The sequence below is a fragment of the Ruditapes philippinarum genome, unplaced genomic scaffold (assembly GCF_026571515.1).
Source record: "Ruditapes philippinarum isolate M1 unplaced genomic scaffold, ASM2657151v2 ctg71_1_1_1_1, whole genome shotgun sequence".
NCBI classification, from domain to species: domain Eukaryota; kingdom Metazoa; phylum Mollusca; class Bivalvia; order Venerida; family Veneridae; genus Ruditapes; species Ruditapes philippinarum.
In genome coordinates, this window is record NW_026863691.1 from 242,913 (window position 1) to 303,860 (window position 60,948).

At 33.0% G+C, this 60,948-nt stretch overlaps 7 protein-coding genes across 11 annotated transcripts in view; 4 read left to right on the forward strand and 3 right to left on the reverse strand.

Moving 5' to 3' along the window:
* The window catches only part of LOC132723016 (molybdate-anion transporter-like), a 26,578-nt gene extending 25,223 nt beyond the window's left edge, over positions 1-1,355 (reverse strand). For 2 of the 4 annotated variants that reach the window (XM_060707668.1, XM_060707669.1), the window contains exon 1: positions 1,074-1,354. In XM_060707668.1, the coding sequence (XP_060563651.1) occupies positions 1,074-1,221 (148 nt within the window). In that variant the 5' untranslated portion in view covers positions 1,222-1,354. Of the gene's footprint in view, positions 1-1,073 lie in introns of all 4 variants that reach the window. The other 2 variants (XM_060707665.1, XM_060707667.1) reach the window with 2 other exon arrangements.
* Positions 1,356-4,809: 3,454 nt separating this feature from the next.
* On the forward strand, positions 4,810-21,850 carry LOC132723006 (protein SSUH2 homolog). The gene is made up of 10 exons (XM_060707652.1): positions 4,810-5,036; positions 11,220-11,249; positions 14,293-14,448; positions 14,917-14,983; positions 15,364-15,493; positions 17,759-17,944; positions 18,525-18,667; positions 19,457-19,549; positions 21,202-21,364; positions 21,604-21,850. Exons 1-10 carry the CDS (start codon positions 5,021-5,023, stop codon positions 21,748-21,750), a joined length of 1,131 nt encoding a protein of 376 aa, XP_060563635.1. The 5' UTR covers positions 4,810-5,020; the 3' UTR covers positions 21,751-21,850.
* A 4,006-nt stretch (positions 21,851-25,856) lies between these two features.
* LOC132723019 (RNA exonuclease 4-like) lies at positions 25,857-58,427 on the reverse strand. Of its 2 annotated transcripts, none has more exons than XM_060707672.1 (8): positions 58,339-58,427; positions 32,322-32,962; positions 30,816-30,946; positions 29,661-29,804; positions 28,774-28,964; positions 27,965-28,053; positions 27,327-27,476; positions 25,857-26,709 (listed from the first exon to the last, which is right to left on the reverse strand). In XM_060707672.1, exons 1-8 carry the CDS (start codon positions 58,364-58,366, stop codon positions 26,596-26,598), a joined length of 1,488 nt encoding a protein of 495 aa, XP_060563655.1. In that variant the 5' UTR covers positions 58,367-58,427; the 3' UTR covers positions 25,857-26,595. The 2 variants fall into 2 exon arrangements, with proteins under 2 accessions (XP_060563655.1, XP_060563656.1); XM_060707673.1 differs by lacking the exon at positions 58,339-58,427 and adding an exon at positions 34,591-34,753.
* On the forward strand, positions 38,447-50,525 carry LOC132723020 (L-threonine ammonia-lyase-like). Its single transcript, XM_060707674.1, has 7 exons — positions 38,447-38,535; positions 38,852-39,048; positions 39,432-39,628; positions 39,970-40,097; positions 40,886-41,034; positions 41,575-41,667; positions 50,231-50,525. The coding sequence occupies exons 2-7, from the start codon at positions 38,883-38,885 to the stop codon at positions 50,470-50,472; spliced, it is 975 nt and encodes a 324-aa protein (XP_060563657.1). The 5' UTR covers positions 38,447-38,535; positions 38,852-38,882; the 3' UTR covers positions 50,473-50,525.
* LOC132723017 (PI-PLC X domain-containing protein 3-like) lies at positions 44,186-47,142 on the forward strand. Its single transcript, XM_060707670.1, has 3 exons — positions 44,186-44,365; positions 45,526-45,998; positions 46,435-47,142. Exons 1-3 carry the CDS (start codon positions 44,275-44,277, stop codon positions 46,777-46,779), a joined length of 909 nt encoding a protein of 302 aa, XP_060563653.1. The 5' UTR covers positions 44,186-44,274; the 3' UTR covers positions 46,780-47,142.
* Positions 55,503-58,103, forward strand: LOC132723022 (PI-PLC X domain-containing protein 3-like). Its single transcript, XM_060707675.1, has 3 exons — positions 55,503-55,675; positions 56,217-56,689; positions 57,124-58,103. Exons 1-3 carry the CDS (start codon positions 55,585-55,587, stop codon positions 57,466-57,468), a joined length of 909 nt encoding a protein of 302 aa, XP_060563658.1. The 5' UTR covers positions 55,503-55,584; the 3' UTR covers positions 57,469-58,103.
* Positions 58,428-58,520: 93 nt separating the features above from the next.
* On the reverse strand, positions 58,521-60,333 carry LOC132723018 (glucose dehydrogenase [FAD, quinone]-like). Its single transcript, XM_060707671.1, has one exon. The coding sequence runs from the start codon at positions 60,179-60,181 to the stop codon at positions 58,544-58,546; it is 1,638 nt and encodes a 545-aa protein (XP_060563654.1). The 5' UTR covers positions 60,182-60,333; the 3' UTR covers positions 58,521-58,543.
* Between the last annotated feature and the right edge of the window lie 615 nt (positions 60,334-60,948).

Sequence of the window (60,948 nt, forward strand, 5' to 3'; positions counted from 1 at the left end):
TTTTTAACTTAGGAATAAGATAGAAGTGTGTACTTCCTGAGCATAATATTGAAGGATTTTAAAGAACCTTTCACTGACATTGTGGCTTTTCAGTTATGGATTCATTACATCAAGAAAATTTGTATGTCTTTACTAAGTTTCTGATTTACAAGGCAGCATAAAAGAATCAATTCCAATAAAGACACCAGTTGTGCACATTGAGTGATAGCGGTGGCCTCGTGGTTAAGGTGTCTGCCTCTCAAACCAGGGATCATGAGTTCGAACCCTGGGTCACGACCATGTTTCTTCATATAACACCAGAACTGGTTGGTTCCAGGAAGCAGACTCGAAAGCAATTAATGTAAGTTGCAAGAACTTGTTTCGCAATCGAGCTTTAATAAATATGTTTAAACCAAGTACATGTAACTGCTTCACAACCAAACTTCCAACTGTATGTTAAATTTCAACATGCATTTATTTAAATGTAAGGAAATAAGAAACAGTTGTACTACAATAAAATCAAAATAATTACACTAATGATAAAATTATGCAAATTTATATTCATAAAAGGATAATCTTAAGTTAAGCATATTACCATATTTTACAAATAAGAACAAGACATGATAAGGAATGAAGCATCTATATTATACAACTTACAAAGATATTTTTTTAACAAATACATGCCATGTTTTAACTTTATTTCTGTTCAACTATAAATATTTAAGTATATAACCGCCTCCCAGTCATAGTCAGAATTGATTGTTCGGGAGTAACATGTAGATGTATATCCTCAATTATAATTATTAATGTATTGATGTCATTCATAAGAAAATACTGTATAACATACTTGAAGTTAAATTTTTTTTTTTTTTGCATAATTCTAATTTAAAGGTAATTTGACACTAATGGAATTTTTGCCATATTGTTCTTTGTAAAAAAAAAAGAATTGCAAATAATCACACAAATGTCAAATTCATATATAAATAGGCCTTAACTATTTCCTAATTCAGGAGTTATAAACTTCAAGACATTAATAGAATTAACGCTAAAAAGTTATAAATAAACAGTTCAACGAGTTTGTTTATTAATATTACCCATGGCTAAAAGATAAACAACCAAATAGGTTCTTTGAAATTGTTGAAATCCGGCATCTGTGACGGCCTTAGTCTTAGATCTTGTGTAAAAAAATAATAGTGCACAAAATATACACAATATATAAAATCCTCCGAGAAATATATTCATGATGTTAACAGCTTAGATTCACACGCTGAAAGAATATCCTATCGTTTAAACATGTCTAATGTTATCGGTAAAGTTGACAAGTTCTCGCATCACTTCATCCGGTGATATCATAACGTTTCATCCTTATGGATGCCGTAATTAACGGTCAAACACCACTAATTTTTAGCAAAAACGGAAAATGTTATGTTTGTTTTAATTTTCAAATGTTTGTAGGCTTTAAATATATAGGCAAATAAACCATTACTAAGTTAGTAAGGAATATCAAAGCTTTGATATATTTTCTCACAATAAAAGCAAAAAATCCCTAAAGGTTAACCCGTTTATATACCCCAGTTTAATGATAACATAGCTCATGCATACCACGCTTCGTTTACTTTAAAACAAATTATGACAACTTTTCGATGGTATATAGTTTGATTTTATTGACCTGTCAATTATGAATACATTACAGGACTCATTTAAATATTCGATCCCACTTCGGTTTGGTCCGTGTAGTTTACGAGAATTAATGTGGAGTATGTAAGTCATGGATTGAAAGTCACACCAGCTTAATGTAAATGTTTTCGTTAATTCATGATAGCACAGTCGGTAAAGAGAATGCCTGATAATTGAGAGGTCTGTGGTTCGATCCTTAGTGTTGCCACTAATACTCTTTCTTTATTTTTGCAGTATATTTTAAGGGAACATATTTGTAGTGTGTTTTACGGCATTGAAAATACATTTATTGATTTTAATCCGTTTTAATTTTTTAACATGAATTCTTAAACATGTTATTTAAATGAGTATAGACATAACAAAATTAAGTAAAACATAATAAAACAAAACAAACAATATAAAGTAATCATATATATAGCTTCAATAATGTTGAAAGTATTAATAAGAAAAAAAACATGGACCAACGCGGTCTCGAACTTAAAAACACGTGTGGCAGTTAGATTAAAAACTCGTGCTTTACCCTATTGCGCTATAACGCTGAGTGCACTTAGTTTATAGATACAAATTAAATTAAATTCCATCGTACAGCGTACATCTCACGGAACTTACCGAAAATCTACCGAAGATTAATATACTGTGTGCATCGACCGTGTAATCAGTATGTATTTGACAGGTTAATAAAACCAAACAATAAACACCCACCTATATGATAAACCCGGTGTTAAATTTTTAAAAGTTTAAAGAAATTATTCAAGATTTTATCAGACAAAGGTTCAGGATAGATCTATGCAATAGCACTACGAGGGGTGTTTCAAAAGTATTTCACTGCATTTATAACTTGTTTTTTTTTAGGGAAATTGCAACAACCTGAACCAAAGTAGGCTTACTAGCTATACATATGAACGAATACGTGTTCAGTATTAAAACATAACATATTAAGTTTGGTGTCCATAAACCTGCTGTTTAATAAACGAATGATAAATGCATGATATATACTGGCCAGCGAGCAGCGTCGTACAAAAAAAAAATCACAAAGTCAATCCTTTGCAAATAACGCCCAACGTGAATACATTTAATTGTCAGGACCCTCGGAACCTACCTTACACAGTTATACATGTCTCTTTCAAGTCTCCTGCAAGGCCCTACCGTAGCTGAAGCCTCCAGAGAAATTCAGAGAGAACCCGTATTGTTACACGGCGGTGTCTACTCAATGGCGTCGAAAACAATTTTGACGTTCGCATCCGTTCGTGTTGTTTACCCCCTTATCCTTGCACGATGAAGCGACTCATCTTCGTCTCAAAACACTCATACAAGCATCATACAAGTCTCACGTTTACATAATTTTCATCATACTATTTTTAAGCCAATAACCCAATAATATCTGATAATACCAATATACCCCGAAACATTCATGTTATTCATTAACCATATCCTATACATTCATTTTCTTACCTAGTCACATTCCTTACAGTTATTTTTGCGGTCATGTCATGTAGATCTATGTTCCTACTTTGTATATACTTTACATTCTTATTCTTTTACATGGTCATATCCCATACAAACATGTATTTGGTCACGTCCTATACTTCTATGTTCTTGTAATATTCTATGTTCTTACATTGCCATGTCTTTTACAAACATATTCTTAGTCACGTCCTAAACATCTATGTTCTTACTTGTTATACATGACCAGGTTACTTACAAACATGTACTTGATACCGGCTTCTTACTTGTAACATTCTTTATACTCATATTCCTACATGATTATGTCCCTTACAAATATGTACTTGATCAGATCATATACATTTATGTCCCTACTTGAAATATCCTATACTTCCTTGTTTAAATTTGGTCACCTTCCCTATAAACATGTACGTATACCTAGTCATGTCCTGTATATACAAATTCTCACATCATACAATAAATTACATCCTATATATCCATGTTTTTACTTAAACATATCCAGAGCATGACTAAGGCATACTATATTCAATCATGAATGTCCCATATATAGATGAAAATATTGTATTTGTACTATAATATGTGAATTTTAATTCTCCATTTCAATGGTGTAATTATAACGATTTTACTTGTAATTATGATATTAACATATACAAAGTCTCTTATAACTCTGTAGAGAGTGACAATGTGTCTTCTTTTTAATAATGCATTTTATATATGATATGTTGTATATACTGTATCACATTGATGAGACTATAATAAAGAATAAAATAAATATTATATGCTAATAAAAATACTGTTTCAATCGCTTCCACTGGCCATTTTCTGAGTTACGTTCCAACGCTTATTCATCAACTGTGCGTGGAAAAACGGAAATGTTTAACGACCATTAAAACTTTAACTGCTGCTCACAATATACATGTAGTATGACTTCGTATCAAAAAAATTTCATCTACATTTGCGCGCTTTAATAAAATATACATGTATATGCAATAAATAACAACCGGGATTTTTTAAACTCAAATAATAAGCTTATGTTTCCATGGGGCTTTGACAAAACGGTTCGCAAAAAATTCGGCACGGAAGGTCTAGGACATGAACTATCAATTCCTGTTTGCAGCTTGTACGTAATTTGAATTATTTTGGTAATCTACGCCTTTACTAGTTACGTAATCTGACAATATCGGAATAAATTACTACAATTATGCATATATACAAGGAGGAGTTCTAAGAAGAAACCGCTTAAAAAGTGTAATTGTCTTTAAATGGAAATGAAACACACATACATGTATATTTTAAGTACACAGTACTTAAGTTAATTGATGTAAATCTATGAAAAATAAACTGTCATCCGTCAAGATCATGAAACATTATAGGTAAAATATTGTTGACTCTTTCAAAGCGCAACAGTGAATTAAAAATGCCTAAAGTAAATGACACTCAATCTGACCGACGAACTTAAGGGTAAAATTACACTTTTCAACATTCTACTAAATCAACATGAACTAAAATATTCGTTTAAAAATCTATAGATATATATATATTTAAATGGTAGTCACTATACAGGTTTCAAGTACATTGTGAAAGAAAATGTTTCATCAGTTTGTTTAATGGATTTATGTTTATAAACATAAATGAACGTGTTCGATATCGATCTAAATTGAACGCTCTGTTACCACAAGGGAGATAAACCTGGACATACGTGTTGAGATAGTTAGATCTAATTACCTTTCAAGTTAAGCGAAGACGCATATTATATACGCTACACTGAAGATGTGGATGACTGGGTGTTAAATGTGTGTTATTTTTCATGATATTGAGATTTTCAAACATTGTTTCGTTTATTTGTGTGTTGAAAGGCAGACGATAATTTTATAACTCGCGTGCTGAGCTGGAATATACGATGACCGGAAGTGATTGTAAGTGATTTGTATGTGTATATTGATAGAACATGCATGTATTATATTATCTATAAAGAATATGTTCATGATAAACACTGTCGTTCTTTCTAATTATATCATGTTTAACAGTAAAAGGAAAAAGTTCTTTCTAATTATATGTTTAACAGCTGAAGTATTCTTAACAGATTATGCAAGTATTATAAATGTAACAGTAAATATTATAACAGTAATTAAGTTAAAATAACAGTGGCGCATCTATCATTAAATGTTTTTAAAATCAGAAAACATTAATGAAGGGGAAAAAAGTAACTCCCAAGCTTGAAACAAACAAACAAACAAACAAAAACAGTTATACATGTTATAAACGTGTTTGGTGGCTCATCCTTCGTGTGTGTGTTTGGGGGCGGGGGGAAGGTGGTCATAACGTCCAACCGAAAGCCGGAAAAACAGCTTTTGTCGCCGGCAACTGTAAATTAACAACATACAATCAAGCGGAAGATCTCGGCTAGCATCAATCCGAAGCTTGACGGAAATGACCGAGATGATGCCAAACAGGTCTACGGAAGTTGAGTAACGATAACAGCAGTCGGTTTATGTTTAGCATTTATGGAGAAAAAATATGTTCATCTGAACAGACGAGTCCTGTCGTTTTATGGGTCAATAGATCCAGTAATGACCAATAGAAGACTGCCAATTTAACTGTAAACATGATAGTCTTTACTATAAATCCCTCAAGTTTAACACTACTGTATAGGCTTCTGTGATCAATGGTCAAGAAAACTAAAACAAGTTTATAGCAGTTTTTTCATCCTCTCTACCATATGTTTTGTCTCTCCAAGAAGGTTTCTCCACTTCACTCGAGTGTTGTAATAATTTCAGGTCCTTAAAAATTTAGATCTTTTGAATGCAGCAGATAAATCTGAAATCGGTGCTTAGGGGAAGCTTTACAATTGAGCCTTGTCACGACAAAACCAACATAATGCGTCTGCGACCAGCATGGATCCAGACCAGCCTGCGCATCCGCGCAGTCTGATCAGGATCCATGCTGTTCGCTTACAAACTATATGACAAGTAGAGAAACTGATAGCGAACAGCATGGATCCTGATCAGACTGCGCGGATGCGCAGGCTTGTCTGGATCCATTCTGGTCGCAAACCCATTATGTTGGTTTTGTTATGGCGCGGCTCAGTCATAATCTTTCAGAACAGACTCAATCAAAACGAGCCTGCAATTTTCATGTTAATATATTGTTATTTTCATTGCTTCCAAGGGATCGCCGCTTTTCAAGATGTTTTCTTCTGTATGTTGTTGGATAATTTAGGTTCCATGTCATACCCGCATTAATTGGATGGACATACATATACAGAGGAAAATTAGGACTCTTGTCTTGATTTCACTCCAAATAAGAAACGTTGTAAGGTTTATAGATCAAGGAATGTGAACTGCGGCGAAGACTAGCTGGGCTTAATAACTTATTTTACAATATACAGACTATAGAAACAGACTAGAAACTGACTTAAATATGGCTGTACTGGTGGTTTATAATTGGAAAGAACTTAAAATTTGTGACACGTCACAGGATAATAAAGGCACGATATTATACGGTATATGACACCGTATTTTCCCAATCTTAATGTGAAAATCGCCTAAAGTAGACCACTTCAAGCTAAGAGTTGACATGTACATTATGATAGTATTTGGGTTATTGTTTTATTTTAGCGTTTCCTGTTCGATCATTCCTTGTCCGTTCGTTTCAATCGTAATTTTTCGGCCGTTTCCGTCAATCTTCGGATAAGAAGTATGAACATTTAGGAGTTGACGTTAACTTGATGATATTTAGGATTGAGCTATATTGTATGTCAATGGGCTTTTCTAAATTAATTCTGATTGTCAGGCGTTTACCGAAATAGAATTTATTTCCCGTTTGATATCAGTTTTTGCTTTACATCTTAACAGATCATGTGATAGAACTATTTGCAGTCCGTATTATCTCCGAGATGATTATAAAATGATCGTTATGGTGTTCCGAATGTGTACGTTCTTTCGTTTGTAAATTCGCTGACTTGATCGTATATGAGTCCATTTCGAGTACTGTGAAACCTTTGCACACCAGTCATGCCTTCATAGATAAGTTGGGAAGCCAATGTGGTGGAAATTTAACTAAGCCATGGTGTAATCAGTGAAGAATTTGTACCCCGTAGGACGGGAGGTAAATGTTGTAAGAAAGAAACACATGCTATTATCAAAGTTACCGCCCTTGGGCACACTGTTGCTCCCTGTCCCATAAATGGACCGGATAATTCGCTGGTGTAATGGTTATATTTACGTCGTCAATCGATATCATTTGTAAAATTATTTTTATGCATTGTTAAAATTGATATGCCCTAAGTAAATATTTACAAAACGTGTTTACGAGTATTTATAACATTGTTACGCAGAAAAATCGAAATAGCTGTCTGTAATTTGAAATCGTTACAAAAAGACATACTTTGAAATCTTTTTAGTACCACTTTTATTAACAGGTTAATATAATAATTACTGAAAGCAGGGGACGAGAGCGCGATATCTTAAATTACTCATTGAAGTTTAAATGCCATTTGAGGTATTGTAATAATTTAGGGATGTCATCTGGAGCCGAAACGGCCATCCGGATATCCGAATCAAACATCCGGATACATCCGGATGTTCGGATCGTTGTTATATTCTTAGATGTCTGATATGACGTAACCATTTTTTCGCGACCTTTTTCAAAGTGTAGTATTTCGTTTTTCTTCCTTTTTAATTGAATGATACATATCAAAAATCTTCCGTTATTGATTTTATTTCTTCTATATAGAATACGACTAGCTGTTATCAATAAATTTAGTGCGTGTGGTACTTACGATTTCAAATGAAATGAAAACGAAATTCGCCGCCGATTGTCTGAATTCCTCAATTAGCGCTATAATACGCAATAAAATTCGCTCACATTTGTGCGTAAAAATTAAACATAATGTTTCAATTGTTCAACAACACGCATACAATTTACACACGATGACCTTTGACACGCGTGTAGCCGGCTTTTCAAAAGAATCTGCCAATCTTTGATGTTTACCATCATGTAGCCCTGGCTGTTTGATTCGAATCATCAAAGAAAGTGCCGAAACTTACATGAATTACACACATTTTAAGTGTTCGTAAGTGAATTAAGAAATGTGAAAAAAATGGTTTTTAAAAAAATGCACATGTTTGATTACTACTAAAGGAGAAAGTTATTTTGTCGGATAATTTTCGTATCAATTTCAATAAAGCTGTGATAATTAACATATTATTCGTAAGTGCATTTCTTTATTTGATTATTTTATTTCTGCGGATTTTTCATTGTCTCAAAATAAGGAGTCGACGGGTCGGTAAGCCGAAATATATATAAAAATAATAACCTAATTAAATATTTAAATTTGGACATAAAAAAATGTAACATCGTTGCCGATGACAGTCGCACGGGACTTAGAATATCCATCTTGAATCTTACAAAACTTAAATTTGACTAACAACATGTGTCATAATTGACTCGTTATTATTATAGTAATTATTGATTTTTTGTGGTCTGCAGAGATTAAGATGTGTATTGTCAAACTAAGGTACAATATACAATATGGTGTCAACACCATGTCTACGATTATCTCAACGCATGTATTTATCACATTTTCTCAATATTCTTAAATATTTTATACGAACATCCGGATCAGAAAATCGGCTCCGGACACCGAATCGTTATCCGAACGTTCGGATATCCGGACTCCGAATGACATCCCAATATTGTATAGATTTCTTCATTAATTTGTTTTCCGATCATTTGATACTTTTGTATAGATAGATCGTCCTTTATTTAACCATACAATAAAAATAGTGTTCGATTACGACAATTGTTCGGACTTTATTACATTGATGTGTTCCTTAACCACGTTTAGATAGTACGTGGTATCTAAGTAAATATTTGGACGGATACGGGACGGATATTAACTTTGAAGAAAAAAAGGCTGTTTTAAAACAATTTAAAGTCTTGATACGGAACTTGTGTGTTTTTCTTTTTTTAAAAATACTCGATTTCTATTTTACTAAAAAGGACTATGTCTGCCCCTGGTGAGTGTTTATTTTTTATATCAATTAAGCTAGGAAGAATGCTATATTTAAGACAATAAGAATGCAAGTCTTATAACACTTCTTGCACGAGTTTAATTTTTACAGAATGATTGACCATTGCTTAATCAATATGACTTGATATTGGCGGGTCGAATTTAAATTTGTATTGATTGTAATTTAACTACTGTCCATTAAAATGGCCATACGTTGTGAACAAAGGTCACTGTAAGGGTAATTCCTGCACAATATTGAATAATTAATGTAATGGCGAGTGAGTCCTTAGCAACAGCATATCAGTAAATTCTGCGCTCGATATTTGCCATATTGTATGTTTTATAGTATTGACTTAAAAAATAAGCCATATTATCAGTACTGTAAAACACAAATTCCTGTTATCGTAATGTGTTATCAGAAACTGTTAAAAAATCAGTCATTGTGTTTGGTAGTTCAGTAAATAACGAGTGAATGCGTGTATGAATCAAAGCACAGAAGGCGCTGAATTTGTTTGGGTCTCAGAATGTCAGAAAGGTGAAGGTTGTGAGATTATAAACCAATTTGTTTTTGTATAGTGCCACCAAAGCTTTCCAGTGTTTTAACTGAAGTAAATTGGCTATAAGACTAATTACAACACTGATAGTCAATTCAATGTTTATTTGACTTAAAAAATGAGAAAAAAAGAGTTGCTCTCTACTGGGATTCGAACTCGAGACCTCTCAATTCATAAGCGAGCGTGCAAACCCCTCGGTCACGGTGAAGTTATAATTTACGTCCTGAAGAAAACCATATTATTCTAAATTAGGGTTTGTAACTTGTTATTTCGACGCTAAACACAGATGTAAATAATCATGGAGCTTACTGTAAGCATGTATATCTATAAAGAATGAAACAATATTAAAAATCTTCGACCATTCGGGAACTACTTTGCTTGAAAATTATTGCGCCTGTCATTTGACAATCTTTACGCATTGATCTCCCCTGAATTTTTCGGCGTTAGTGTACATATAAAGGGAAGTAACCGCTTCAAAAAAGTGGACTACTTTAGGCATTTGCAATTAACAGCATTAGGCTCTGAAATTTCGTTACCATTATTTGTTTGGTCTGACGACCCAAACAAATAAAAATCGCAATACAAATACTAATTGCTCTTTCGCTTTGTTAAACTAAATGAAAGTTTTATATCAAAGACCGCTTTTTACCTGGGGGTTGGGGTGGAGGTTTAAAGGAAGACGCAATGTTTGGTTGAGGACAAGATTTGTCACGTTCAGCGACTGTGGCTTACAAAAAGAGGTGGTCTGTATTGATTATATGCACGTGACAAATGTAATACAGGTATGCCTCGGTCCACATTCCAAACAGGCACCGGCACTTTATTGAAGATTTTGAGTTATATATTACAATGTATTTAGTGTTGTAAATCATCAAGTTTTATTAAGTATATAGACATAGCCGATGAAGTTTAAATATAAAGATTCATACTTTGTTTACATAGAGAGTTTATAATAGACTTAAACTTGTTAAATGTTCATGGACTGAAATATCTTTTTCATCAATATATATGAACAATTGCTTGGAAGATGAAGGCATAAAGAAAATCAATCAATCAATCGATTCAAATCAATCACAAATCAAATCACAATTCAAATCAAAACAAATCAATCAATCAATCAATCAATCCATAGTGCAGTTCCTGTTAAATATTTACATGCGCTCATCTGTTGCATGTCTTTGAAAATGATATACCTTATATTTATAATGTCATCAACAACTGGAATATGTAAGGTAGGTTTTTTGGGGTGGAATCACGATGGATAATAGCTAAGGTGTCGGACATCTGACACTGATAAATTCTGCAAGAGTAGGAAGATAAATGCTGGGATAAATTAGTTCTGTTAATATATTAACTATACATGTACTGACCAGGGCCTGTGTCTGAAATGACCGTTGAAAATATTCAGGTACATGTACATTACATATTTATGAAACCTCATTTTCACTATAATTATATTAGAAAAAGAACACATTTTTACATATTTTTGTTTAGTTAAACAATTATTATATATATATTTTTTTGTTTTCCAGGTGAATTCGATCCGGACGAGGAACCTGGACGTAAGTATATCATTTTTTTTATTTCGTTTCGTTTTAATAGATTCTGACAGCCATAGTGATAATAATCGCGTAAATAATATACATGTGTTATGTCTGTCCTAGCGTCCGAGCAAATGTTCGGGGCTTTATTATACTTTAAGGATAAGCAGCTCACAATATCACAAAACAATCTGAAATCAAGAACTAATAAAATTTATAATTCTTATGACTTGAACTTAATCTTGACGAAATGTAGTCATTTTCCATTTTTACTTAAATAAAAACCGCTTGCATGCCTGTGCCTTCTAGTAAACAGACAGGGACAAATTACCAAGAAACGGGTTCATACCTTCCTGCCATTTTTAATGTCAACACTATTGCACGGAAAGTCTTACCCACACAAAGATCGCGATAGTGATATTTGTTATTTAAAAATGCATTAAGTGGCAAAATGTTCAAGAACAACACGAACGTATGTCATATGTCTCTAATATCTTGTATGGGTCAGTCATATGGCAACTTCCCAGCTTTAAGTGTGGAGGAAGATCTCATGTGCATTATTTCAGACACGAGGTGGTTCAGAAGCACGGCCACCTACCTCCCGTAAGCTGTCTAAATAGCTTCCTCACATGGCGGTGTTCGAAACCATAGCAGTATACAAATTGTCAGCGACCAAATCCACAAGGCCCTGTACTTTCTAATAAACGTTTTTACAAGGATTATATGTGTGAGAGTATCATATTTATAATTAATGCGAGATATTCAATTCTTCGACTAGTTTGGAAAGATGTAAGAGATTTCACGTTTTATTTAACGATATAATGCCAGTTACCACGGTGCAGTGGTTCAAAGCAATTAATTGAATTAATAAAAACATTCAAAATAATGACAATGATCTCGAACCATTTACATAATCGGCCCATTGGCATAAGGTCACATATCCATGGGTATCTTCAGCATGGTAATTTCATCGTTCTGATTATGACATCACAAAAGCATATTCAGCTTATGATATGTTTAATAACCAATACATTAAATAAAGCTCTAAATCTAATTTATGTCACTGTCAACTATTAAATGACAGTCCATTACTAAATCACTGCGTTCTATGGAATGTAATGGTCGTATACCTTTATCTGGTAATCTGTATTATCGACTAATTTATTATTTTGTTTGATGTCTCCATAACCACCGCTAAAGTGCGTTATTTATATTTTCTAAAATATTGATAGGTTGATTGTATTTTAATCGGTCATGGAAAGATAAAAGTACCTGAACAGCTTAAACAATACACATAAAAGTAATCATTAATGATTCACCGAATTCACACAAATTGAAGTATGTCACATGCACCGACGTCAACGGGAACTTCAACTTTCTTTGCTACATACGGTTGTGAATTGTTTGCAACTAGTTTTTTTCAGTTTCAATATTTTTATGCCAACGTAGCAGCTAGTAGCAAAATAAAAGTTGTTGTATCCTGTAAATTTTAAACATACGAAATTGAAATTTTATCTGTCTAAAGTCACAGTGTTTCTGAAATTAGGTATAGACAAAGTTCTAGTAGGGCGCAAACCTTTGGTCAAATACCCTGTTTGTTTAAGTGCTTCACCCTAAACCGGTGTCCCATGTATTGGTGTTTTTGCACATTTTTGAATAAATTATTTCTTTTTGAACGAAAAAAAATACACATTACGGGGCTAACTGTCAAGTGGGACCTAACTGTCAAGTGGGGCCTGTCTTCAATTTAAGATGTTCCCGTGCACTTGGTACTTTTCTTATTTGTTTTAACCGTGACACTAATGGACATGAAATGTGAAATTTTATATTAGAACGCTGTTATTTCATATGAAATCTGAAAAAAAGGACAACTACGTAAATATATACATACATGTACTTAAAAGGGGCATAATTCCGTACAATATGCAGATGTTCTGCTGGAGAGACATTATTATTTTTGGAGAAATTATTCTTAACAATATTAACGTCAACATTTGAATTACCGAAAATCGAACGATCGAGTGTTCGACATTTATAGGTAAGATACTTCCCATATAATGAATTAATCGCAGAGTAATTGAAATGCTTTTTAGGTTTTGCATCAAAGGAAGGTATTGTCCGCATTTAAAGGCATATATAATTTCTTTTTTTACCGCGACATTGAACTAGAAATAAGCTGTGTGCACAGTCTGCATGTTCATAGTTTCTGTAGATTTGTAATTCGAAACGTGTTACCGATATAGCTCATACGTGTTCCCAAACACTTGATCTAGTATATTTTTCAATAGGTATATAGATTTTATTAAGTGATATAAACCTACTCTATAGGTTAATGCTATTTTAAGAAATATTTTGTTGACAGTCACTTGTCCTGCGCGGGCGTATCAGACAAACAATGACAAGAAAACGCGCATACTTGATATACGAGTAGATGTATAAAATTAAGATTGTGATGATTCTGTTTTAATCATTAATTAGAAAAACACGTACATAGAAAATGCACGTTCGTCGTTTTTAAACGTTTTGAAAGGGTTCTAGCCGAAATGTGTTGGAAATGAATGTAAGCAGATGGTACATTTATGGTATCATAGGGGCGTCCATGATCATATCTCATTTCTTAAGCGGTGTATATAGGTGTTGGTAGTTTTACCCTCCGGGTCACGGTAGTAAGTCACTTTGAATTCACCAGAGCACAGTTCAACCATCACGGCATCGTTCTTGGGCAGGATGCCAAGCAATTTACCAGTACTAGTTCCCTTCACTTTCGCAAGAAATTGATAACTTCCATACATGCCAGAGCAGAGGTACAGTGCAAATAACGTAGAAAGGATTTCATGATCAATCACAACGAAAGTGACCTGTATCGTCTGGGAATCGAACCCGGGTCCCTCGGACGGTTTCATGTCTATGGTAACAAAACTTCCCGTTCGTATATGTACATCGTTGTACATATTTTCTCGAAGGGATTGATCCGACTTCTAGGACAGTTCCCTGAGATTTAATTGGTAAAAATATTTTTTTAGTATTCTCGTTCCACTTTGCATACATACCTGTATAATTTTAGAATGGAAGGCCGGTGCTGATGAGGAAAGAGAGAAAAGGGGAGATAAACCACCGAAAGGCAAGAAAGAGAAAAAGCCAAAGAAAACAAAGAAGGAAAGAGGAAACCCCGATTTTGATGATATAGAGGGCTATGGAGGAAACGCTTTCCATGCAGACAGTAAGTATAGACGTTCGTAATTATCTGACAATCTGAACGTTGAAGACCGTTTCAATGGAACTACATGTACTATTTTCAAAAGCACGGCTGCTGAAATTTTTTGAATTAAATATGATATAATTTTCTGATTAAAGAAATCAGTTGTGCATTATGATAAATTAGTTTTAACGATATTCGATAGGTTTCTATGGTCGTATGGTTAAAACCGTTTATACTGGCTATAACTAATAAAAACTCAAATATTCTAATATTATAAAATATAAGCATTTTACTATTGTTATCAGTTATATCATGCTGTAGTTTTGAGTGTTAGAGATATCATGCAAAAGTGTTGAAAAAAAAGAAATGGTCAGTATGTTATGTAGTTGGCATAACTACTGCATTTGATGAAGTCACGTGACGGTCTTTTAATGCGCCAAATTTGAAAATGCCATGTATTTATAAAGTCATGTTTCTATTTTCTTTTAGTGGAAGCGAAACCTCCTTCTGGCCCATCTGGTCCTACAGGAGACCAACCGGAAATGAAATTTGCTGAGTAAGTATCTATTTTTATTAACTATTAAAAAGTGAAATAGAAAAGAACATACTTCAGTGGTTGTCTGTGCAGTATAGGACATTTAGTTTTATTTTGTTTACCTTCATGTTGGATATTATTATTTTAGACCACATCCGTATTGCACTGAAGTATGGGCGCTTCACTACCAATGCGTATTAGTTAGACTAGGCAAGAGTGCTAGGAACGTTATGGAACAAGGACCTGTATTTAATCATAGGATATTACAGAGTGACAACGTGGGCCAAACTTGTATGATCTTCTGGTTCATAAATACATTTACTAGATAGATCAGACGATTTCATGTGATTTATAAAAGAAATTTTAATATGACATATAGTCTGTTGTTGTTTCTTCTTCAGTATTCCTAATTTGTCCGAAGATGACTGCAAAAAGGCTTTTGAAAAGTTTGCCAAGGATCAATTTTGCTATGGTACCAAACCAGCCAAAGAATGCAAGATTCTGTCAGCAAAGGGAGTCACTGCTCTACATGTAAGATAGTAATTTAGTGTAAAAGACATTGCATATGAAATATAATTTCAGAACAGCTGACATATTTGCTTCATTTTTAGCTGCATGACAACAAAACACAAGCAGAATTAATAATGAGCCGCGTCATGACAAAACCAACATAATGGGTTTGCACCCAGCATGGATCCAGACCAGCCTGCGCATCCGTGCAGTCTGACCAGGATCCATGCTGTTCGCTTACAAACTCTATTACAAGTAGAGAAACTGATAGCGAACAGTATGGGTCATGTTCAGACTGCGCAGATGCGCAGGCTGGTCTGGATCCATGCTCATCGCAAACGCACTATGTTGGTTGGGTCGTGATGCGGCTCATATATATATATACCCTTTTAACCCAGGCAATGATAGAAGGATAAAACCAGGTCTACACAAGTGGCTACAAATCAGACCAGCCTGCACTTCAGTTTGTCAATTAAAGTCTGTAATGTAATTGAATACTGTATCAAATAATGAAATAATAAATGATTATTTTAACACAGCATTGCTATCAGTCACTATTAACAAGAGCGATCAGTAATCACATGTGTCGCCTCATGATTGCCAATTTCATGTTGGGACAAATTTTGTGACAGACGGACAGACAGACGGACAGTGCACATCTAGACTTGGTACTGATCATTCCTGTAAAGTTTGGATAAAATTGCACCAGTAGTTTATGAGGAGTAGTCCGGACAAGCTTTTGCGTATCTGGCAACACACAGAAAAAACACCTTTTTATCAAAGGGCCATAACTCGGCCAAAAATCATTCAACCAGAAAACCCGTGCAATATGCGTAACGACTTGAGCTACAGATCAATCCTGTAAAGTTTCATTGAAATTGCATTAGTGGAATTAGAGAAGTAGTCCGGACAAACTTTAAAAATAAAAATTATTAAAGGGCCATAACTCTGACAAAAATCATTGAACCGGAAAATGCTGACAATATGCACAACTAGACTTGGTACTGATCATGCCTGTAAAGTTTGGATGAAATTGCACCAGTAGTTTATGAGGAGTAGTCCGGACAAGCTTTTGTGTATCTGGCAACACACAGAAAAAACACCTTTTTATCAAAGGGCCATAACCCGGCCAAAAATCACTCAACCGGAAAACCCGTGCAACATGCACAAGGACTTGAGCTACAGATCAATCCTGTAAAGTTTCATTGAAATTGCATTAGTGGTATAAGAGAAGTAGTCCGGACAAACTTTAAAATTAAAAATTATTAAAGGGCCATAACTCTGACAAAAATCATTGAACCGGAAAATGCTGACAATATGCACAACTACACTTAGTACTGATCATTCCTGTAAAGTTTGGATGAAATTGCACCAGTAGTTTATGAGGAGTAGTCCGGACAAGTTTTGTGATGGACGGACGGACAGACGGACGTACCAACTTTTGATATTTAAGAGGCAAATCAGCTCATAAACTACACCTGGACATAAGTCCATGGGCTGAATTTAGCTCATAAAAACAAAAAATAGCTCTTAATTTGAATTTTATGAGTTTTTGTTCTTTATATAACTACGGAATGAAGCTCATAAATATCAAATGTTTGCTCGGACAGACAGACGGACGACGGAGAAGTGATCCCTATATGTCGCCACTACTCCGTAGAGGCGACACAAAAATACTTTGCCTGCCCTTGTATACAACTCCAGATTCAAAAACTTTTGTTATTTTATTCTGAGAGTTATTGCTAAATTGCATGACTTGAACACCAAGTAAATATGATCATGAACTCCTCATATTTTTCAAGCTATGGTAACATAAGAAGTTTTTTTGTGGAATAATGTTGAATTTCATCCTGTGACATGCTTTTGAATTTGTAAGCATTTGCACTCAAACCTTGACCTTAAGACAATTTTGTTTGTAACATTGAACTTTCACTTGAATAGGACCTTAGTGACCTACTTTTGCATGATTGAAATTAAATTATGAAATTGTCTTGCAATACATGTAGTTCTAAGGTAAGCAACCTAGGGCTGTTTTATTTCCCAATACTCTGGATCTAATGCTAACAGGTTTGACTGTAAGGCTAATAGAAATGATACAGTACTGTATAATGTAGTTCAGATATAAAAGCATCCAAAATCATCATTCCTGTTCCAGCACCATATGACCAAAATTGTGTAAAAAGATGTACCAAGGTCCATATTAACACTGTATTTTTGGGGCTGTCTCCAGACTTTTGGAGGGCACTGTATATTGTAGTTTAATAATATACATATCTATTTTTTCAGTATATAATGGAGTCATTTTCAGAAAACAGATCAACCAAAAAGAAAAAGATTCCTTACAAAGGTGGAAAAGTTGATGGGCCTGACAATGGCCCAGCACCTAAGGCATGGGACATTTCTGTCAAGCCGAAATCTGAATTTAAAGATGATAAGGTTAAGAAAGAGGTCCCGCATACTGCTAAAGTAAAGGTAAGTAGTGAATGTTAATTATGTGATTCAGACATTTCAGCAATAAAATATATATTCTAGAACTTTGTTAAAGTCTTGATTTGATGAGATTTATTGTACATCACATCATCAACATACAGATATATGGTGCGACAAATCAGACAATGATGCATGCTTATTCTATGAAAAAAAATGTTATCTTCTTCTGATTATTGAACACTTTTATAATTGTATCAAAGCAAGTGTCATAATTTCTTTCCAATCAAATGTTACCTATCATTTTCAAGGGATGTAAACAAACATTCAAACGTTCGGATAAGATTCCAAACATTCGAATGCTTTATGAGTATTAAAATGTTTGTGTAAATTCATATAGTCATCAAAGTGTGAAAATTGTAGTTTTATCTAAATAATCTAAGTTCCTCTGTTTTTTAAAACGGACATCAGACTTCTTAAAAAAACATTTTTTCCACTTTATCCTGAATGCCAAAACCTAAAAAAAAAAATCATCTCTTTAAAACCAAAATAAAATGACTTGCTATCTCTTTTACCACCTATCAACTCTTTAAAAAACTGATTGTCAATTTTTTGTCATTTCCAGAAATGTAAAGATTGTAAAGGGCGTGGCTGGGAGACATGTGATGACTGTGATGGGTGGGGTAAAGTTGAATGTGACTCTTGTGATGGTAGTGGGCAGGCAGAAGAGGGTGCTTGTGCATTTTGCTTTGGAGATGGGCAAAGAATGTACGTAGAATGTTACACCTTTCAATCCAATTCAGACCAGTTCCTATACTTGTATACAATATTTGAATAATTTCTATTACCTATTGTTCTTGTACAATAGGTAACAGTACTTTATTTGATGTCATGCATTCTCACATTACTTTGTTTTCTCTTTGATGATAAAAGAACAATAGGGAGAACAGTTTCCAAATAATAGTACATGTATGTCTATCTGTCAGTCCATACGTCTGTCTGCAAAAAATGTATCCAGCGATAACTCAAAAAGTACTGAAATTATTTTTATGAAACTTTAAAATATTGATAGATGTCAGCTTGGAGTAATACATGGTCTTTTTTTTCCTTCAAAATAACAAATGGACTTTAAATATGGCTTAAATACCAATATATATAATTAATATAGCCCATTATTCAAACAGTTTAAAGGTGGCTAATCATCCCGAGAGGCAGTTAGACAAGAGGCATTATTCTAAAGGCTTAATTTCTGGAGTTTTTAACCTAGATTTTTTGTCAAAATTTCATATTAAGTAGTTTAACTTCAAAAATATAAAAGATTTCAACATAAAATTTGGAACACTTTATGAACATTATAGTTGACATGGTGCACTTGTTAAACAATGGTCATTATCTTGAAAGCAATATATAGATTTATCCCCCTTTTTTACTCAAAATTACCTATTCAGTATTATGATTTCTAGTAAGTTTGCGATTTATTGAGGTCACACAGTGCTGTTTATGTCACTCACAACTTTGATGAGATAGATCTCTAGAAAAAGATATCCTTTTTCACAGGTGTTTGGATTGCGGTGGTGATGGACGTGTAACATGCGAGGACTGTGAAGGATACAGAAAACTGAAGTGTTTTATCCAACTGAAAGTGAAATTGTAAGTTTATCATCATAGTCAACATACATGTGTAATTTATTATTCAAAACATTATTTCAGTATAATAGATATACCAGAATATTCATTCACATCATTACATTATTTCAGTATTAATATACCACAATATTCATTCACATCATTACATTATTTCAGTATTAATAGTATTCAGGTCATTACATTATTTCAGTATCAATATACCACAATATGCATTCAAAACATTATATTTTTTCAGTATTAATGTTCCACAATATGTATTCAAAATATAATATTATTTCAGTATTAATATACTACAATATGTGTTCAAAATATTACATTATTTCAGTATAAATATACCACAATATGTATTGAAGTAATTAATCATTTCGGTATTAGTATTCCACAATGTATATTCATGTCATTACATTTTTTCAGTATAAATATACCACATCATTACATTATTTCAGTATAAATATACCACAATATTCATTCACATCATTACAATATTTCAGTATAAATATACCACAATATTCATTCACATCATTACAATATTTCAGTATAAATATACCACAATATTCATTCACATCATTACATTATTTCAGTATAAATATACCACAATATTCATTCACATCATTACATTATTTCAGTATAAATATACCACAATATATATTCAAGTTATTTCATTATTTCAGTATATATACCATGATTGATGATTACATTATGAGATAATGATTACCTGATTGAAGTAATTCATCGCATGTAGTATGTCAAAGTATATCATCATTACATTTCAGCAGAATGCCAATGCGTTAATTATATTCTCTTAACTATGCCGTATAAATTTTTAATAGATATTATATCCTATACTGCACCAACACAGTATATCGTCAGTGATTTCATTATCAGTATCCCGTGATCGATTGCCTGAAATATTACTGCAAGAGTTGCAAATGAGGTGTTTACTCTCACAGTAACTGCAACGTCGCGATTACCTATATTCTTGTCGGCTGTGACGTAAATCCTAAACAGTAACAAAGCACAACACAGTATATGTCATATTGAGATGTATTTCACTGCTTTACTGGTGGAAAACGACCTCAGTGTATTATTTGTATTATTTAAAGCACAAACAGGCACCTGAGTAGAACCACAGATGTTCTGTAAGATAGTTGGATAGCTTCCTCACAAGAAAGAATTTAAAGACGCTGCCACAAATCAAACCTACAGTGGCAAGAGGCAAGTGGTTTGAAGTCTTCAACCTTAATCACTTGGCCACGGATGCCCACAATCATTGTTCAAAATTATTATTGAGGTAGAAAGAAATTCCACATTTATCCTGCCATAGGGATATTTGCCATATTTCAAAGTAATTAAGTAAAAATTGCTATGCATTTAAAGTGATTTGGTCAGTAATGAAAAGTCAGTATTACCATAAACAGTTATGTTGATAGTATGATATGTCATAATGTGGCAAAAAACCTCAGAAGAATTATGATTTACTTACGTGACCAGGGCAGACTCAAATCAGCTGACACATCAAGTATTTTTGCTCATGGTCTGAACTCCTTGTTATTCAGATAGTGCATATTATGAAATTTCCCCAAAAATGATGAATGGTTTGATCCAGATCCAAAGATGGACAAGTCCATATAACATATCTAGTTATGTAAGGGTTAAACTAGTTTATCCTTTCTCATTATCAAGATCAATATAGCATACACGATTGTTTTACAGGTGTGGCCAATTACTTCCTTCCCTGTCAAAGAGATTAATGAACAATCTGCCAAGCTTGTCAACACCCACAGAACCAAATGGCCTAATGAGGTGATACACAAACAAGTAAGTTAACCAAGTCTTTATTTTCATTCTAGTACATTTGTTATTAGTTTCTTAATAATCATCTTACCTGATATATCTAAGGAGCAGCAGTTTATGTTTACAGCTCTTGGTGTCTAAAATTTTGTCTAATTATTTTAATAAAATCAAATTCAATTTTTTTTTACATTTGAGCAGAGTCTGAATCCATTTTCTTTGAAAGTGATCATTTTTAATGAATTTTTTGTGTGGTAATTTTTCAGCGTCAGACATTACGTGGTGTGCCTGTCACAGAATGTGAGTACGAGTGGGAAGAGTTTAAGTCACGTTTCTGGGTGTATGGCTCCGAGCAGAAAATCTACGCACCAGACTATCCACATCAATGCTGTTGCGGCTGCTCAATTATATAAAGAAGTACCTTGACATTATATCAAAGTACCTTGATATTACGTTGGTGTATGATCACATAGCTGGTTCAGTCATTTTGGTCATATATGATGTGGTAATGTGAGTAACATGAGAAGTAATTGGTATGTGTCAAAAAAAAATAAAATAAAAAAATGTGTGCTTTTTCTACTATTTTTGCCAAATAAATACACATGTGTTAACTTACTTTTTTAATTAAAATTTTCACTGTGGGTTTAATACATTAAAGGCATAATAAAGAACAGATGTCAGTATAGTGACTAATCCTTAAATAATTTTACATTTATAAGTAATTTACGCAAATGTTAACTGTATTAAAGGATTTCAGTTGAATTCTTTTCACTGACAGCGTAATTTGTGACTACCAGTAATTAATTAAACAAGGATTGTGTACCCTGATTTGGATGTACATGTAAGTGAGGTGCCATATTGATATTTTTTAAAATAACCTCACAGGAAAAACAAAACCCTTGTCAGGGAAAAATGAACTAGAAATGGGTATTATGAAAACAGTCGAAAGATTGCTTAAGTGTGGCCTTAGATTTATTATGAAATTACTCAAATGTGGTTGATATATACAAATTCATTAGGGTTCACAATTCTCAATTAGAAAACTACGCATATACAGTTTGCAATGTATTTTTTGTTGTTTTATTTTAACATGTTTACAAAATGATCAGCATTATTTTTATTTTAAATATAGAATTAGATTATAATACACATGAATTACAATACAGTGATTATCCATTTTTTGGCAATACTGCATTTATAACTTATTTGTGTTTCATTTATATTTCTCTCATTTTTTGTTTTTATTATTATCATATACCCTTTATATACATGTATCCATGTGTATTTTTGTATGTGCATTTTTTTAATGAAATTTAAACAATCCTTTACAGTTATTTCGGGACATATCAGCCCCCCACCCCCCACCCCTTCCAAAATGGAGGTAGAGCTATGAAATATCAAGTGGAATAATAAACAATTAAAAACCCATCTTTTGTGAAAGGAGTAGCTTTACGTATACATCCATGCTACACACGACCCTTAGACGGGTTGCTTTACATATACAGATATGTTGTACACTTTTCTCATGATTTGTCATTACTGACCAATCCACCTTCATGACATTATACTAGTTTGTTTAGATAAATTTACAAATTATTTGCTGAAATTCATTTTCTTTTACAAAGCCAGTCAACTATAGAACTAGAAAAAGTTTCTAAACAAATATGGATTTTCATATAGCTTTTTTAAGACCGGAATAAATACAAAATGTATATGAAACATGCAAAAGAAAAATGTCTGACGAAAGTAAATATGGATTTTAAAATGAAATCGGTATATTGTATGAGTACCCTTTTAATGTACAAGGTAGTTGATATGGAAATGCCATGACTTTTTTTGTAAAACTAAAGTATGAGTTAATTTTTTAAAGAATTAAATTTTCAAAGCAAATTTTAACTTATTCGAAACATATATCAAAACATTACTTATGGATCCATATTTTTTCCTAGAAAATAAAGATTTAAAGACTAGAGACAATCTTAATCAATTTTATATCCCAAACTGTCATAATTTGTTTTTGTTTATTTTTATTTACATACATATTTTTTTGCTGTTCTAAATCTATCAATACTCAGTTAATGCTGTTTTTTTTAAATATATATACATGATAATCATTGTGTAATGTTTTATTTTTTCAGTTGATTCTGAAATGTGTCTATTTTTTCTACATAACAAGGTATAATAATTTTTATATAATAACAGTATTATATGACACTGTGTTTGTATGACTTTATGATTGTATCTGTCTTGACAAAAGAATTAAATAAAAATATTCTACTTCCTGAACATAGTCTCTATTTTTCTTTCTAACTTACCAGATTTTATTTATTCTGGCCTTTGTTCCACATACTGAGAGATTGGATATAAATTATATAAGTATCATAAATATTAACAAGAACATATAATTGGAAAAAGAGATATGCCCTTGAAACCATGACCCTTCACTAATAATGAAAGCATGGTTACTATAAAAAGAGTGTTACATACGTAAAGAAAACATCAACCAACACTTTGTTTTCTTTTCTTCAGTTTTATATCGCACCAACACAGTATAGACCATATGGCGACTTTCAAGCTATAACCTTTACTGGCAGAGGAAAACCTCAGGTGTCCTGTGAATTATTTCAGGCACAAACAGGCACCTGAGTAAAATCACTGATATTCCGTAAGTTAGCTGTATAGATTTGTCACATGAAAGAATCTAAAATCCATGTTGGGATTCAAACCCACACCAAGAAGGAGCAAGTGGTTTGATGTAAAGGACCATAATCACTCAGCCACAGATGCCACTTTTTATACTAGTATTCTTAGTAACTATGCCCAAATATTTCAAAAAGCATGCATGAATGACATAGAAATTACCAAATACAACCATAAATGTACTTTTCACATCCAAGTACATGTATGGCCCTAGCTAGCTGTAGACATTTGTCAGCGACAAGTCATTTTGATGTGCCATAAATTTATGCCTAGCTTAGTATAAATATTGATCTATGAATGACTTAAATTGATGGACAGATATGATTATCAATGAACCATATGTTCTTAAAGATAAGTAGTTCTCACTCATCACACATATAATTTTAAAGTACCCCATATTTATGTTAAGTAATTTAAAAATCTGTCAATGAATGACAAAGATATGAACAGGACATGACCATATCAAGTCTTTGCATCCAAGTGTGACCTTGACCTTTGGACTGTTGAACTGGCTGTTGTGCACTTCAAGTTGTCTAATATTTATGTAGTTATTTAAAAATTCACCAAAGAATGACAGAATTGATTATTTACTTGACACAACAATTTACACACTTTTAAGTAATTTGTTTGAAGTCATATTGTGACCTTGACCTTTGAGCTAAAATCTTGACTCTTGAATGTGGCAAAATTGTTTCAAATCCATCCATACTGAGGAAGTAATAGACTGGACACAACATTTTTTCCTTATCATATCATGACATTTGATATTCATCTATGGCCTTGACATTCAAGATGGTCATGTGCTTTACATGACTTCTTAATGTTGCACACATTTGTGGCAAGTTACTTTATTTTCCGTTCATGAACAACACAGTTGTAGACTGTAACAACTAAACAAGTATTCAAAGTAAGTGTGATAAATATGGATCTTGGATGTGAATCAGCATCTTAGTGTGCCATACATAAATGCACAGTTATTTCAATATCCATATAAAACAAAATTCTACAAAATACAACTTTATATCTATATTCACTAACATATCCTGACTTTTTACATATAAACCTGATTATCACCTTTGAGCAAGAAACCTAGCAAGGGTTTCACTTACATTTTGTAAGTTTTGCATATCTTTTTTACGTAAATTTGGACATTTATGTTAGTTGCGTTTCACTAAACAGAACGTGCAATTTACGCCAGTATTAAGAGAGCGCAACTTCGTTTAAACCTAAGCAAATCCGTAGTTAAGAAAGTTTAGTGAAATGCAAATAAATATGCAAGTTCTGCTTACGCACAAAAATTACGATCAAACTCAAGTTACGATAACACAAGTACGTTAGTGAAACGCACCCCTGATTCCTAAATGTGACACTTCTTTAAAATTTCTCTGACAATGTCGGACATTGTGTTTAATGGTTATTTGTCTCTCAAGGCTGATTCAGAAATTGGGATAAGTGGTAAGTCACTTGAGAAGAAATTGGTTATTACCGGTTAGAAATCCAGGAAAGCTGGTTAGGTGGACTTACCGCTAGGATTTAAACAAGATCACTTCAAGCCATGTTGATGCAAATCTGTTAAAAATTCTAAGTTAAACAGGGGCATAACACATGCTCTCAGAATTTTGTCCCTTGTCTCACAGCTGTTCCTAAGCATGATAAGCAAGTATGCTAAATTTCATTTTGATACCTTTTAAAATGTTTGAATAATGGGTTACATTAAGGATATTGCACAACAACGAAGCGATCATAATGGCTTGGCTTTTTTCTTTGAAACAGACAAGCTAAAAATTACTTAAAATCAGCATAAAAAAACAACCAAACATTCAGTTTAAGAATAATAATCAAGTCATGTATATCTTTAACATACAAATCTATCTTGTAACAAACGATTCTTTTTCAAAGTATAATGGCATGAACAGTTTTAAAGTAGGCCATATGGCAAGTTTCCACATGCAAACATCTTACAAGAACCACAGTCGTTCATTGTCAATAACCGGTGAAAGTCAAAATCATTTTTCTATTACAACCATGTTTCATTCACGGAATATAATTGTTATAGGAAAGTTTCATTGGTTTGAAAACTGAGAGTTACAACTCTTGTTTTCAGTATTAACGACTATATAATAAACTGTATTTGTATTTATAACAGTAAATGTTCTATTATTGATTATAAATTAATCTTCAAGTATAATCCATTCATTGTTAAAAGAATGCAAATATGAAAAAATTCTCCAGATGTAAATTTTTACATGACCTGTAATACATTTAACAGTTACTAGTTCCAAGATGCTTGTATGTCAAAAAATAATGTTTGTTTTTTTCATAGATAATCATTTGTCACAGGGAAAACTGTATTCAACACATTTTTAAAATCATTGCATGTAATCTAACTTCTTCAATAAAACTTTGTCATTCTTTTAACCCTTTTTTTCTCTCCTTAAAATTTTCTCTCCTTAAGCCCCCTTTGCTTTCTCAAATTCTGTATATAAGAAAACATGTGTATCACAATAGATTTTTGTTTATCACTGTGTATAACCGTCACCACAAACATTCATCAATAATCAAGTATTTCCTTTCTTCTTTTTCTTGTGCTCTTTCTTTTTACTGAGTATATCATTCTCCCATTGTTTCCTGTGCATTGTATATAACCTCATTGTTGCTTGGGCATCCTGAATCTGTAAATTAAAAGAGATAAAATAAATACATTAAAATATCTAATTAGTGTTAAACATATATACATACTATTTTGTTCTGTGGTCAAACAGTTTTATATGTTGTATTTTTTTGGGTCACATTTAAAAGAAGTGCATAGTTTTCTGAGATGTCCAGTTAAAAATGAGAAACAGTGAGTAATTAACCTTTGTCTGCAGTATAGAGCCAGGCCTGCCTGAAGTCTCTTAACATGAATTTATATAGTTACCGGGCATATTCTCCCTATCATTAGGGGCTCAATTAAGGCCCCTTCCCAATCCAAAATAGCCTCTTTTTTCCCAATTTAAGAAAAAAAAAATTCTAACAATCCCTGTTTTGACTTTATAAACTTAAAAAAAAAGAGGTGACAGGTTATATGAGCATTCAAAAAACAAACTTAAAAGTTGATTATATGATAGATGTTAAAAACGTTTTAACTTTAAAACATTTCAAAAGTGTCAAATAATATTTCCCAATTTACGTCAGGGGCCTTTTCCCAAATTAGCTGGAAACAGCCCAGAGTTCACCTTGAGATCAATGCACATTAGTCCATTTACAAAATAATTGACATGAATCAAAATAGATGATTAAACACACTTACTGAATTATGTTCTCCTTCTTGAACTTTGACAGCAAGAATTTTCTCTGACAATTTCTTCAGTGATGGAGTACGACCACCAGATAGCTGACGGAATCGTTTATATTGAGATGTGTCTCTTATACGCTTTCTAGGATGTTTCAAGTACAACACCTATATTTAGAAATAAAAATAAGAAATTAAATTAAGAAAAAAATCCAAATATAATGCTAAATTAATATATCAGGTCTTCTTAAGTACTGGAACAATCTTACTTCAGTAAACTGCCAGGTGATGAAATTAAAAACAACAGCTTAGTACAAATGTGGTGAGATTCAGTTTTGAAACTGACTAATAACACAACCTGCCATTTATATACTCTTTTAAAAACATCCATATTCTGCATAACAAGGTGCCCCCTTAGTGTATTATGTCTTAAAAAACAGACCATCTGACTGGGTCTTATACCTTGGTTAAACAACAGACCCTCTGATTGGTTGCCTCTTATACCTTGGTTAAACAACAGACCCTCTGATTGGCTGTCAAAGTTGAGCCAGCACATTGCGAGGTGAGAATTCATATTCATTGCCAGTGAAGCCAATTTACTAACTAAGTAAAATTATGAATAACATACAATGTACATTTTGATGTAAGAAACTAACCTTCAAATCATTTTGTATTGCATGTCCTACTAAAGTTTTTCCTTTCAAAATGTCAGCCACTTCCTTTTGCACCTGCTCGAAATTCTCGGCTGAAAAACAATCCAAAATTGATCAAAAATATATACCATATCCAGCAACACTGAACTGTTATATCTTCAAACAAGAGATGTCCAAGGGGCAGAAAATTCAGTGCCTGGACAATTCCATTCAACATGATAGGTAAAAGTTCCAAAATATGTACTGACTCAAGAGCAGACTGTGTAAATCATCATCAATTGACACAGATGTGCTGGGCAGTCTGGGTCAGCACTGGTTGTAAGAGGAGATTATGTAGCCACCAGCAGGCCAGTAAGGGTTGAATCAATTCATAGTTCTACTGTACTGATCACATTAAAACCATGCATTTTAAAATATACATGCCTCCAGATGAGCCAAATATTTCAAGAAAATCAAACTTGAGAACAATTTGCTAAGACTTAAAGAAAAGTAAAATGATTAAAGATTCAAGTAGTAATTTACATGTTATGTACGATTAATAACTGATATAGTTGATCCATCATTACATTTCTACTGTATGACTATTGCAAAAGGACTATGTTTGCATATATTGACCTCTTTTTGGTAATTTACGTGGATTGTATGTGTAAATTATTTTCTTTGTTCTCTTCACATCACTGTACTTTAAATACATTTTTATGAAAATTAGCATGAGTCCAGAAGATTGCTGCTTTAATATGAGCCGAAAATATATTGAATTGAATTAAACATTGAGCTTTAGTTTGATTTTCAAGTAATTAGGTTAAACTTACCATTTTTAAGATCTTCTGGTCTCACACCACTAACAAATGTCCTATAATCCGTAACTTCTTCTTTTGGTTTTACAAATTTATCATAAACTGGTTCACCATACTGGTTAACTATGGACACGCGTGCAAGCATGTTCTCAGACCCATCTCCGACTCCTACCATCTCACAATCCATACATACTATCTTAGTCACTCTGCAATTACGCATTATCATCTAAAAGCCTCGATTTTTTTTTTAAAGTACATATAATACATTTCTTTATATACAATAAATTTTTTATACATTTTGCAATTTCTGTTATAAGTGAGCCATCTTGAAATTAGAATTGTCCTTGAAGGTAGACTATTATAAATGTATATGATATCAATCTGGTAATGATAAGTGTCAGAGATTAATTTTTAAAATTTCCATTCAATGATGAAGTCATTCTCAAATTAACATTTTTGTCTTAAATATTTCTGCTGGTATCAATAGATAGTGAACTTTGCCATTCAATACTGAATTAAGAATGTTTTTACACAAGTATTCATATAGACTTATAGGCAAAATTAAAACTGCTCTATAGAATTTCTTTAAACTTGGCATGTTGTTAGAATATGAAAACTCCAAAAAACATCCTTTAGAGCAAACACCCTATTTATTGGCAAATAATCTCGATCTTGCAAGTCTCACAAGAGTAAAAAATCATCAAATTGCTGGCACCCGGGTAATTACTCTTGCGTAAATAAATAATGTCTTAAACACTTGCTTTTCCCTTTTATACAGTAGATTTCAAAAGAAATACTTTCATGATACCCCTTTTTAAAAGACAAATATCAATATAATAACACAGGCAACAGAATATCCCTTCCTATTCCTTTAAGATTTACAAATATAACAAAGATCTTACCCCTTGAATGCTCCAGGTTTTATGAGTGGATTTTCCTCTTTCATCTCACCATCACTCCCTTGGGTAACAGTTGCTTGTTTGAGAGACCCAGGTTTCTTATCTAGTAAAATCTCATCCACATCATCAAACCAAATATCTGTCTCCCTATAAAAAAGTATATTTTGATTCACAGTACATACTATTAGAATTAAAATAAGTTTTGTTTACAACTAAAAAGCATTGCTGACTCAAACAACTTTTACCAAAACATTAGGTTTTAATAGTAGCAATACCAAGGTCTAAATTCATCTCTTCTAAAGTTCTTAAATCACAACCATACTTTTTATGATTTGGGATGGATGTTTTGGTCAAAATTAGAGGTTCAGATGTGGAGTGTTTGCTTAAATTACAAGTACAAAACATTATATTTCTCTGTTGATGAAAACAGTTCAATCATTTCACAATAATAGCCACTTTTGGCACAAATGTTTTAATAAATAAGACATTTTTGTACCAAAATATATAGAAATAAAAGATACTATTTTCCATTGCGATTATGACTCAATATCAGTTATTAAATGTTTCAAACAAGAGCCATAAGTGATCATGTGTCACCTCATGATAGCCATAACAGGACAAAAAATCATTCCACCTAAAAACCTGTGTAATTATATGCACAAGAAATTGAGCTACCGATCAATCCTGTAAAGCTTTATTGAAATTGCATTAGTGGTATAACAGAAGTAGTCTGGACAAATTCTAAAATTAAAGCCATTAAAGGTCCATAACTCTGGGAAAAAAATCATTGAACCATAAAAAGCCGATGATATGCACAACTAGACTTGGTACTGATTATTCCTGTATAGTTTGGATTAAATTGCTCCAGCAGTTTCTGAGAAGAAGTCTGGACAAGTTTTGTAAGACGGACAGACACGCTCAAAGTTTGGTACATGTATTTAAGTGGCTATTCTTTTGTTCTCTCTTTCGTTCTTTTAGCCACATAAGAGAATAAGTAGCAACATAAGAGCTTATTGAATGAATAGCATCAACGAGAATTTACTGTAACCCATTGTTCCCATAGCCCCCTAAGTATCTATATTTGTCGCCGATAATCTGTAGAGGCTACACAAAAAGACCACCTGTTTTGTGTTATTAGTTTCAATACATTTCACTTACTCATCAGAGTTTTCCTTTTCTTTTGAATCATCTTCACCTTGTTTCTCTTCTTTTTTCTGGTATTTGGGATTTCGGAGACGGTTTTCTGGTATTTTCCTCTTTCTTGATTCACCCTTTCCAGCTGACATTGTCTGAATATAATTAACAATAATAAATAAACTCAAGCTAAGGTCATTCTACAAATAACAACGAAATGCAATGAAAGTTTTGGATAAACAGTTGAAAATTTTGGATAAACTGTAAAATCTATCTAGAAATGTGTTGTATTTTCAACATTTTGCAGTTATAGATCATTCATCTTAACAGAATGATATCACTATTTCATTTAACAGAATAATATTAAAATATCTATATTTCTTATACAAAATCAGTTATTTTATTAATACATGTATTTAGTTATAAAACTGACAAGAGCCATCGGTAAGACGGCCTGCTTTACTAGTCTCAGTGCTAGATAGTAAAACAAGAGCCTAAATAAAGTAGAATTTTCCAAGTTCAAAATGGGCCATAATTCTGTCCAAATCAATTTTAGAGTTATAGGCCTTGGATAGTGACCTTTTATTATGCTTTCAAATAAGTGTATGAAGTTTCAACACATCCCTTTGGTGCATGTCAGATTCCTTGTTTATTAAGTTAATTGGGATTATGTTTTAAACAAGGGAACTTCCTGCCTTCAGTAATTTTAAAGATGTCAACTTGTACGCAAAACTTAACCAAGTGTGACGCTTATGCCTGGGTATAGCTTGTCCTATCCTTCAAATAGTCAAACTAAAAATTAGTTCTTCAACCCTTCGTCTACCAGCGCCATTTGAATATACCCATGCAACCAGTGCAGACCAAGATCTACCAGCATGTTCTTGACATCTCATCATGGTCTGCACTATTCAGTTTTTAGTCAGTATTTACTTTGAATTTTCTGTAAAAATGACTGTCTTGTCCAGATTGTAAAATGGACCAGTCCATTTAAGATATTTGGCTTGGAAAGGGTTAATAAGTAATCTCTAACCATTTTCAAAAAACATCTTATCTTCTACAGTATTCTTTCAATATGGATTGTCTATGATTCTAGAATTGATAATGAATTGGCTATGATGGCAGTATACAGTCAAGCTAGTCTGTGTAGTTTGTCCTTGAAATAAGAATGTGTTCAAATATATAATAAAGGCAAATCTTAAAAGATTAGGCTTAAAAGTTTCATGTGGGACTACACTGCTCACTGCTGTAGGGAACATGTTACTGTATCACATTTTCCTGTTACTGTATAGAATTTTCAAGATAGAGGATTATATGTATTTGCAGGTACACAGGAAGGTGATTTTTATTTCTGTCCATACAACACTATTACTAAACTACATGTACTTGTAGTATGGACCGAAATAAAAATAATCTACCTGTCTTTCCGCAAATAATGGATGCGCAAATAATCCGCCATCTTGAAAATTCTATACTGTAACTGAAAAGCACTTGTAATACAGTAACACGTTCCCTGCAGTGCACAGTACTTACTTCTTGTAGTTTTTTCCAGTTAGCCGTGGCTCCATCTGCAGTCTTTGGAAGCTCAACTTTTTCACCAATTTCCGTCTTTATCAATTTATGTTGTTGCGTATTTACCAAACCTTTTCTCGCCAATTTCAAACCCATTTGCTTTTGCTTCCATTTCAAACGTTTCAGTTTCTTTTTTTCATGACTCAAAATCTTTTTATCATCACTAGAAGTTTTTATTTTAGATTTTATTTCACCTTTTTGGTCCATATCTTTGGTTTTCAGTTTCTTAACATTCTTTTTCAATTCATCTGTATGCTTTAAGCCAGGAACACTTTTAGAATTTTTTGCAACATTGTCAAATTTCTCTGCCTTCTCTAACTTTTTTAATGCTTTCATACGTTTAAACTTCTTCCTATCCTTCAGTTTCTTTAATTTATCATTCATCACTTCATTTGTTCGTTTTCCAATATTTTCCCCTTTTCCAATAAGGTTAGAAGGTGACTTATTGTTTGTAGGCAATGGGCTCTTTACTTTACTTTTTATGTGTGCTTTTTGATCAACTTTATTTCCTTTTTTGAAATTCAGTTGCTTTTCCTTCCTTTTGTGCAAAACCTGGTTTTTGGTGCTAGTTTTGGTCATTTTCTCTTGTTTTATAGACATTTCTGAAAAAAACACAAAAAAAACCATCCAGACATGTAATTAAAAAAATACAGTTGAAAAACAAAAGAAGTGTCTGCTTCCTTGGAGGGAGATTGCTCATTTGAAAAATTATACCAAGTTTGCTCTAAAGACCAATTCATTAGCTAAACATATTTATAAGCTGAATGTTTATTGCAATTAAATATGTAGTTGCTATATAACAAAGGGTTAGCTCGGACAAAGATGTAAAGACGAATGAAACAGATTTTCAGCCCTAAATTGGCCATAAAAATATGGAGGATTTTTCAGGTTTACAATAATTGCCACAAGGTAAAAAACTAATGACACTGCTTATAGCGTTTCATTTGCAGGCATGAAGAATTGACTAGCAATCAATTACAGACAGAAAGATGGGACTGTGCATTTAGCATGTCTCCTAAGAGGATTTTTATAGGTAAATTACATTTGACATGTCAGAGCATACGGTTTTCACTCATGGACAGTGATAAGGATTCAACCTTTGTATTAAAATTTTGGACTGTGTAAATTTGCCTTTCAAAAAAACTGGGGGGAAGTGTAGCGATTACAGGTGTATAGGCCATTTCCAACAGCTTGCAATTGGTTCAACCCTATAGCATCGTGGTTGAGTGTCTGTCTTGTAATCGAGAGGTATAACTGGGAAGTCAAAGTCTGGGCCTTTAAGCGGGCTCGGGCTTTGCCTTGCCCAACTAGACTAAACGTGTATATCTAAAAGAAAATCAATTAAAAAAATTAAAGAATTTATAAGGGGAAGTCAAAGGCCGGGAAAGCTTTGTGGTGCCGGGCATTGGCTTGCCCGGCTATAGACTGCATGTGTAAATAAAAAATAATTAAAGAATAAATAGAATTCTATACCTATCAATAAAATTTTCAGTGTCAGTTCTAGTCGGGCGCCGCCATTTTCAGTGTACTCAATGATAATAGGTGGAGTATTCCTATTACGAAAAATTGCAACTTTTCTGATTAATAATAATTATCGAGTATTCCGAGTGAAAATGGAAGCAGTGCATGAAATACCAAATGACACAGGTCTTTAAAACGGAAAAATGATTTTTTTAAGCGATTTCCCCATTCATGGGCTTTGCCTAATTTCATATTAGAATTCTATATCTATCAATGAAACTTACAGTGTCAGTTCTAGTTGCGCCGCCATTTTCAATGTAACTGAATGATAATATTCCGATACGGAACAATCACAACTTTTTGGACTATTAACAGATTAATAAACTTTGAGTGAAAATGGAAGTGGTGCATAAAATACCGAAATGGAAAAATCAACCGATTTTTTCAGCAGACTTCCCCATTCGATCATAAGACTTTTCCTACATTTGTAATTTTATATTAAACAACTAAAAGTCGTTTGACTGTAGTTCTAACTTTGACTGTTTGACAGATGCCCCCCTCCCCCCGCCCTTTAAAAAAGTATCTCAAGACTCAAGGCATGTGCGCCCACTTTCCCCTTTTTCAAACAAACTTACAAAGCTAAATTGGAACACTGTCAAACATAACATTTTTTGGAAACTCATACGTTACTAAAGTCTACCTATCCGAATATATATCAAGTTAATGCAATGAGAAATTGATAAAAAAAAGTTACATTAAAACAAAATACCGTTATTCGAGTGTCTCAGGGTTACTTCTTGATTATTTTTGTTTTATTTCCACATATTAAGTATGGAAATTAGTTGTAAAAACAGTATTAAACACAAAATTAAATTAGACAAATTGTTCCAACGTGGGAGCAGCCATGTTGATTTTTAATGCGTAATTTTTAATCTTTGTAGGAAATGTTTTGAAAGGTTTAACACCACTATACATTACGTTTGGACCACAGGCATGAGTATCGGACCTGGGAAGAAAATATGACCACATTGATAAAAAAACCTCTGTGTTCATCTTAAATGTGTCAAAATAAAAAAAAGGAGTGAAAAATGAGCCCCCCTTAAAAATATACATATACATCTACATTATACTGCTTAACAATCAATTCTGATTATGACTAGCAGGCGCGTTGTCAGGGAACTGTTAATAACAGAAATTATTTACATGCAAATTAAAAAGTTAAAAGAATAAAAGTACTACAAGACTATTAATTTAAAAAACATAGTGTGCAATTTAGAATTTATAGAATGGGTAAAGCCTCTCAGTAAAGATGTTTAAACTGGGGCTAGACTGAACAGTTAGAGGAAGGCTATTCCAAAGACGTATATGCTCCTAGGAAAGAAAGAATTTTGATGATATTGTGTCCTTGAGTAGGGTATCAAGTAGTTCAGATTTCTTGTTTGAGTAAGGTGTTGGTGGTCAACAAAAACAATGTTGTTTTGGATGCTATACAAGTAGGTTACAGCACTGATGTTTCGACGCTGTTCAAGGGTTTGCCAATAATTTTTATTTAGATCATTTATCATTTTTGAGACACTACTTGTATAGTCATAATCATTAAAAATGTATCTAGCAGCTGATCTTTGTACTTGCCCTATTTTATAAATTAAGTATTCCTTAACTTATAGTATATTTTTAAGGGGGCTCATTTTTCACTTTTTTTTTATTTTGACACATTAAAGATGAACACATACATGTAGGTTTTTTATTAATGTGGCCATATTTTCTTCCCAGGTCCGATACTCGTGCCTGTGGTCTGGACTGTGTCTGCGTTCTCGCCAGAAAATAAGATTTTGCGGTAGAATAAGCTTAATTGGAAAATTAATTGATAAGTTCAAGAAACTTCAATAATATTTTCTTTACAGTAGACATGTGCTGAAAAATATTTTCAAATTGTCATCCTTAGTGTTATTTGTGTTTGGATTCCCTGTATAATTGCATGTTGATCTACATACACGTACGTAAGTTAATGGTATTGACATTGGATATATTAAATTAATCACTTAATTACTATATATATATATATATATATATATATATATATATATATATATATATATATATATATATATATATATATATATATATATATATATATATATATATAATAAACAATATCTCAGGATCTAGCTTTGGCCTAACGATAATCATGCTTACCATCAGGCCCCTACAATCAAGGCAATGTGTAGCCCAACAAATTGTGCGCTTTAAATTTAGGGCTTTTTATTATATTGATGATGGCGCGCCAGACATCATATTATTCTATGAAAAATCAGATTATAAAATCGGTCGGTCTTGCAGTCGAAATATTGAGACTAGGCAATGTGAAGCACATATTGCATTGTTTTTAGCTGTTGCGTTTTGTTAATGTTTTTTTTTTTTTTTGGAGCACACCTTTGTAGTCTTTTCAGAATGAGATTTTTCAAATGAAAATACATGTAGTTTACAGAGTAGGCCTAAATGTATATTGTAAAACTTTAATTTGTATTTATGTAGTATAATTAATTAACATGGGAATAAAGTACATGTATTCGTAAGAAAACTATTTTACTTAATTTCAAAATATGTGATATAATATTATGTCTTCAGTATAAACTACATAAACATATGATACAGTCTTCCGATTCAAAATCTTAAATCTGATGACGAATTTATCAGAATTTGTTATCAAGGAGGTCATGTAAGATTTATTTCCCTCTAATATTTTGGGTGTTAGTTATAGAATAAGGTCAAAAGGTTTATCCAATTAAACATAGGTAAGACTTTTATTATTGCATATTTTCTAGAAAACACAGAGAAATGAGAGGCTATTAACTAACATGTTTTGTATGCAAACAACGTTAGAAAATCTTTTAAATGAAGGCGGATATGCTACTATAAAAAGGATGGATTTAACCATCGTTTTATCTTTAAACATTTTTTTTCTTTCACAGCACTTATAAGTACATGCATATCGGTTCTGTGTGTGTCTGTTTTTCATTTTGTACTTGGTTTCATTGATATTTTCATTCAACAAAGACTCCCAAAAATAGTTCATTAAAACACATGGACATCCATGAAGACAAGCCTTTAAAACGAATTTAAATCTGGTAAATTTGTAAGGGAAGATCATAGATAGAATAATTATGACTAATTAGTTATTCATTAAAATCACTGGATGAAGAACGATTTGATACCGTATTTTTTAAAATTTTAATTCATGTGTACTCTTGACTACACTTCAGGTGTTACACTTTCTTTCCTTCGTCCAATTGAAACTCTGTTACGGTCAAGTGCAAAACGTGCTATGTCAAACGATAAAAGCAAACGACCCAACTGATAACACCCGCTAACTGAGATAAATATTTAAATAATTTACATGTATATATATCATACTGAAACAGGAATCTGCCAACTGCAAAACATGTATATGTTGGCACAGCTCCAATTGGTATAAAGTTAGGACGCTACAATGGTTTGCCAGTGGAACAACGATTGTGCTCCCACTGTCAAACTATTGTAGAGGATGAAAAGCATGTATTATTATATTGCCCTCTATATGATTCCATCCGTAACGACTTGATTCGAGAAGCACAAATGCTAAACGATGGTTTTGATGCCCTCTCAGACATTGATAAAGTAGGATATATTCTCTCCAATGCAGACATTGTATTTTTAACTGCCAAAACCTGTTTTAACATATTGAATAGAAGAAAACTAATTTTATACAACTGACATTATTTTAAATAACTTTTATGTGTTCTTAGATATATATGTACGATTTAGAAAATACCTTTGCTAATAATCTTCTAAACCGGATTTTGATTAAATTTAACCACAACATAATTTCTATATAGAATTTTTGGAAGTAATTTGCTACCTCAATATTTTAAATTACATCAGTAGATTCATTTTATCATATATTCTACTCTGGTTTAAATTAGCAAGGGTATTTTAGATTTTTTAGAATTTTATATGTAAATAGTAAGTCAACCTTTAGTCTCTTGTAAATCTTATAGATTGGCAATGTGCATTTATATTGTATTTTATATGTATTTTAACTGTGTACATTGATGAGACTGTAATAAACTAATAAATAAATATGTCGAGGATTGATTACCATGACGGTGCTTGGGTGCGTGAGAGATGTTGGACCTAATTATTTCTCCCGAATAAACTCAATCAAACGGAGTTTGCAATCTTCACCTTTTACTATTTAATTGATTGTTACTGGGATTATGTCCTCCCAGACTGATGTCATTGTTTCCGAGGGATATCGAGGGTCCCTCTATTCCTGAATTTAATCACCTTATGTTAAAAAGGGAGAAAAAATGCTATAATTTCAGTACCTTAAAATTATTTACAGATAGATTGGGAGTATTTTTTAAAGATTATAGTAAAATTTCAAAATATGTAAATTTGATATTTTTTTTAATGTTTTTAAGTTGTGCTCCACCGAAATTGTGCAAATGTGGTGTTATACAGAAAAACAACAAAACTGAAACATTACTTAATAAAGAATAAAAATCTGAAAGAATTGAATTTGTACATTTAACCAGCTATTTAAGCTAACATATACATATATAACCGGCGATACAGTAGCCTCTACACAATACCCACCCATGCATAGCTCTTTTGTGAAAAACATTACCCGCCCATGCATAGCTCTTTTTGTGAAAAACATTACTTAATTTAGGTAAGTTAATGCTCAGCTTGTAACCAATATTGTTACGCAGACTCCAGTTTTTTTGTATACAACTGTTATTAATTATTTGTTTCATTGTAGACTATATTGTTGTGATTAAATGGTAAAGGAATAAATATGTAATGTTTATATCTTGTCTAACATGTATTTGTTTCCCTTTAATGCGTCAGGGGAGGGAACCAAAGTGTCGATTTACCCATACTCCTACGCAGTGGTCCCCCTTGCTCCATTACACAGAGTGAAACCAATCAAGTTAATTAACTTGATGCAATTTACCTAAAGCGGAATACTATATTTTTTGTTTCAGTTCTCTTGGACAACTTTTGACACATTGCATTATGGCCGAGTTGGTAAGCTTAGATGGTATAAAGAAGGCATGTGATGTCTTATATAGCAATCCTGACATAATTCAGACACCTCTTCTGTGCCATGTGCAAAATATGTTTCCTAAAATCGACCAAGACGTAGATTTATATCTCAAACTGGAAAATATGCAAACGACAGGTAAAATTGTTAAAGTTTTTCTCTTTCTTTTTTTAACATTTTACAAACATATGATGTTTAAATCAAACTCACTGTAGACGTTCCAGCACATCATGTTTTAGTGATATTTCTATTGATGGCAGAAAAATTATATCCGCCGATAAGTCAGTGAAATCTATATAACATATTTGCCCAGATTTGAACGTTACAAAGTCGAGAAACATTATGTATGTAGATATCCGCCTCAGTACATGTCTGAAAACTGTCTGAACAATGAAGAACAATAAAAGAAAAAAGAAGGAATTAAGGAAATCAAATGCACATCTTTAATTAAATGTATAATTTACATGCTATTCGAACTCGTTTCAACTTATCCTCATTCTGTTGAATTCTCTATATATAAGGATCATTCAAAATTCGTGGAGTTACAAATCAGATGGAACATTTACCACCGGAAGTCCGTGACGGAAGTGGTGAGGCAGTGACGTTTTCGGCGGGAAACTATGGCAAAGCCTTTGCATATTGTATGAGTAAAAAAGGACTCAAAGGGTTGGTTTTGATGCCCCATACAGCACCAGACGACCGAGTTGATATGATAAATGTAAGTTAGTAAAGTAAATTTTTGGTTAGGAATAAGTGTAACAATTCATTATGTATAAACATTGTATTAAGATTTTAGAGAGTGACTTCATGATGTTGAGGTACAATTAAGTACATAGTTTTGAGGAATTTCGGAATCAAAATACTAAAGATTGTGCCATAAACTGTAAAGAGTCTCTTCAATGTTCATCGCTATCTTGGCTGGGCAGGACTTTGTTTTGCCAGTTATTTTCAACAACTATCTTGTCTAAGGGTAAAGCTAAAACGTGCTTATCGGAATCAAATAATGTTAATTCATGTTCAAAGTATCTTTTCACAGTTCTAATTTGACTACATTTACAGAGCTTTGGTTTAGAGGCACGAAAAGTACCATCGCACGAAATTTACGAGCACGTAAAGAAGTGCGTTGCAGATGGGTATATATTGTTACATTCATTTGATGACGTCAATCTTGTAACCGGATATGGAAGGTAAATAGTTTTGGAATTGAACAATAGCAAAACACACTGTCCTCTTATAAATAAGTAGGTGTCTCAAGGTTAAGGAGGTAAGATTGTGACCGTTTTTTTCTAAAGGTTATCTGCCACGGCCACCTATACTGACTCGATCAAAGCGAGTCTGCAAAAATTCCAAACTGGAATTGTTTGGCGACCTTTAGCTTTCAATTTCTCTATTATACAGATAATTTATTTTGATCTGATCCGAAAGTTTGATCTCTGGGGAAACGGACTGGCATACATGAGAACAGATATACGGAAAAACCTTTACCGGTTATGAAAGGGATCCTTATATGTCATGGTCACAATGGACCCCAAATAATTATAACTAAGCTCATGGAATAATGACAAGAAATCGAAAATTGTACGTTTTCTTAAAGGGACTCCAAGAGCTTTTCACATGACAGAACTAGAAATATATGTCCCAGACCATGTGGTGAAGGGTGCAAAATTTAAGATCATTCCCTCCACCAGTCTTTTATGTATTGAAAAATAATCAAAAAATGAAAAGCGTTGGCAAATAGGGATAAGAACCGCACAAAAATCAAATTCCATTTATTTTTCTTCGCATATTTCTTCATTATCTTTTGCAGAGTTTTCCATTTTATTTGCTTCACTTGATCGTTGTATTTCAAATTTTACGTTTTTAGTTGATTTTTTTACCTCATTGGAGCTCCTTTAAGACAATTTTTGGACATACCCGACCTTATTATTTCTGTAACTAGAAAATATTGAAGGAACTGGAATTTCATGTATTTTAGTATAGCTATGGAGATTCTAAAGGTTGTACCTGACCCGGATGTTGTAGCTGTATGTTGTGGTGGCGGCGGCCTCGTTGCTGGTGTGGCTGCAGGTTTAAAACTCTCAGGATGCAAAGATTGTAGAGTGTATGCCGTCGAACCAACAGGAGGTAAGTCACAAAATATCTTTGTTCGCAAGCTTTTATACGAAACAAAAATTCTGTTGGATTTGTTTGAATGGTACACTTATTTCAAAGGAGCCCTGAGGTCAAAAAGCCTAAAACATAAAATTTGAAATTCTCACTTAGATTAAGTACAGCACTTTAAATTGAAAAATCTGCAAAAGATGACGAAGAAATGTGCTCAAAATTAATTGGAAAATCGATTTTTTTGTGAGATTCTTATCCAAATTTGAGCGAAAAATGTTACAACGCTTTTCAATTTTGGGTTATATTGTACTGTAAAAATGATGAATCTGGATTGACGGGCTGAGGGAATGCTCTGAAATTTTGCATACGAGTGTTTGGTTCAGACCTTTACTAAATGGTACATATAAGTCTGGGAAATATATTTCTGAAAACCCCGAGTGGAGTCTTTAAATCATTGTAATTAAGCATTCATTAGCAAGCTCATCTATCTAGTATATTATCTTAATTTCTACAGATAATGTTGTCTAACGCAGAAAAACACATCTCATTTGCATTTTTCAGCTCCAACATTGTATGAAAGTTTCAAAGCCGGACATGCTGTGACAATACCTGGTGTAAAATCAGTGGCGACGGGTCTTATGCCCCCTTGTGCCGGTAAAGCTGTTTCTGCAACTTATTCTACTTTGAATTTAGAATTTTCTGTGCTGGTTCTCATAATTTTGAATATCATAATGCAGTACTATAATTAGCAAGTAGCCTGGGACATTTTTCAAATAAAAAATCTAAAAGGCCCCGACCTGGGGTATAAGACCGTTTTTTTATTTTTTCCATTTTCCCTTGAAAAATAACAAATTTTACTATTTTTGTGAAGGGGTAAAATCATTTTAGGTAAGGTCAATATTTTTTTAAAACCAAATTAAAACCTTATTTTTATTTTTTTTGGGCATAAAAATTTTTAGCCCAAAGTTTTTTGAACTTGTGATTAATTTAGGTCAAAATTGTTATTTAAAATTTTAAAAGGGTTAAAAGAATTTCAACCGGGTTTGGGTTTTAATGAAACCGTTTCTAAAATTGGCTTTCTTGTTACTTTGATTTGAAACAAAAAACCGGTTTATTTCAAATAGTTAAAAAAAGTTGATGTTTTTACTGCGACAGGGGGGGAAAACCGTATAAGATTGCAAAAAGTTTTAGAGGAGGGATTGCTTTAAACCCCGAAAAAAAATGGTAGAAAAATGAAAATTCTGTAGAAACCCAGGTTTGAAAATGGGGGCCAGCCGGTTTTGGGAGCATTTAAATTTCGCTTGCGCAAGGGCAAATTTAAAGGGTGGGGAAAAAGGGAAAAAGGTAAATTGGGTTTTCCCGGGGGCAAAATTACAACCCCAGAATTTGGGTAAAAATCATTAGGTGTGTTTGTGTTTTATGTCTAAATCTAATAAAATAATTTAAAAAATTTTTTTCGGATTTACTTTGAGAGTGAATATTTAATGTTTTGGAAGATTTGTTCATTTTAATAGATTGAACGAAAACCCTTAAAAAGTAGCCAGGCCATCTTTAAAATGAATTTTGCCATTTAAAGGTGTTCACGAGTAACATTTTGAATAACAGAAAGTTTAAAACATTTGCTGTTTCCTTTTCTTTTATATTTATTCGCATAACTAAAAAACTCTGTGGCCAAAAAAAAAATTTTCTATAAAATATCCACCGGAAGTTATTATATTTAAGTCAGATTTATATTTTATCTTAAACATTTTCCAATATCAACTGTTGGTCAATTTGCATTATAGTATTCAATCTTTTGAAATACATGTATATATTCAATTTAGCTTAACTTGACATTGAAAAAATGAGCATGATGTCATTTTGGTATCAGATCGAAATTAGGAATTCGGAAGTGGGTACAAATAACATCTTCTTGTAATAATGCAGTTGAATGTATAAAAATCAGAACCATTTTTGAATGGAAGAATGACCTTTCTATAGGTTGATAAAACAATAACTTAACTAACAACACAGGTTTGGTAAAGTTGTTTGAAAATGTTTAAACATGTTTTACAAGTATTAATAACTCTAGACGTCAGGACGGCAGACACCCATGTAAATGTTAGTTCAGTTGAACAATTTGGATTATTCTTTATAAAAATGTTGGAACGTGTATAACTAGTTTTCGTATAACGTTTGTTATTACCTAATTTTTTGTCGTGTTTAACGTAACCTACCAAATGGCGAATTTCAAACTTTACTGATGGAGAAACACCTCGGGTGCTCCTCCGTGCATTATTTCAGGCATGAACGAGCACCTGAGTAGAACGTGAATTTGCTGGATGCATTGTAGCTTCGTTAAATGAGAGAACCCAGTCCTCGACAGGATTCGAACTCACAGCGGTGATTGAGGGGCAAAAGGTTTGATGACAACGATATTTACCACTCGGCGATTGATCTTTTGCTACATAACAAGGGTCCTCTGTGTTAACGTATAGTTTGCCCGACACTGAGTTCATTGATCTTTAATTGATAATCAATTTAATCGAAAGTCCTCTGACTGATTCTTTGAGATATCTTACACACAACATCTCTCACACCCCTAGCACCGCCTGAAGCAGTCTTTAATTATATTAAGGTTTTGGAAACTGATCTAAAGGAACAGGAAATACACACTGAGATGAAGCGTGTGCAAACAGCAGACATTCAACACTTTACAATTGCGAATTGAATGTAAAATGTTCTGGTAGAAAGAAGAGATCACTCATTAGCATAGCTAATTAAATATGTGAAAATTACAGGCATATTCTCTTTGACTTTATTTTGTTTTACGATTATGACTCGTGGATAATACAAAATAAATTGGAGTTAACAAAATCATGATATTTTATGCAAGTTTTACCGGTTATTTTTAACTATAAAATTATTTTCTTGCATAAAAACTTCGCACGCAGATAGACGAACACATGCAATTGTGGCTACGCACGTTTCTAGTGTTTCTTGTACTTTTTAATGCAATAACGACTTTGGTAGATTTATTATGAAATCATAAGGCTTAAATACTTGGAAAGCATGATATAAATAATACGAGCAATTGTTTCTTAAATATATACGAAATACAGATAACGACTTATAAGCGCACTCAGCCAATACAGTACATGTATCAGGTCGAATTTAGGTCGAATTTAGACCTCATTAGGTCTATAAGGGGAGATCACTGCGTAGGTTTTAAGGTGAGATACGTAGATCGATACAATTGTGAATTAATTTAAAGGTTAATAAATGGCTAGTATGGATATTAACTTAATTGAATGGATGTCACAGATTCCTGAGAAATTATGGGACACACCTCTGTCAAAAATTGCTATACCAGGTATTCTTTAGTATAAATAAATTATTTATAAATGTTTGGCGTTTCGGCCCTGTATGATTTCGACCTAAAATGCTAAAATAACAGTTAAACTTTAAAACAGCGAACTAAGTAGACAAGGGATTTTTTTAGGAAAAACTAAAGACAAAATCATATGTGATTTGTGTTCATTTTCTCCGGATTTAGATGTCGAGAACTAAACCTGATTTAAAAAAAATTAGAAAATCCGACCTACCCTACATATTCGCGGAGAACATGTTACCCTAACAACACAATTTATTAGGCCTTATAGCTTCTACTAATATATAATTTATTAAGGAATGACTGAAAAAGAATAAATGAAAAACTAAAGACAACATCAGATGGGGTTTGTGTTCATTCTCTTCAAAATTTAACGGTACTACCTACTTCACATAATTATTTCTGTTAATAGTTTGTTTGAAATATTTCGAGACTCGTACATCCTTTCTTAATTGCTTAAATAGAAAGATGAAATCAGTATAATTTTTTAACCGTTGAACACATATTTTATGAATTGACTGTTTATTTGTGAAATATAATCGATCGGATTTTTAAACACCAGTATTTCTTTTTTCAAACTAAAGTTAAGCTTAAAAATATTATTGGCAGTGAATTCCAGAAATATAACAAACTTTAATCCTGTACATGTACTTATAATGATTGTCTACATTCCAGTAATGCTATAATATAAGAAAGGCGTACCTTTAAAAAAAAACAACAACGTCGACAACAACAAAAACAAAAAACCAACAAACTACAACAACAACAAAAGTAAAAAAAACTCCACTAGCTTCATCAAACCGGAATAAAATAACAAATATGAACAGATGGAGAATTAAATTAAATATGTATTTGTTGTCATTACTTTTAACAATATTAACTTTAACACATTCGAATTTGGACCGAATGTCTGCCGTGTAGTTTAGCCATGATGTTGAATGGTTTAGCCATGATGTTGAATAAATATCAAATATCTGAGTTGATAATGATATATGCTAATACATTTTGTTGCTTGATGAAAAGTGGGGGGGGGGGGGTCAGAAGCTTGTCTACCTTAAGTGTATATGAAATAGAATTAATACTTATGAACATATCCGGTTGTTATTTCACTTTTTATCTGACATTCATTGTTTTGTTTGTAGGATCCCATGATTCGTTTAGCAACCAACTTGACCCAAACTCCGAAATAGGCCCAGATGCTCCTCCGGCTATTAGACTTTTAGGACCAGTAGCTAAAGGAATACTTCTCAAATGGAGTGTTACACAGACTTTTAACCTCAAACAACAGCTTATGAATGGCATTAGGTATTTTGATTTCCGAGTTTCATCACGGAACGGGACAGACCAAATACATTTTATCCACAATCTGTACGGGACATCAGTGGCAGATGGGCTCGATGAACTAATTGAGTTTTTAGATATAAACAAAAAGGAAATAGTTATATTGGATTTTAATCACTTTTATGGAATGGGTGATGATCACCATATTAAGTTCTTGGAAATGCTTTTAGAGAAGTGCGGTGAAAAATTGTGTATGTTTGTAGGAATGGAGAGCTTGACTTTGAATATGCTTTGGGAAAATGGCCTTCAGATTATCATTATGTATCATAATGAGGTAATTATTAAATCTTCCTATTTTTTTTTCGAAATGGAAGAAAAAATGTAAAATTCCCCTGTAGTGGATATCCATTGTAAATATTTTTGAGTGTTAAGATTAAAGCACCAGTCAGTTGAAACCGCGGCCTCAAATCCGAGGACTTGATAGGTTTTGTTATTTGAATCATCTCTCCAACCAGCGAAGGGCTGATCAATGGGAATGCTAAATGCACTAAGCACTGCTAGTTGGACATACGCCCTTAATTGGTGCCAAAACCTCAAGATTGACCCAGAAACGCACGTACAGATTGCTTATTGCTTAATATTTTCTCTGAAATATATGAAGGGATATCAGTGGTACAAAATAATGACCAGTACTTTATGACCTCCTTTTGAGTAGGTTGATTACCGAATGACAATAATCAAAGTTTTTATTATTCTTTTATTATTTTCAGATAGCGAAAGAGATGTGTCAGTTTTGGCCTGGATACACATGCAAGTCACACTGGGCTGAGACAACAGATATGAATAACATGTTTACTTTTCTTGACAAAGTAAAGCATATTGAAAATGTGAATCGTTTTAATGTTTGTCAATGTGTTCTTACGCCAAACATCGGCTACATACTAGGCAACCTGAACGGATCATTGTTGGAAAATATTGCAAAAGATGTTATGCCTGAAGCTATAAGATGGGTCAAGCAGCAAAGAAGGGGAACGTCTGGTGTTAATATTGTTACAACCGATTTCATAGAGCTTGGCGACTTTGCTAAATCCGTGATAAGTTTGAACTTTTCATGAAGGACTATTTGCGTTGCGACATCGTATGTTTTATATTCTAGGAACATTGATTTAAATTTAAATATTGTTTTTTGTTCATATTATATATGTCTTATGAATGTTGTTACACATCTTGTAGAATGATCCGTCAATGTCCGGGAGAAAAATAGTAGTACAATGGATGAATAAGATACTTTTTGTAATGTCCTTAATTTCGTTCTGTACCATTAATAATCACAATCAGTGTTGAATATTTTTAGGTTCAATTAAGTAAATGTAAACTGTTGATGTTATTTATTAATTCGCGTGTTTCATGTACATGAAAGTTTTTCAAATTTTTCTGTACGAATAAATGTTATCAGAAAATACATGTAAAAGTATCTATAAACACTCCATTCTCATAAAACAAACAAAGACACAACGCGAATATTTAACTAATTTAACATGTGTTCCGGTTAGCATGGTCTACTTCATTATTTTTAGCAAATCGTTATTAATATGTCAGAATACTTATAAAATTATGTTAGGAGTCACTTTTTGTTTAGAAGAAAAGCACGAGAGTCAATACTGGTATAATTAGTGTGTGGAGGTCACAATGATTGACTGGGGTAGTAAATATTCCTTTAAAATAACCGTACAGTGATAACTACATGGGGTCAGTCTCTTTTGTTACATCGCTTTTATTTCTAAGGCAATGTCAATGGTAGTTTACCACAAAGTTACTTGTGATGGTATATAGGATACAACGCGATACAACGCGACAAGAAGTCAAGGTCTAGATATGCACGGATGGGTTATAGATCTTTTTTGATTAGGAATCAACTTGTCTGTCATTTACTTTTATACCTGTTTAAATGATTGCAGTTGAAAACATGTTCTGTTCAGTGTCTTGTTTATAAAAGCCCATTGCATGATTTTTATTAAGACCATTTTTCGTCATAAATTAATTGATGTGAAAAAAATACCCACTATGTAACAACAGATAATGTTAGACATGGGCACCTGATTCTGTTTACATCGATATTGTTTCTATCGATGACAGCGCTAGGAATCGGTAGATGTGATAAACCTGAAAGAGCTGCACTTAGTATGATTAATTTTCACAATATAGATTATACTTATTATTTATTCAAAGAAGAGGGGGTATATTGCTTTGCATTTGTCTGTCTGTCGGTCCGTCGGTCCGTAGACCAAATGGTTTCCGAGCGATAACTAAAGAACCCTTAGGCCTAGGATCTTCAAACTTGGTATGGTGATTGGTCATCAGTAGATGACCCCTATTGTTTTTGGGGTCAAGGGGTCAAAGATCAAGGTCACATTGACCTTGTAAGTAAAAACGGTTTCCGATCAATAACTAATGAACGCTTAGGCATAGGAACTTCAAACTTGGTATAGTGAATGGTCATGACCAGCAGAATCTGATGACCCCTATTGATTTTGGGGTCAAGGGGTCAAAGGTTAAGGTCACATTGACCTTGTAGGTGAAAACGGTTTCCGATCAATAACTAAAGAACGCGTATGCCTAGGAACTTCAAACCTGGTATGTGGATTGGTCATGACCAGTAGATGACCCCTATTGATTTTTCGTTTAGCAGTGGGGAAAATTTTAGACTTGATATCGTGCAATTGTTTTTGTTTTATCAAAATCACATTGTTTTCAAATTTTCTAATAAAAATAGCTTTTCTGATGTACAACATGTCACAGAGCTTTAAGGGATTAACATAAACGTTTAACTGAAGTGATAGTGTCATGTTTAAATATCATATTCTTTTTATTATTTTCTAATTTTATCTACCTAATAAATAGCGTGCCAATGAGCCAGTCTTTAGTCGATCGTTCTAAAGCATAACCGTTAAGGGAGGTAAGGACTGAAGCAGTGTCACTCACTTCATTTGCCCCCCCCCGCCCCCTCTGTTGAAGTTCGTCTCCGCCTTAAATTGTCGCCAAATTCAATATGCTAGCATTAAGTCTTCGTTGAAGGGGGTGGGGGGGGGGAGGAAACCAGGACAATTATGATCAATATTACTTGACGAATTATTAAATTACAGTTACAAAGCCTTAACCACGCCTACTATCAGAGAGGCGGTTCTCCCTTAACCCCTAGTTCAACACAGACCCGTATATAGTCTAATGACGGGCAGAGAACAAGAGGTATCACTAAAATACGTAACGGAGATTATTTTTACCATACCTAGATTCTAGGCGAATATGCAATCCGATATTTATTCAAGTAGTTTAATCTTTTATAAATAAGTACACAATACGTAACAAAGAATTGATTATATATATCAATTCTTTGTTACGTAATTTATTAACTACTATTTGATATTACAGACATATTTTTGCTATTTGTAAAATATCCTCAAAATCATTCAAACATTATGCAATTCGAACCAATATTTAAATGGCCATATTCTCAGCACATATTGTCTTGAATTTATTTTAATTTTACCAATCATTTCAATTTCACTTGTTATCCAATTTAATTTGCTTCTACCAGACGTTTCAATCTTTGTTGCAACAGACAAACATTTCAGAATTTCAGACACATACCAAGAACATGGAGAAAAAAAATTAGTGCTTTCGGATATTCAGCTGTAATATAGAACGATCTTCAATACTGATTTTGTACATTAGCTGTGACTGGTCACATCATTTGGCGACGTCTTTGATGTGCAGCATCAACATTTAACTTGTCTTAACTTTTACATGGATTTGATTTAATACAATACTGCCTGTTGGTAACGTGAAAAGCTATTTACTTGTGACGCTGTTAGTTTATCATATTCATTTTCATACAGTCACTCACGGGTCTATGATGCCCCCTTGTGCCGGTAAAGCTATGTTTCTGCAACTTATTCTACTTTGAATTTAGAATTTTCTGTGCTGGCTCTTATAATTTTGAATATCATAATGCAGTGCTACAAATTAGCAAGTAGCATAGAACATTTTCAAACTATAGTGGAGCGGGAAATAAGGTCTCTCCTGTCAAAATAGTGCAAATTGTGATACAAGCATGAAACTTTCAGGACATCATTTTTAGACTACAGAGATTCAAAAATTCAAAAGGTAAAGTAGGCCCAAAAATATCTCTGCTCATCCAAGATGGCCGCCATTTTTAAAATGGCCGCCTTATAAATTTGATGTGCATAATAGCTCATTCAGTGAATTCAAGATGGCGCCCATATAAACATACTTAAGGCTGACCTGGATATACGACCCTTCTTTGATTGTACCATTGTCCTTGAAACATAACAAGTTATTACTATTTAGTGCAAGGCTAATATACATCTAGGTCAAGGTCACATATTTTTGATAACCATTAGAACCATTATTGTTATTTTTATGGTCATAACATGTTAGCCTACGTCTTTAGAACTTGATGATTCAATTTGTGGTCAAAGTTGTTATTATATTACAAGGTAATATAGAATGCAACCTCAAAAATGTATATGTTATTACTGTCGACAGGGGAGATACCGTATAAGATATGCAAACAGTATTTAGAGGAGGTATTGCTTGTATCCGACGAAGAAATGGTAGAAAGCATGAAGATTCTGTACGACCGAGGTCTGAAAGTGGAACCAGCCGGTTCAGCAGCATTTACTGCGCTTGCGCAAGGACGCATTAAGGATGTAAAAGGGAAGAAAGTGGTAATTGTTGTCACAGGAGGCAATATTACACCACCAGAACTTGCTAAACTCATTGGGTGATGTTTGTGTTTTATGTCTAGTCTTAAAATAAAGTATTCAAAAAGTTTTCCAAGAATTGCTCGTATTTACTTATGGGAGGTGACATATTGAATGTTTGGAAGATCTGTTCAGTTTGAAATAGATTGAACGAACACTTCACAATGTAGCACAGCCATCTTTAAAGTGACATTATGCCCATTTAAGGATGTATCACGAGTGAACAGGTGAAAGTAACAGTAAGTTAACATTTGCTGTAATTCCTTTCAATTTTATAAGTTACTTCGCATGAACGATAAATAACTCATGTGGCCCAAGCAAAATTTCTATAAATATCCACCGGAAGTTATTATATTTAAGGCTCGGATCGAAATTAGGAATTCGGAAGTGGGTACAAATAACATCTTCTTGTAATAATGCAGCTGATGTATAAAAATCAGAACCATTTTTGAATGGAAGAACGACCTTTCTATAGGTAAATAAAACAATAACTTAACTAAAGACACAGGTTTGGTAAAGTTGTTTGAAAATGTTTCAACAGTTGCACAAGTATTAACAACTCTTGACGTCAGGGCGGCAGGCACCCTTTGAAATGTTAGATCAGTTGAACAATTTGGATTTTCTTTTTAAAAATGTTGGAACATGTATATGAGTTTTCGTAAAACGTTAGTATAATTATTACCTAATTTTTTTTGTTGTGTTTTACGTAAAGTTCTACCAAATGGCGACTTTCCAGCTTTAATGAGAAGCACATCGGTGCTCCTCCGTGCATTATTTCAGGCTTGAACGATCACCTGAGTAGAACGTGAATTTGCTGGACGCATTGTAGCTTCGTTAAATGAGAGAACCCAGTCCTCGACGATCTCACAGCGGTGACTGAGGGGCAAAGGGTTTGATGACAACGACATTTACCACTCGGCGATTGATCTATTGGTATATAAGAAGGGTCCTCTGTGTTAACGTATAGTTTGCCCGACACTGAGTTAATTGATCTTTAATTGACAATCAATTTAATCGAAAGTCCTCTGACTGATTCTTTGAGATAGCTAAGACGCAACATCTCTCACACCCCCTAGCACCGCCTGAAGCAATCTCTAATTTTGGAAACAATGATCTAAAGGAACAGGAAATACACACTGAGATGCGTGTGCAAAAAGCTGACATAAATTCAAATAACTTTATTTGTGTTCAAAGGCCTCCGGCCCAAAATACATAGCATACATACAACAATATTGTAATATGGTTGTGTCACCTTAACAATGTTTATTTATGCGAAAAAAGACTAGTTGTTTATGTTATCCATTAAAACATATACATAAAACATAAGCTTCCTTAATGTGATTATATCACGTGTACCTAATAATACATAAAAATCATGTAGTTCTTTTCCGCCAAAATACCAATTGAATAAATACTTATCACGGATATGTTTGTATTTTTTACATATAAAGAAAGCATGGAATTCACAATCTATACTATCATTACAAGTTGTACACAAACGTTCTTCCCTTGTGATATTATTATGTCTGTCTATTTCTATACCGAATTTATGGTTGGAGCAACGAAAATTACAAAACGCCTTTTTATGTTTAAATGGTATTTCTATTAATCGTTCAACATTTAAAAGTGATTTAAATTTATTATAGTGAAAACATCTACTAGAATTCGTTATATTTTCATACCATTGTTGAGTACAACAATCAATAAGTCTTAATTGTTTGAAAAGTATAAGGAACATATTCGTGTCACCAATTTCTTGAGATATCCAGACAAAACCAAAACCATATCTAAACAGTACATGTTTAACTTTGTTTACCCAACATATTCGACCTACATCGTCTAGTGACTTCAACATTAAATAACACTGTTTAGGATATCTAGATGCAGGCATGGTCAGAAGTTTACAAACATATCGTATGCAGTTTGTCATGTACGAAATACTTAAGGGCAACCTACCACATTCCCCTAAAACCATAGCTGTATTTGTAGTTATTTTAACAGATAAATGTTTTCGACAAAAATCGTTATGCACATATTCAATAGTTTGGCTATATTCAAAACCCCATATTTGTGATCCATAGCATAAAATTGGTTTAATCATATGGTCAAAAATTTTAAACAATTAATTACTTGGAAAATGACCGAAAGGTTTCTGATAATATTTTAACGATAATATTGCCTTTTGGTCTTGAGATGTCATTTTTTCCTTAGCGTGAGTCCATGATAATTGAGGAGTGAAAATGAGTCCCATATACTTATACTTATACATAGATGTTATATTTAAGATTTTACCTCGGAAATACCATTTCTCATAATTACGTAAAGGACCACCATTACGAATCAAAGCACAGAAGGCGCTGAATTTGTTTGGGTCTCAGAATGTCAGAAAGGTGAAGGTTGTGAAATTATAAACCAATTTGTTTTTGTATAGTGCCACCAATGCTTTCCAGTGTTTTAACTGTAGTAAATTGGCTATAAGACTAATTGCAACACTGATAGTCAATTCAATGTTTATTTGACTTAAAAAAAATATAAAATATATGTTGCCTCAACTGGAATTCGAACTTCAGACCTCTCGATTCATGAGCGAGCGTGCAAACCCCTCGGCCACGGTGAAGTTACATGTTAACGGCCTGAAGAAAACCATATTATTCTAATTAGGGTTTGTAACTCTTATTATTTCGACGCTAAACATGTTGTTTAACGTTGTTTAACACATATGTAAATAATCCTGAAGCTTACTGTAAGCATGTATATCTATAAAGAATGAAACAATATTAGAAATCTTCGACCATTCGGGAACTACTTTGCTTGAAAATTAATGCGCCTGTCATTTGACAATCTTTACGCATTGATCTCCCCTGAATTTTTCGGCGTTAGTGTACATATAAAGGGAAGTAACCGCTTCAAAAAAGTGGACTACTTTAGGCAATTGCAATTAACAGCATTAGGCTCTGAAATTTCGCTACCATTATTTGATTGGTCTGACGACCCAAACAAATAAAAACAATTACTTCTGTTTTATCAAGATTGATTTCCATTCCAGTATTATAACAAAAAGTGTCAATTACATTTAATTGTTGTTGTAATTTAGATACAGTCTCTGCACAGTTTGCTACATCATCGGCAAACATAAGACATAATATATCAGGTATATCATTAGTAATAAATATTCCTGTGCCACAGTTTTGTCTAAGTAAGATAGACAACTCATTGATAAAAAGAATAAAAATAGTCGAACTAGATTTATCTCCCTGTCTTGTTCCTATGTTTCACGGGAAAAAGTTTTCCACACAAGGCTTTAAATCGGAATACATACATTTTAAAACCCGTAAAAAATTACCATGAATGCCTATTTTCTGTAGTGAATCAAATAATTTTGAATGGTCAATTTTATCAAAAGCTTTTCGGAAATCGACATATAAACAATAAAAACGACCACCTTTTTTAGACAAGTATTTTTGTATCATGGCTTGTAAACAGAAAATATTATCAATAGCTGAGTAATTACACCTGAAACCTGCCTGACATTCGTCTATTTTATTATTTTCTTCAGCCCAATTATATAACCTTTTATTAACAACGCAAGAAAATATTTTATACATTGTATTTGTGATAGAAATGTCCCGATAATTGTTCGGTAAGGACCCAGACTTGTAAACTGGACATATAATACTTTGACATACAACACTGTACAATTGCGATTGTGAATGTAAAATGTTCTGGTAAAAAGAAGAGATCACTCATTAGCAAAGCAAACAAATATATAGATATGTGAAAATCACAGGCATATTCTCTTTGACTTTATTTTGTTTTTAGATTATGACTCGTGGATAATACCAAATAAGCTGGAGTTAACAAAATCATAGTACTTCATGCAAGTTTTACCGGTTTTTTTACTATAAAATTATTTTCTTGCATAAAAACTTCGCACGCGGAGACGAAAACATGCACTCGATCGTAGCTACGCACGTTTCTAATGTTTCTTGTACGTTTTTAATTCAATAACGACTTTGGTAGATTTATTGTGAAAACATAATGCATAAACACTTGGAAAGCTTGGTATAAACAATTCTTAAATATATACGAAATACTGATAACGATTTATAAGCGCCTTCATAAGCGACCTTTTCAAAAATCTAGCTAAACACCGTTTTCCGGTACGTTACGGATTTAGCTCTGGGGAATTACACCAAATGACGTACATAACACAGTTACATGATATTTCTATTTTTCTATCATTATTTTACCGTTTAAGGTGAAAAAAATTGATGTATTTGAAAATTATCAATATTCCTTTAATATCTAATGCAAATTTAAAAAAAAAAAAAAATTGTTTATAATGAAAATCAATAAAATTAAAACAGACATGTAGTGGAATCTTCCATAATAAATAAGGTTATTTTCTGCGTAAACCTGTGTATTTACTTTATTTTTTGTATGGAATTATTCATACAATGATATTTAATTATTTTCTTATAAAGAAATAACTGTTTTATTTCAATTTAATTTAAAAAAAGGCCGAAAACATCGAGTTCGCTATTACACTCAGTTTCAGTTTTTATTAAACCAAGGCATAAAATATGCAACTGGTTATAACAGCAAACAAACAGAAAAATAACAGTCAAAAATCACTAATATCACAATATAAGAATACAATTATGACTAGCTAAATAAACAAAAAAGGAGATCACATTGTTAATTTCAAGTACTGAATTCAATACAACATGTATTTTATATTGTAACAAATGGGAACGGAGAATGAGAAGTATTAATTATCTAAATTTTGAGGTGAATTCCCCAGAGCTATGTACAGAAAGTACCGGAAAACGCGTTTGATAATATATTGGTTTACCACGTACGAAACAAAAGAATTGTATAGTGTTCCATGTTGTATATATAATACATTATAACTATGTACAGTTTCAGTACTTCTTTAGGTAAATGCTGGCAATATTTTATTTTATTTCAACTTATTTTAGATTTCCACACCTGATGTGTTTAAATTTATGTAAGATTTTATATAAAATGATAAGTCGTGAAATTCAACTACATGTATCAGGTCGAATGACACTCCTCAAAAGCGTAGGAACAAGCGTAGATCGATACAATGTGAATTAATTTAAAGCTTAATAAATGGGTAGTATGGATATTAACTTAATTGAATGGATGTCACAGATTCCTGAGAAATTATGGAACACACCTCTGTCAGAAATTGCTATACCAGGTATTCTTTAGAATAAATAAATTATTTATAAATGTTCGACGTTTCGGCCCTGTATGATTTAGACCCAAAATGTTTTTTAAACAATAATTAAACGTTAGAACATCGAATTAAGTTGACAGGGTATTTTCTATATTATTTTTGTTGTACTTCAAGGTGTCATTTTAAGACTTTGAAATGGTGTTCTTGGGACATTATTGGAGGTTTCAATGTCAATATTTGACACAAGCCAAGGACCCATGGACGATTCTCAAACGACATTCCGGTACTTCAAATCTTGGAGAAATTTTCGAATTTGAATTAAATACCGACCCGAATATCTGCTGTGTAATTTAGGCATGATGTTAAATAGATAAGTGAATTGATAATGAAACGATATGTTAATACATTTTGTTGCTTGATGAAAGTAGGCGGATTTTTAGAAGATGTCTACCCTCAGAAGTGTTTTTGGTAAATGCACACTTTTACATTTGAAATAGAATTAATACTTAAGAACATATCCGTTTTTTCACTTTTTATCTGACATTCATTGTTTTGTTTGTAGGATCCCATGATTCGTTTAGCAGCCAACTTAACCCAAACTCCGAAATAGGCCCAGATGCTCCTCCGGCTATTAGACTTTTAGGACCAGTAGCTAAAGGAATACTTCTCAAATGGAGTGTTACACAGACTTTAAACCTCAAACAACAGCTTATGAATGGCATTAGGTATTTTGATTTCCGAGTTGCATCACGGAACGGGACAGACCAAATACATTTTATCCACAATCTGTACGGGACATCAGTGGCAGATGGGCTCGATGAACTAATTGAGTTTTTAGATATAAACAAAAAGGAAATAGTTATATTGGATTTTAATCACTTTTATGGAATGGGTGATGATCAGCATATTAAGTTCTTGGAAATGCTTTTAGAGAAGTGTGGTGAAAAATTGTTTATGTTTGTAGGAATGGAGAGCTTGACTTTGAATATGCTTTGGGAAAATGGCCTTCAGATTATCATTATGTATCATAATGAGGTAATATTAAATCTTCCTATATTTTCTTCGAAACGGAAAAAAAATGTAAAATTCCCCTTAAGTGGATATCCATTGTAAATATTTTTGAGTGTTAAGATTAATGCACCAGTCAATTGAAACCGCAGCCTCAAATTCGAGGAATTAATAGAGTTTTTCATTTGAATCATCTCTCCAACCAGCGAAGGGCTGATCAGTGGAAATGATAAATGCACTAAGCACTGCTAGTTGGACATACGCCCTTATTTAGAGCCAAAACCTCAAGATTGACCCAGAAACGCACGTACAGATTGCTTATTGCCTAATATATTCTCTGAAATATATGAAGGGATATCAGTGGTACAAAATAATGACCAGTACTTTATGACCTCCTTTTGAGTAGGTTGATTACTGAATGACAATAATCAATTTTTTTATTATTCTTTTATTATTTTCAGATAGCGAAAGAGATGTGTCAGTTTTGGCCTGGATACACATGCAAGTCACACTGGGCTGAGACAACAGATATGAAAAACATGTTTACTTTTCTTGACAGAGTAAAGCATAGTGAAAATGTGAAGCGTTTTAATGTTTGTCAATGTGTTCTTACACCAAACATCGGCTTCATACTAGGCAACCTGAACGGATCATTGTTGGAAAATATTGCAAAAGATGTTATGCCTGAAGCTATAAGATGGGTCAAGCAGCAAAGAAGGGGAACGTCTGGTGTTAATATTGTTACAACCGATTTCATAGAGCTTGGCGACTTTGCTAAATCCGTGATAAGTTTGAACTTTTCATGAAGGACCATTTGCGTTGCGACATCGTATGTTTTATATCCTGGGAACATTGATTTAAATTTAAATATTGTTTTTTGTTCATATTATATGTGTCTTATAAATTTTGTTACACTTTTTGTAGGATGATTGGTCAATGTCCGGGAGAAAACCAGTAGTACCATCGATGAATAAAAAAATTGTTGATATGTCCTTAATTTCGTTCTCCTACCATCAATCATCAGAATCAGTGTTGAATATTTTTAGGTTCAATTAAGTAAATGTAAACTGTTGATGTTATTTATTAATTCGCGTGTTTCATGTACATGAATGTTTTTCTAATTTTCTGTACGAATAAATGTTATGGTCTTCAGAAATACATGTAAAAGTATCTATAAACACTCCCTTCTCATAAAACAAACAAAGACACAACGCGAATATTTAACTTATTTAACATGTGTTCCGGTTAGCATGGTCTTTTTCATGTTTTTTTAGCAAATCGTCATTAATATGTCAGAATACTTATAAAATTATGTTAGGGGTCACTTTTTGTTTAGAAGAAAAACACGAGAGTCAATACCGATATTCTTACTGTGTGGAGGTCACAATGATTGACTGTGGTAGTAAATATTCCTTTAAAATAACCGCACAGTGATAACTACATGGGGTCAAGACCATTTTTCGGCATAATTGATGAGAAAAATCTCCACTATATAACAACAGATAATGTTTGACATGGGCACCTACTTCTGTTTACATCATATTGTTTCTATCCATGACAGTGCTAGGAATCGGTAGATGTGATTAACCTGAAAGAGCTGTACTTAGTATGATTAATTTTCACAATGTAGATTTTAGTTACCATTTTTCAAAAGCAAGAAAAACAAATGCACTTACTATTTATAATGGTAGTTTTATATCGCATACATCTCAGTAAGAAAATTATGTCCTACGTACTATAACTAAAAAAACATGTTAATAAAAGGAAATTAATCCTTTTGCAAAGTGAAAAAGGATATATCTACTTCATTATACAATGGAGATCACAATTAACTTTTTTTCCTGCAAGGTGATTTTAGGAATCATTTTGAGTCACCTGATATTAAAGTGATCGTTTTAGATGATTTACGGTAATTTTCCCTCTAATAAGATCTGCTGCCTTCTCAGCAACCATGATCGTTGGTGCGTTGGTATTACCGGAAGTTATATTTGGGAATATTGAAGCATCAACAACGCGTAAACCTGCAACACCCTTCACTCGTAACTGCGGATCCACTACGGTATCATGTCGGTCTAAAGGTCCCATTTTACATGAAGAAGTAGGGTGAAATTGTGTGAAAGCTGTTGATCGAATCATACACTCCCAATATTTATCCGAGCGAAACCTGTGTTGAGAACAGAAAGTTTTTTTCATGAAATTTATATCCACGCCGACCTCTTTGAACGCGCGAGTTTCTAGTAACTTTTCTAATATCCGAACACCGCCGATCAAATTATCAACGTCTCTTTGATTATGGAAATACCGCGGGTCAATAAGCGGATAATCAAATGGATCTTTGGCTTGAAGACGTATTGTTCCACGCGATCGGGGGTGTGTCAGTGCAACAAAAACACAAAATCCATGCTCGGATGAGGATGCCAGTATTTCTTTTGCAACTTCATTATTGTAGTTAAATAAATTTTTACCAAATAAAGTTGGAAAAAGAACCATCTGAATGTCTGGGTATATTTTCCCCTCATTATTGCTGTCAAGATGTAAAAATGCCGAACCATCTGACCCGGCAATGGACCTTGGTCCGGTACCGAACAGATAATACTGAATTTTACTCCATATACTTTCCAGTCTTTCAGGAGTTATACTGTCTTGAGTTTTCGTCTTTGTACAAACAGATACTTGTTGGTGCTCTTGCAAATTATTTCCAACGGGTAGATCCTTTTCAACAGGAATCCCCAATTTTTCAAGATGTTCTTTTGGTCCAACACCAGACAGCATAAGAATCTGAGGCGTGTTTATTGCACCTGCTGATAGTATAATTTCTTTTCTCGCCTTTACATACCTCTTTCTACCATCTTGAATAAAATTCACTCCAACAGCTTTCTTGTTTTCTAAAACTACTTTAGTAGCATGACTTTCTGTAATGATATGTAAATTATTTTTCTTTCTCTTCAGAAATTCAATGGCAGCACTACTTCTTACCCCTTTGCGTATATTAAATTGTATTTTATTAAAACCTTCTTGCAATTCTCCATTATAATCTCTAACTTTATAACCTAGTTCTTCTCCGGCATTTCTAAAAATCTTAGAAAGACGCGAAATATCTGCCTCTGAAACCGCAATTTCTCCACCTTCATTATGGTAAATGGAGTTTCTAAATTCTGGTATTTGCATGTCTTCGGATTTCAGAAAATACGGCAAAACTTCTTTATAACTCCAGCCTGTACACCCGTTAGCTGCCCATTCATCGAAGTCAAACCTACTTCCACGTGTATATTGAAGCAGGTTGATTGAACCTGATCCACCGAGAACGTGACCTCTCGGCCAGTAACCTTTTTTATCTTTCATTCCAAGAAAAGAATGTTCTTGTGGCTGTGTAAGATATGCCCAATCATGTTTTGTGTGAAGAAGATTTATCCAATGAGGAGGTACAAAAAAATTAGGGTTATCACCAAAATGACTGCCACTTTCTATAATTAACACCGACACATGCTCGTCTTCGGATAATCTTGACGCCACTGTCATACCCGCAGAACCCCCGCCTATTACTATATAATCATACGTCAGGTTAAACTGCCCGGTTGTAATGTTCCTCCCTGAGCTGTCCAAGTAATTTATTAACTCTTTTATTAATAATGCTGAGCCAAGAATAAGCAAAGACGTTTTCAATATCGTCATCCTCTGGAAAAGAAAATGCTATTTCAGTTATTGCTGTCTTACAGTTTCATTCATTTAAATTAACCAAGTACTTTAAAATTTGTTATTTGGATAATTGAAATCGAATTTGAACAAACTTTTTCTTTGTAAACAGCATTTGATTATATTATTTATTCATTGTTTTAAAAAGAGTTTGCATTCAGTCAGAGCATACATTTTATGCATGTACTTTGAATGCAGCAAAGGTTAATTAAAGTAAACATTTGATTCATATATTATGTAAAATATGTAAATAAGTTGTTCTAATTAGATATTCGCATTATGTATAATTATGACCACAATAAGCATTATTCATTAAGAATATCTAGATTCAAACCTTTTTAAAGCCGAGCTAAATTTCTTAAAATTGAATTCGAAAAGTTGATTTTACAGTTACTTTACACTACAACTTTTATCTGTTAAATATGCAGACATTGTCTGTTAAACAAACCACACATTTGCCCTTGACCTATATTAAGACTTGTATCATAACAATCATAATTTTATCTTAACTTTTACATGGATTTGATTTAATACTTATGGAAGCCTTAGAAGGTCACTTTTGAGTTTCGACTTACGAATGTTTTACTTTTGAC

Coding starts and splice junctions, on each gene's coding strand:
- LOC132723019 (XM_060707672.1), bottom strand. CDS start 58,366: ATGCGATATAAAACTACCATTATAAATA. Junction 32,963..58,338: donor TAAAACTACCATTATAAATA/GTAAGTGCATTT, acceptor TGTTTTTTTCAG/AAATGTCTATAAAACAAGAG. Junction 28,965..29,660: donor AAACCTGGAGCATTCAAGGG/GTAAGATCTTTG, acceptor GCGTAATTGCAG/AGTGACTAAGATAGTATGTA.
- LOC132723006 (XM_060707652.1), top strand. Junction 14,449..14,916: donor AAACGCTTTCCATGCAGACA/GTAAGTATAGAC, acceptor ATTTTCTTTTAG/TGGAAGCGAAACCTCCTTCT. Junction 21,365..21,603: donor ATGAGGTGATACACAAACAA/GTAAGTTAACCA, acceptor GTAATTTTTCAG/CGTCAGACATTACGTGGTGT.
- LOC132723018 (XM_060707671.1), bottom strand. CDS start 60,181: ATGACAGTGGCGTCAAGATTATCCGAAGACGAGCATGTGTCGGTGTTA.
- LOC132723020 (XM_060707674.1), top strand. CDS start 38,883: ATGGCCGAGTTGGTAAGCTTAGATGGTATAAAGAAGGCATGTGATGTC. Junction 41,035..41,574: donor TGCCGTCGAACCAACAGGAG/GTAAGTCACAAA, acceptor TGCATTTTTCAG/CTCCAACATTGTATGAAAGT. Junction 41,668..50,230: donor TCTTATGCCCCCTTGTGCCG/GTAAAGCTGTTT, acceptor TACTGTCGACAG/GGGAGATACCGTATAAGATA.
- LOC132723017 (XM_060707670.1), top strand. CDS start 44,275: ATGGCTAGTATGGATATTAACTTAATTGAATGGATGTCACAGATTCCT. Junction 44,366..45,525: donor GTCAAAAATTGCTATACCAG/GTATTCTTTAGT, acceptor TTTTGTTTGTAG/GATCCCATGATTCGTTTAGC. Junction 45,999..46,434: donor TCATTATGTATCATAATGAG/GTAATTATTAAA, acceptor TATTATTTTCAG/ATAGCGAAAGAGATGTGTCA.
- LOC132723022 (XM_060707675.1), top strand. CDS start 55,585: ATGGGTAGTATGGATATTAACTTAATTGAATGGATGTCACAGATTCCT. Junction 55,676..56,216: donor GTCAGAAATTGCTATACCAG/GTATTCTTTAGA, acceptor TTTTGTTTGTAG/GATCCCATGATTCGTTTAGC. Junction 56,690..57,123: donor TCATTATGTATCATAATGAG/GTAATATTAAAT, acceptor TATTATTTTCAG/ATAGCGAAAGAGATGTGTCA.